The sequence below is a fragment of the Vipera ursinii genome (assembly GCF_947247035.1).
Source record: "Vipera ursinii genome assembly, chromosome: 1".
In the NCBI taxonomy this organism is placed as follows: Eukaryota; Metazoa; Chordata; class Lepidosauria; order Squamata; family Viperidae; genus Vipera; species Vipera ursinii.
The window spans coordinates 112,790,886-112,851,833 of NC_139512.1; the positions used below are offsets into that span (position 1 = coordinate 112,790,886).

A 60,948-nucleotide genomic window follows, 5' to 3' on the forward strand; every position below is an offset into this window, starting at 1 on the left:
CATTAGTAACAATAGTGGGGTTCATTTTGCTTGTCTGGCTCATTTCTCTGAGTGTGGTCATCACTGATTGGTGGGATTCAGCTGGTTCGCACCACTTCGGCAGAACCAGTAGCTAATTTTTTGTGGCCCAGGCCCAGGATGGACTTCTGGAAGTGGCATCCACACAGAGAACTGGTTGTTCACATATTTGAATCCCACCATTGTCATCGCTCTTGTGAAAAGTGTAGAAATAATCTAAGACCTGGCCCAGGGACACCAACATACCTTGGAGGGAGTTATATTTTTTAACTAAAAACAATGGCCATTAAGATAAAATCAAATTAAGCAAAACAATAATATAAAAAATTAAACCTTATAATGAGCATTGTTGCTCAAGCTAAAAATGTACCAGAGATTATGCTTTTTGGCCCCTCATTCTGTTGGCTCATAAACATGTCATTTGCAGGTCCAGCGTGAGGACTATCAAGTCTACCTCTCATAGCAGTTAGCATACAGTCTCCAGGCTGAGATACCATGTTTCACCAAAAATAAGACCAGATCTTTTTTTCCCCTCCAAGACAGACACCAGTTCTTACTTTTGGGGGATGTCTTTATATTCACCTCAGCCTTGCCTAGCTGGTCCACTTCTTCTGTGGCCGAAGGAGCAGCTTTATTCTGCAGCTGTATTCCGGCCTGCATTTTGCAGTCAGGCTTTTCTGGATGGCCTATGCAGCAAAGTATTGAGCTATGGATTCAGTCCATAGCTCAGTTCTTGGCTGCAGAGGCCTTGCAGAACCAAGCTATGGATTGAATCCATAGCTCAGTTCTTGGCTGCACAGGCTGAGAAATGCAAGCCTGGCTACAGAAGATGCCGCAGAAGAAGTAAGCCGGCAAGGAAAGGCCTGGCTGCAAGGTAAGTGAGTGCAGGGTGGGTGGGGCAGCTCCACCCCCACCCCTGCTCTTGTCTTTTAGGTGTACGTGTCACCCCAAAACTAGGGCTTTCTTTCGGGGTAGGTGTTACTTTTGGGAAAACACAGTATAGCCATTGTTAAATAGTGGGTTTACTGTTTTTTCCATAAATAAGGCAATGAGCATATCTACTACTCTTTCCTCTTCCTATTTTCCCACAACCACCACTCTGAGAAGTGAATTATGATGAGAGAAAGTGACTGGTCCAAAATTATCCAGCAGATTTGCCTAAACCATCTCCTGGTTTCTACACCAATAGCTTAACCACTAGACTAGAGCAAATTGGCTCTTGGACTGGTTTCATTGATTTTTAGGGAGGATGAAAAATAGGAGTAGGGTGTAATAATAGATTTATTTATTTATTTATTTATTTATTTATTTATTTATTTATTTATTTATTTATTTATTTTTTATATACCGCCCTTCTCCCGAGGGACTCGGGGCGGTGTACAGAGCAAGGTAGATATACAGTTAAACAATAGTAAGAACAAATGAATCCCCAAGAGCTATCAGGCCAGGCCGGACTGCTGGAACAGGTAAGTTTTTAAGTCGCGCCAGAAGGTGAGAAGATCGGGGGCCATCCGGATTTCGGTAGGAAAGCAGTTCCAAAGGGTTGGCGCACCCACCGAGAATGCTTTCCCCCTGGGGGCCACCAGCCGGCATTCTTTGACCGGTGGCACCCTGAGGAGGCCCTCTCTGTGGGAGCGCACAGGACGGAGGGGTGTTGACGTTGGCAGTAGGTGCTCCCGTAGGTAATCCGGACCCATGCCATGTAGGGCTTTGTATGTCATCATTAGCACCTTGAATTTCACTCGGAAGGCAACCGGAAGCCAGTGCAGCTCACGGAGGAGAGGTGTGATATGGGCGTATCGGGAGGCCCCCAACAGTGTTCGTGCAGCTGCACTCTGCACCAGCTGAAGCTTCCGAGTGGCTCTCAAGGGCAGCCCCTGTGATTGTTACAGTCAGTCAGACATATGACTGTCTAAATATGATCTTTGTATCCTTGATCAAATCTTGACTGTTTTTAATTTCCTGGGAGATTAAAAACATCAGTAATAGTTGTTCCTGTTGCGAACATAACCCAACTTCCAGCCCTAAAGGTTGCAAAGCAAGTTATACCAAGCCCCAAATTGACAATTATTGTACATGATAAATTGTAACAGCTCATTCTTTCAACTTGTTTTAGCATGCACATATAAAGGAAAACACAGACTGATTGGTTGAGAAATTTAAAACCCTGAAATTTAAAACCCTGAAACTGTTTTAAAACAGTTCTCAGAAGCTTTTTTTAGTTTTTAATTGGCATTTTCAAAGTATATCTTAATATTTATCGCAATGATGGCATTATTTTTTTCATATATATTTTTATTAGTTTTTTATAGTCACAAATGCTTAATATTTTATCAGCAACATATTGTCTGGGTTCCAACATTTAACTTACTAATACATGTTAAATTTCTTTCTCTCTAGCTCATTTATCTAGCCATTGATAAAAGGTATCCCATGTTCTAAAGTATACTGAATTTTCTTTCTCTTTCATTTTCAATGTCAATCTATCCATTTCTGCACAATCTAATTTTTTTTAACTCTTTCTCCGTTGGTAAATCTTCATTTTTCCAATTTTGAGCGAATACAATTCTCGCTGCAGTTAATACATGTAATATTAGATATACAGTATACACTCTTTCTCATAGTTTCCTACAATTATGCCTAACAAAAATAATTCTGGCTTAAAATCTGTATGTTTTTTAGTAATTTCCTCTAACCATATGTATATTCTTGACCAGAATCTTTTGGCTTTGGGGCATGTCCACCAAAGATGGTAATAAGTGCCTGGCTTTTGTCTACATTTCCAACAGTTGCTAGATATATTTTTAAACATTTTTGTTAATCTCACCAGTGTTAAGTGCCATCTGTAAAACATTTTATATAGCTTTTCTTTGTACGCCACCACTTTTGTTATTTTAGAATTTCTTTCCCAGAGGCTTTGCCAGTTTTCTAGTTCTATGTTATGTCCAAAATTATTTGCCCATGTTATCATTCTTTCTTTAACTTGTTACTCCTTGATCTTTAAACTTAACATATATTTATAAAATTTCTTAATCATTTTTTTCATCTGATGTCAGTAGTATCTGGTCAAATTCTGTCTGTTCTTTATAAAATCCAGATGTTTAAACATCTTTTTCATTTCTTGTTTGGATTTGCTGATATGGCCACCATAGTAGGTCAATACCCTGTTCTTCTAATTCTTGTATGTGTTTTAATTTCTCTTCATTATTCAAAATAATGATGACATTATTTTTTGAGTTTGTGTTACATTAGCTCCCTTAGTTTTCTTCTTACCAAAATAGCCTTTAATCACTTCCTATGTTATAAATTGACTAGAAGTTTTTCCTCAAAGGAGCTAATTAGCTTCTCACATTAACATCTTTTTTTTGTATATATTTTATTAATTTTTTTTAACATAACATAAATCCTTGTAAAACAGCATGTTGCCTGGGTAGCATCTATAAGACAATCCTTAACAATTACTTTCTATAATCTATATTCCATATGTTAATTTCATTTGATTTCCTCTTTCCCCAACATATCTTTCTTTGCAAAGTGTTAAATTAAAACAATTTTGTTTGCTTAACAGTAGTTAAATACATAGTTTCAATAATCCTGTGTATCGTTTTAGTTGCCTTATCATAAATCCTGTCACCATGTTTATTTCTGCTTATTTCTCCCCCCAAGTTCTAAATATTTTTACAGTTGGTGGATTTCATTCTGTTTTTTTCCTACAAACCCTCTCATGCTTTTATATTTCCCAATAAATAGATAAAAAAGTAAAAACAACAACAACAAAAGAAAAAAAAGAAAAAAACTTATATCTCCCTTCGAGTTTTAAATGTTCTCACTAAATAGCAATCATTTCAACATTCAACTGCATTTACTTTAGTAGGTTTGATTCTGTTTTTTCCACATAAACCCTCTTATGCTTTTATATTTCTTAATAAGCAATAATAAAATAAAAAAAGAAGAAAAGAAACAAAAAAGAAGAGAATAAGAAAAAAAGAAAAAGAAAAAAGAGACAAAGGTATTAGGCTGCAAAAGATAACATATAAAAATATATATTTCTCCTAATTTAATATATATTTATTCCCTCAGTTTCTTATTCTTTTTAACTATAGCTAAGAATTTATTTAATCTATTTAAACTTTAAACATTCCATGCAATAGTTCTAATCATCTAATCCTTTAAGTCCCATTCAAAAAACATTTTTTTAAAATTTTCTTTATCATCACATTTAAATAGCTAGAACATTTGCTTTTATTTAAATCATTCAACTTAGAAGAATAGACAAGAAAAGAAGATAAAGAATAATAAAAAAGAGAAAGAAAAACCTCAGTTATATTAATTAGGAGGACAAGAAAAAAAAGTTTCCCTGTTAAGAATAGTATATTTCAAAATTTTCCCATTTCTTAGCCATATTCAAACAGATGTTCTTTTTTATTGAGAAGTTTTACAAAATTTTAATAATAAAACACCCCCCCCATCAACCCTCCCCCCTTCCCTCCCCCCCCAGACTTCCCAAAGCAGAATACAGGGTATTACATATAGCAGTCTTAAGCAAACATATGCTAAATATCTATTACAACATTAACAAACCTTCCACCCTTTAACTCCCTTATAACAAAACTAAAGTAATTATAATAACACTTCTATAATTGTTAAGAATTATTCATATGCTATTTGAAACTTTTTAGTCCCATATTTGTTTTGAATATAATCAATCCATCTTTTCCATTCCAAAATATATTTTTCTTGTGACTGTTCTTTCAAATATGCTGAAACTTTTGCCATTTCAGCTACGTCTATTACTTTAAGTATCCATTGTTCTATTGTAGGTAAATCTTCTTTCTTCCAATGTTGCACCACCAACAGTCTGGCTGCCGTTATTAAGTGTAACATTAATTTAGTTTCTATAACAGTACAATCCAAAATAATCCCCAATAAGAATAGCTGCGGAGTAAATCTTATTTTTTCCTTAAAAACTTTCTGAAAAATCCACCATATTTTTATCCAAAAGGCTTTAACATTTTTACATGTCCACCATATATGATAATAAGTTGCCTCTTCACTACCAACATCTCCAACACTTAGGTGGTTAATTTGGACACATACATGCTAACTTTTTAGGATCTAAATGCCATCTATAAAACATCTTATAAAAATTTTCTCTTAGGTTTTGTGCTTGTGTAAAATTTACATTTCTAACCCAATTTTTCCCCCAAGTATCCATCATTATGGGCTCTTGAATATTCTGAGCCCATTTTATTAATCTTTAACTACCGGTAACTCTGATTCTGAATCAATCTCTATAAGAGCATTATATAACCTTTTTATATGTGATTGACTTTGATCTCTAATTTGCTTTATCAAATTTTCATCAACTTTTATTATACCAATTTTCTGAACTTCTTTCCATCTAGCTTGTAATTGTATAAACTGAAACCAAGTCTGTACTATCTTTTCTTCTTTTTGAAGTATTCATGCTGGTATATTCCATCCCGTTCCAAAAGTTTCATTTAAGCTTTTTTCTCTGATCGATGTCTTTCTCAATCAATATGTTTTGCTGTGTCATTTGTTTCCCTGCAGAGTGTTTTCTCATTCATTTCCTTATCTTCAAAGTTGTTTAAACATATTAAAATATTTCCCATTTGGATTAAATCATAACGCTTTATTTTATATAATTCCATCTTCAAATTTCCATCCTCAAAATTATATTTAATCATCTCTGTTATATTTTCTTGAGAACGTTCTTGAAGTGAAATTAAGTTGAAAATAAGTTGATTCATGCACTCAAGGTTTTTCTGAATTTCCTTGTAGTTTAAAGTCATTGTCCTTTGAAATTTTTGCTGCTTATCATATGTTTCCTTTTGTAAAATAAGTGGATTATAAGGTTCCTTTAAGTCACTATATTCAGAAATTCTTTGAGTCACCTCTACTGTATTTTGAGAGATTTCTTGGAGTGAAATTAGGTTGGAAATAAGTTGATTCATGTTTTCAAAGTTATTCTGAATTTCTATGTAGTTTAAAGTCATTGTCCTTTGGAATTGTTGTCGCTCATCACATGTTTCCTTCTGTAGAGTATTCATTACTTCAGGTGTGTTCCAATTTGTTTAAACAGGTGCATTCAAAGCTTAAGAGTTCAAAGGGGGAAAAAAAAGAAAAAAAGAGAAATTCTCCTCCACCAGCAGGGGTCAGCATTTGCTCATTTTATGTCTTTCTGGTATTTTCCTTCTTAAAAAAAAAGTTTGCCACCCAAGTGAGAGAGAAGGAACAGAGTCCCCCTCCCCCTTTCCTTCTTCAGAGATCTCTTATTTTGGGGATTTTCTTCTTCAGGAAAGTAGGGAGGATAGAGAAAATCAGTACTCTTACCCAGATTCAAGCATGATGCTTTGCTATTCACTTAGTTTAATCGCTTGTGACTTCCATTTGCTTCAGCTTCAGCTATGGCTGAACATGACATTAGTCAGCCTTTTCTTCCATTGGTTTCTGGGAGGCTTCTCCTGGACTGTTTGGAGAGACTGCTGTCTCTCCTAAGTCCCTGGGATTTCCTTCCTTCAGTCCACCCCTTCAGTGTGGATTCTGGCCCCTTAGGGTACCCAACAAAAAGAAATTTCAGCTGGAGGATCTGATGTTTCGAATTCTCCAACTGCTCTGCTGAAGACCGGAACACGAAGTCCTCTCAAATTGCCATCTTAATTAGAAGTGAGCTATGACTTCATCTGGGGAAAAAATAGGATTTTTTTCCTATTCTACAGGAATGTTATCTTACTTTGACCAACAAGAATGTAAAAGTAGACACAGCAGGATGGAAGTGTGAGAACACTGCTACATCTTATTTGGAAGTCTGACTAGCCAGGTGTTACTTGGAATGTATAGTTGCTACACCCTGTGCTTTAGAACATGTTTCATGTGAAACAGATTTGGGGACTGACAACAGCTGACAGGGCAGTACAGGCTTTGGAGGCAATGATCTAGTTTCTAGGTCACATTCTGGCCATGGATCAGCAGAAACATTATGGGTAGGATGATCAGTTTGTATAAGCAGTAGAGGGTTTTAGTCATCACAGGAGCAACAGACTGATGCAAGCCATAGCACAAAAGGTAACTTCTGCATTGACCACCTATTGTACCCATGCAAATATTTGACATAGTACAAGAAGCATAGGAAATAGCAATCTTAGAAATAATCAGACTGTCCTGATGGTGCCTTGATTTTCTTTACTTCATTAGGTTTGGGGTACCTCCTCATGGAATGGGAGGTGTAGATAGAAGTAAAATTCTGTTTTCTATTTCCTGATTGATAGACAGGTTTATCAATTGCTAGTAAACCATTAGACTGGTTTGTTCTGAAAAATATTTTGCATGCAACTTAAGATCACAATGGGAAGAAAGGAAGATATGGAATTGTTGAAAGCTGCTTTATTATAGAAAAGCCACTCCTGTTAAGTTCCATAGCTGCTAATAGAAATGCAATATGAAATGCAATATGTGCTCTTTTTTAAGTGGTAGGTTTGCCAGTTTACCCCAGGATGCTGCAAAGGTGTAAATACATGCTGGTCACCAAGCACCCAAATTTTGATCTGTGACCATAAGAATGTTGGGATGATTATAAGTGTGAGGATCGGTCAGTGGTGGGATTCAAATATGTGAGCAACCGGTTCTCTGCGTGGATGCCACTTCCGGAAGTCCATTCTGGGCTTGAGCAACAAAAAATTAACTACCGGTTCTGCCGAAGTGGTGCGAACCTGCTGAATTCCACCACTGGGATCAGTTGTAACTTTGTTTGAGTGCTGTTGTAACTTTGAATGGTCACTAAATGAATGGTTCTAAGTCAAACCTACCTGTAATTCAATAATATGCAATATAATAATATATTATAAGGTTAAGGCTTTTTGGATTAAAATCTGGTGGAATATGCAGAAGATTTTTAAGCAAAGGATAAAGTTTTGTCCGCAATTGTTCTTATTGGGCATAATTACAGATACTACTGTTGTGGACACCAAGTTGATGCTGAACTTAATTACGGCAGCAAGACTTTTAGTAGGTCAATATTGGAAGAAGGAGGAACTGCCGACTATAGAAGAATGGACTCTAAAAGTTTCTGACCTGGCGGAAATGGCAAAGATTTCGGCTTATTTGAAAGATCATTCGCAACAACATTATATTATGGAGTGGAAAAAGTGGATTGATTACATCCAGAACAAATATGGGACTAAAAAGTTTCACTTAGCATTTGAATAAGTTTTTTCCCCTTTTTTATGTAATATTAGTACTGCTTGTAGTCATTTCATATGAGCTAGAGTGCGATAGACTTAATAGTTTATTGTTGTTAGCATATGGTTGTTTATGATTGTTTTCTGTTTTTATACCTTGTATTTAGCTCTGGGAAATCGGGGAGGGGGGAGGGGGGAGGGGGGAAGGGGGGGAGGGTTAGGGAGGGCTAGGAAGGGGTGGGCGGAGGGAGGGGGGGAAGGGATTGTTAAAGATAAAATGTATTGTAAAACTTTTCAATAATAAAAAATAATAATATATTACATAGTTCTTTCTTATTACCTGTAGATTTACTCATATTAATATATATGAAGTCATCATTCTTCCCTATTTTCTAGTGGTCAGTTGGCCTCTAGAATATTGCATTCAGCTCTGGTCCTTTAGGAAAGACAGACCATTTTGTCGTAAAATGCATGGATTCCATCTGAAGTTAGCAATGTGGCATGTAGGCAATTGTCTGAGAAAAACGGAACAAACCAAGAAATGAACAAATAAAAGCAACAAAGCTTAGGAAGGATATTGAAAAACTAGAGTGGATAGGAGACTAACCAAAACGCTAAAGGTTCTGGAAGGAAAAATGTATGAGAAATAGTATTAATAAGCATGGAGAAATCATGATAGGTATTTTCACATATCTGAACAACTATTTTAAGAAAAGATCTGGTAGAATTGTTCAAAAGATTGGGTGGAAAATAAAGTGTTTCACTTGCAAAGAAAGTGAATTTAATTGGACAGAAGGAAAAATTTCCTGACCCAACTAAACTTTAAATTCTGTTCAATAGTGGAACAGTTTGTCTTGGGAAATGTCCTTTACTTGAGGTGATTAAACAGAGACTGGATGGCTGTCTGCCAGGAATGCAGTATAAGGGGACTCAAATTGTACACCAGGTCTACACATCTGTTATATCTCCAGTTCGTTAGGCATTGAACGAGAAAGGAGTGTTGAAACAGCAAGCAAGTTTATTAACTCTGAACAGAAGCAGCCCTAATGGCTATTGAACAGCTATTTATATGGTTACCCTCTAGATGGCAACCAATAGGTTTAAAGTAACAGTTTCCCGCCCAAACCTAATCATCAACTTGGAGACAGCCAGTCTGGCTTGCAGTAACAGAAACCGTTAAGCAATACAGCAATTAAGGTCAGACATTAAGTAAGTGATTTAAACAGTTGAGGCCAATACATTACACCATCCATAATCAAACAAAACATTATTATTAAGAAAACAAATATTTATTGTGAGTTAAATTAAGAGAAGGACGTAGCATTATTTTCTTATACTGAAAGATGCAATCCCTGAAAACTTTTTAATGGGATTAAAGTGAGCAGCCCACTTTGTCCTTACTGCTGAGCAAACTGTTCTAAGAGGTTACCCTTTGATTCTGAATCAATTGTTAATAAGATTTATATGTTTTTTCATTGTCAAATTATTTGATGGAAAGCATTTTGTGATGTATCAGCAACTTCTTAATACAAGCAAAACTCATTGATTTTGATGCCTACAGTGGACAAAGCTTCTCACAAGAATTGGCCTCAACAGCAATTCTTGCATCCTTTGATTATGCTTTTAATTAAATTTAATTCTAATTGTTGCACTATCACTTCTCTCTACTCAAGATCTAATTCAAGCTATTTTTTAAAAAACACACTAACACGATGGTTATTGTCATAGAAATGATTGAAAGATGAAATGCAGTGTTTTATTGGACCACAAATGTATTAGTAACCCAATACCTGAAATATGTCCATCTGGTTAAATAAAACCTTGGGGAATGGGTGATGGGAGTCATGGGAAAACATTTCAGTAAACTGCATGTATTCGCATAATATAAATTGCTAGATAAGATCTCTTTTGGAAAGAGATGGAACAATTAATAGTTGGAGATGGAACAATTAATGGAACAATTAATAGTTTTTTTAAAAAAAATTCCATTTATATCCCGCCCTTCTCCGAAGACTCAGGGCGGCTTACAAGCTTAGCAGTAGCCTTCATTCTATGTATATGCCTGCTTATTAGGGCTTTCATACACCCCCCAAGCGGCATTATTACAAAGTCAGCTTAATTGCCCCCAACAATCTGGGTCCTCATTTTACCTACCTCAGAAGGATGGAAGGCTGAGTCAACCTTGAGCCTGGTGGGATGCGAACCTGCACTAATTGCAGGCAGCTGGTGTTACTTAAGGAGGCATTAGCCCACTGCTCCACCAAGGTAACTACAAAACTGCAGAATCCATAAAATAATCACCTGATGCGTTACGATATGTAAACAAATACCATGCACACAAAATAACACATGGGACAGAAAGAGCGATAAATGGAACATGGGTGTGGAGGGCCAGCAGGTAAATAGATGGAAGAAACCCAATAAAATACTGCTAAGCTTGTAAGCCGCCCTGAGTCTTCGGAGAAGGGCGGGATATAAATGGAATTTAAATAAATAAATAAATAAATAAATAAATAAATAAATAAATAAATAAATAAATAAATAAATAAATAAAATGGCAACTCTAAAAATCATTGCTCATCTTAATTGCTAGCTGTAGTCACAATTGTGCTAAATGCTTCAATATGTGCTTCAAATAGTATATAATGATTTTCAGGTGCTTTCTGCCTCAAAATGGCATGAATTGTGCCACTGATTGCTCCATAACTCTTGGTTTGTCTCAAATATGATAATTTGTATATACCTCATATGGTTTTGGGTTTGTTCTATCCCACAGATTCAGAGAAGGGGAAGTAGTTGAGCTGGTAAAAGTTGGAAACCTGAATATCTTGTTAGACAAAATCATTTGGCAAAAGTTTTATTCAGTATGGAGCCTTAGGTGAGAAATGTAATTAAGGCACAGGCAAAGATAAAGTAGTTTCCAGAAGCAAAGCAGAGTCAAGGATTGTTGAAGCAAGCATGTTATGGGCCATCTGAAATGTTCTCTGCAATCTGACAATTTCCTATTTCGGACACAGTATGTGGAGATCTACCTCTCTGAAGAAGGATCGAGGAAGAGGATGATGAGCAATAAGATGGATGGACTCAGTTACAGTAGTGAGGGTGCACCATTGGAAGACCTGAAAGACCCTAAGTTAGGGACAGATTGTCATGGAGAAATCTATGTGGTTGCTAAGAAACAATAATGATTTGATGGCTAGTGGATCAAGAAGAAGGGGCAAGCAAAGAACTCTCTGGCTTGATATCATCATAGCTGATACAAAGATGAACATCTACCATAGCAAGTGAAAGAAGCTATGCTTGACAGGGAAGCATGGGAAGCACTTGTCACCAAGAATCAAACACGACTAAACAGTTAAAACTACTATTATTTTGAAATTTTAAAAATTAAAAAGTTAGCATAGGAAGAAATGTCATGTTCCATAGTTCATTGTTAAAAGATACAGTTGCCTTCAATTGAAACAGTACATACAGCTAAAGATGAATCTGTGCTATTACTAAGAATCAATACCAACTTGATGTCATGTAATTAATCATGCAGGGTTCCTTTCCACTTCAAAATGAGTTGACATACACCCAAATTGACTTCAGCAACTGTCAGGATAAGACCATAGTTGGGAAAGGGCTCCTCTCACAAGTATCACCACCCACCAAACATACTTGAAAGACTGAATTACTCATGGGTAGGTCTAGAACCCTGTGTCAGGGTTCCAACATACAGAAACAGAACTCTGAGGCTTGCAAATTCCTCAAAGAACATGTTTATTAGATACAAAATATCAGCACATCAAAAGTGAAACCAAGTCTGAAGACACACATAACAATTCCCCAGTACAAAGTTAAGAAATCCCACCCCTAAGGCTATGCAAACAACTACATCCCCCAATACATCATCTTGGTGGGCTTTTCACAAAACGCCCAGCCTGCAGTCTTGGGAACAGCTGATGACCTTGGTTCCCACAGGATAAAAGTTTATTTAGACTAGTGAAGCCCCTGGCAATCCCCTTCAGTGGTACTGGACTTTGGGGGGTGGTCCAGCTCGATGTCTAGCACCACTGCCATACTCACGCAGCAGGCTAGGAAGACTTTGAATGATGCAGGCTTGAAGCAAGTTGCAGTCCAGCCCCTGTTTGAAGTAGTTGATCAGTAATTGTTCAGGCCACTGCCCCAGCTCGTTAGTAACTCTCCTGAATTCATGGACGTACTCCTTTGTGGGGCGACCTCTTTGCTTCAGGCAGTGGATTTATTTTTTGGCCAGAAGGACTCAGGATTTGTCTTCAAACTGACCTCTCAGTTGTTCCATGAATAGATTAATGTCATCAATTCAGGAGCCTCTTCATCATGGATGTTGGTCACCCACTCGACTGCTTCCCCCTCTAAATTTGCCACCACAGCATTCACCATCATAGCCCCATCCATGGCACCCACCTCTTGGGCAACAGGAATCATATCTTTTACTTCCAGCCAGCTGAACTTCTCCTTCAGCTGTTCGAGTAATGGGCTGTGGAATGCGGACTGAAATCTCCACTTGCTGGAATCATCCCATCCCATTTGACCCTTTTCTTTCTTTCCATCTGCAGATGAAGAACTCTGAGACAGCAGCAATAAGAGCTCCTCTCCAGTCAGTGGCGTAGCGTGGGTTGTCAGCACCCAGGGCAAGGCAAGTAATTTGCGCCCCCTAACCCGTGGATTTTAGCACTCGAGTCTCTTCCACTAGATTAGTTAAAGAAACCCTTACCCCCTAAGCACATGTAGTGTTTGTTATGAAAATACTGATGTAATTAAAGTAAAATGCATCTAATGCGCCCCCCCAGATGTTGCGCCCGGTGCGGCCGGCCCCCCCTGCACCCCCCATGCTACGCCACTGTCTCCAGTGGTAACAGGAGTGCTCCTGCATGGAGGGGAAGCCTCAGCTTGGAAGAGGTCTGGTAGGGCTGTAGCTCCTTCCTCTGGTGCCATCTTCCCAGGCTGGATCAACCTGGTTTTCGGCCAAGCCCCTGCCAGTGACACCTCCTCTGTGGCTGGAGCACCTGCCTGCACTCCAACAGCCTGAGTCCCATTGCGGCTAGCAGCGGTTTCAATTTTCTCCTCCATCTCGAGTCTTTGCTGAGTCTTTACCACTCTTCCAAAAGTGAGTAGGTAGGCGGCGGGGCCCAGCACCCTGGGTCTACAAAGTTTTATGAGACTTGATTTAATGTCATGGTTCCAACAGATAGAGACAAATAAAACAGAACTCTGAGGCTTGAAAATTACTCAAAGAACATGTTTATTAGTTACAAAGTATCGGCACATCAAAAGTGAAACCAAGTCTAAAGACACATGTAACAATTCCCCAATACAGGTAGTCCTCGAGTTACGAGTGTAACAGAGCCTGCCCATTACACTCGTAACTCAAAAACTTGTAGAGTGAACCTCGTACCTCGAATGAAATTACTCTCTTGCTTGTTAAAACACATGCCACTCATTAAGTGAAGATGATGTATCTCATTGAGGGCCTAGTGATGGAACAGGGCCCCAAGGCCTCCTCGACCCACTAAGATACCACATGCTTCCCCTCCCTGCATGCCATGCTGGACTCACCTGGAAAAGATCCATCTCCTCTCTGCTGTGGTTCCTGCTGCCACTTGGATCTAAGGCCAGGGAACACTTCCACACACTGCCGTGGCCTGATCTGGACTTTGGAGGTCTTTTCCAGGCCACTGCTGCCTGGATCTAGGGCTGGGGAATGCTTCTGCGCCCTGCCGTGCCCTGATCCAGACTCCGGAGGCCTTTTCCAGGCTGCTGCTGCCCGGATTTGAGGCCAGGAAATGCTCCCGTGCCACCCCGCCATGGCCCGATCCAGGCTCTGGAGGCCTTTTCCAAGACACTGCCGCCCATATTTGAGGCTGGCAAATGCTTCCACCCCACTGATCTCGCATGATCTTGTGTTACTTTAGGCCTCCATTCTCTGCAAATGTACCAAAGGCCTGGAGCAACCAAGAAAGAGAAGGATCTTGATCTTCGCAGGATGAGTATCGAAGGCCTGGAGCCTAGGGAGACCTGGGGTGGGGGTGGGGAGGGAGGGAATAACCAGGGCGAATGTTTCAGAGCCATTGCGGTCACTCATAAGGGCAAACAACTGCCATGGTGCTGTAATATTTGTAACTTCGGGACTTGCTCATAAGCACTAGTGGGCACTCATCACGTAACTTTGAACAAGCGTTAAGTGAATGCTTGTAACTCAGGGATTACCTGTATAAAGTTAAGAAATCCTACCCCTAAGGCTATGCAAGTAACTATGTTCCCCAATACATCTTCTTGGAGGGCTTTTCATGAAGGCAATGGCTGCAGTCTCGGGAGCAGTCCCTCCTGCCTTTCTATGTGTCAACCAAAAATGAATAAGGAAGATGGTTACAGCCATGCTCATTTTTAAAGTTGACACCCCCTTTATTGCAGAGAAAGGGAATATTAGAGACACCAAAACAAAGGAGCCTAAATGAAGACCCAAACTGTGAAGGCCTAGTTTGGCATAAGCAGTAGTGGACTCAGAAGATAGACCTAGTGGTCTGAGCTGACTACAGTATAAAGGGACATATCATACTTTTCCCTTGCTCTCAATCTATTTATCTGAGCAAATATTTCTTTGGCTTCCCTCAGCTAATCAAAATTATGAGGACAGGAAGAGCAAACTTGTGCAGCCTCATTAGTCTTTGGGTCATTCTTTCTATGCCTAGGGGAGATGGAACAAAGTATGGACTAATTCCAGACATAACCTTAGTGGACGTTCCCTATATGTTTTAGCCTCCAGTCCCCAAATCATCTTTGTTGCCCTTCTCTGTACCCTTTCTAGAGTCTCAACATCTTTTTTACATCGTGGTGACCAAAACTGGATGCAGTATTCCAGGTGTGGCCTTACCAAGGCATTGTAAAGTGGTATTAGTACTTCACGTGATCTTGATTCTATCCCTCTGTTAATGCAGCCTAGCACTGTGTTGGCTTTTTTGGCAGCTGCAGCACACTGCTGGCTCATATTGAAGTGATTGTCTACTAGGACTCCGAGATCCCTTTCACAGTTACTACTACTGAGCATAGTATAGTATAGTATAGTATAGTATAGTATAGTATAGTATAGTATAGTATAGTATAGTATAGTATAGCTGTGTATTTAATTTTTCCTGCCTAAGTGTAGAACCTTACTTTTTTCACCATTGAATTTCATTTTGTTAGATAGTGCCCAGTATTCAAGTCTGTCCAGATCCTCCTGTATTTTAAGCCTATCTTCTGGAATATTGGCTATTCCTGCCAGCTTGGTGTCATCTTCAAATTTGATGAGTTCCCCATCTATCCCCTCATCCAAATCATTGATGAAGATGTTGAAGAGCACTGGGCCCAGAACAGAGCCCTGGGGCACCCCACTACACACTTCCTTCCATGTAGATGCAGTTCCATGAGACAGGGGAGTGCTTTGTTGCTGCAGCAAAAGACAAGAAGCTATACAACAAATGACAATTCGGAATAGATTGGCTCTAGATATGGTATTGGCATCCAAAGGAGATGTGTGTAAATTAATTGGACAACAATGTTGTGTGTATATTCCAGACAAATCAGAGGAAATCCAATACCAAAGATAGCTGCAATCCCCCACATGAAAGAATGGGAAGGCTAGTGGCATTGGCTGACAGGATGGTTACCTGATTTCAGCTGGTTAAGAACCCTAATAATGACTCTGGTGGGTATAGTATAAATTTAATAAAATAAATAGATAAAAATAAATAGTATAGCCCCTGATTTTTGTTCGTTCCGCCGGGACCTGAAGACCTGGCTCTTTGAGCTTTCCAGCCAGGACTGAGAATTTTTAATTTAATTTTTAACTTATTGAAATTGGGTTTTTTAATCAGAGTTATAGGGGTTTTAGATTTTTAATCAAGGATAATTTAATCTATTTTAATTGTTATTAACTTTTTGTATTGTAATGTTGTTTTAATTGCCTTGTGAACCGCCCTAGGTCCTACGGGAGAAGGGCGGTATATAAGTTTAATAAATAATAATAATAATAATAATAATAATAATAATAATAATAATAATAATAATAATAATAATAATAATAATAATTGTTCTCTTAATAACCTGTTGTGGATTACAATGCCTTCTGTTTTGCCTTTCTGCCTGTAAGCAAACTACGTGGTTTCTCCGTACATGGATATTGATAAGGGGCAAATCTTGGAAAATTAAATCAATTCTGGGTGGTTAGAAAGCTGAAAAAAGTAACAAAGAGTTAGGCATCTTGCAGACCTCAGCTAGTTGTTAGGGACAGAGATGACCTGGAGCAAATAGAATGTGTATTAGATAACTCCTGAAGCATTCATTAGCCAAGGGTTATGAATAGGGACAGCTAGAAACCAATAGAATAATTTTTGGATTGTTATTAAAATGTTTATTAGATGATATTTCTTAGATATTCTGCCTTATCCCACCTTCTGCTTTAGTGAAAAATGTATACATCTTTCTTAATTCTATTGTTGAAGGTTCCTTGACATTTTGGCCAGGACCACTTTTCTTGAAGCGCTTCAATAAAACGAAACAAAACCTGCACCTCGTTTCTGGTGTGCTTCATTGGCCTCAGCACCAGGCTCAGACCTGAGTTGGGGACAATAATGTGTTCAAGCAGAGGGTAGGCAGCCATTCATCAGGACTGCTTTCAGTCAAAGTCTTTCAGAGGATACAGGGCTGGATTCTGGCCAAATGGTCCTTTCCCAGAGCCAGTGTAGTGGTAGTGGGTGTGGTGGCATCACCCTGAAGAACAGGGGGAACCCCTTGGTGGAGTAAAGAAGCATTCCAGCATGGGGTTGATTCAGGGGAGGAAACATCTGAGATAAAAACCCCTGCCACTTCCCAAGGGAAGGCAGCCAGTTTGGTGAGATTCTTGTAAATAGGTGTTCGATAATAAAGGAATTGCTTTAGCCTATTCAGGGAAATGCTTTGGTTGCTTGTATCTGACAGTGGGTAAGGTGTTAGATAAGAACCAGGGTGAAGTCTCTTTTGTGTCATGGAAGCTCACTGGCTGACTTTAGACCAATTACATTCTGTTAACCCAAACTATATCAAGGAAGATAGTCAGGAAAGTTGGAAGAGGGAATACTATTGTGAGACTATTTTTGAATTTCTTTAAAGTGGACAAGAAAGCATAAATTGTCTTATTGTTCAGTACTGGGGGCAAGGAGAAGTCTAAAAAGGGGAGCAGAGGCACTACATCTTTATAGATTTAGGAAAATTATAATATAATTAAATATGCATATACATTTAATTTGTTTTTGATTAATTTAGCACATATGCATGCTAATGTGCATGGAAATAAAGTGAAAAAAGTGATAATGAGTATGGATACAATGGCATCCTTGAGCTAAAGAGTCAAAGAAACTGTATCTGAAGCTACAATATTTCTTTGGCTCAGTTTTTGTCAACCTTGGAAACTTTAATATGCATGGAGTTCAACTCCCAGAATTGCAACTCCTAGTGTGCTGGCTGGAGAATTTTGGGAATTGAAGTCCACACATCTTAGAGATGCCACGGTTGAGAAATACTGCTGTATTGTCTCAACAACCAAAGTTCCCAACACTGTATGTTAATCCCTTATTGTCCTAGTTAACACTTACCTCATCCAGTTACCCTTACAACGTTCTTTGTAAAGAATGTTCCAAGCATTTAATTGGAACTATCATTTACCAGATAGCTAAATGAGCAGAGCTATCATTTTGTTTTGCTTGGGAAGATGTACCTGATAAGGGACTTTTCAATTTAAGTCAAAGAATTGTACAGGTAGTCCTCAACTTATTACCATTTATTTAAAAGTTACTTACAATTAGTTCTTGCATTTACAACTGTTGCAGCATCCCCATGGCCACATGATCAGGATTCAGGTGCTTGGCAACCAACATGTATTTACCCTTCATTTTATTTTCTACCACAAATAGCAATCCTATGGAGCCTTCTAATAAGTCTGACAATTCAAATACAGGTCAGAACTATGTCTTAGTGGATTATACAAATAATTCAACCACACAGAACATAACTATGTGAAAATAGGGAAATTCCTACACACCCTAAGCGAGACGGAAATCATGCAACATCTTGTACCCTAAGAGATGGCATAAATTAGTATCAGGAGGACTACCGTATTTTCCGGCGTATAAGACGACTTTTTAACCCATGAAAATCTTCTCAAAAGTTGGGGGGTCGTCTTATAGGCCGGGTCGTCTTATACGCCGAAAAAAACCCCAAATCAGTCGAGCGTCCCCGTTCTTGCAAAGCCGGGCCGCCCTGCGCAACCGATCTATCTCCGGCGCGGCTCCGGGACATGGCTGGGCAGGAGCATCGGGCAGCTCTCCCCACGCGAAGGCGGCGCTGCCCGTCGGCTCTTGTCCGTCGCAGAGGAGGCGAAGGCCCGAATGGCCCTGCCGGCCCTCCCGCTGCTCCTGCACTTCTGCCGGCCCCCAAGGTGCAGTGTTTCCCGGGCAGCAGGCAGCGCCGGAGGGCAGCTGCCACCCCGCCATGGCCGGCGCCCCTCCTGCTTCCCCCCCAGGCCTTGAACTTCTCCCATTCGGTGCAGGGCGGGGCAGCTCCGCCCGCAGCCTCTTTTTCATGTGCTGCTTCCCTCTCACCGAGGGCAGGGCCTCGCGCCCGCCGGACTCACCTGTCACCAGCACCGCTCTCCCCCCCTGCAGGGATGTGCTTCCGCTGGGCAGTGCTGGCTGAGACGAGCCAGCAGGCAGCCACCGTGAGTGCAGCGCTGAGGGGCAGCGGTAGGACAGCCCAGCGCCTGCAGGATGGCCAGCAGCCCCATGCGCAGCAGCAGCCGCCAGCTCAGCAACAGGTCCGAGCGCAGGAGCTGCACCGCCAGGCTGCCCAGGAAAAGCAGCCACACCGAGAGGCTGCACGCCCAGTCCAGCTCCATGAGAGGCAGGGTGGGAAGCCGGCCGGGAAGAGGGACCGGGAGCCCGGGCCAAGCGCACCTCGGCCGACGGTGAGAGGGAAGCGGCACATGAAAAAGTGGCTGCGGGCGGAGCTGCCCCGCCCTGCGCCGAATGGGAGAAGTTCAAGGCCTGGGGGGGAAGCAGGAGGGGCGCCGGCCGTGGCGGGGTGGCAGCTGCCCTCCGGCACTGCCTGCCGCCTGGGAAATGCTGCGCCTCGGGGGCCGGCAGAAGCGCGGGAGCAGCGGGAGGGCCGGCGGGGCCAGTCGGGCCTTCGCCTCCTCTGCGACGGACAGGGAGGGCAGGGCATGTAAGTATTTTCCGGCGTATAAAACAAAAAACCTTGAAAAACTTCTTAAAAGTAGGGGGTCGTCTTATACGCCGGGGCGTCTTATACGCCGGAAAATACAGTATATATATCTTTTTGATAGATCACATTCTAGAGTAGATTGGACTAGGAAGAGAGACTGGTGGATTCATGGATTAAAATAGATTTAGGTCTCCCTACGGGAGGTTCAGCATCTTAGCCACAGTTTCAGATTCATTATATGTGGTATCCACATAGATTTCTTGATCTGAACCTGTGAGGAAAACCTTTGTAGTGCAATATAGAGACAAGTCCTTTGTAGTCAAAAAGCAAAGTTTTTTTCAAGTTAAATCAAAATTTGAACCAGAAAAGCAAAAGTCAAGAAGAAGATTTAAAAAATGGGGGGAAGGACAAGGTATGTAGAGCATAAATTGCAGAGACAAGATGTGCAAGATGTCGAATTACAGGTACAAGGCATGTAGATAGGATTTGCAACTGCAATGATTAGCCCAAAGGTTGGTTTAAACATAACAAGAAAATGTGTACTTCAGATGTAGAATAGAGAAATGCACATTAATGTCACTTTGAAGGTGAGCAAGGGTTTAATAGATGGCAATGTCATCCATTTCTCCCTCCAAAATCAGTTGCCTGGCTTTTCTGAAATGGGGCAACAAGGCAGTGTAGATAAGGCTTTAGACCAGGTCCAAATGAAATGTTCCCTAGGTTGTTTTGCTGATGCAATAACCTATTCAGGACTTTAGAGGTCTATGTAGAAATTCTTTTTATAAATATTACACAACATCATAAAAACAGAACACTATAAATGACCTCCAACAGGTTCACTTAAACGTAACTCAAGGCCTTCCATAAATAATCACCAGATCTTTATGTAGGACTATAAATTTATATCATTTCTTGGTTGGGGAACTCAGTTTGGAAATAATTCACATCTTATAAGCATTAGCGCTTTTTAGAAATACTTGGATTTTTTTCTGCAGTATTTTCCTCATTAAGTTTGCATTTTTGAAAATATTATTGACAAATGTTTAGGCAAATCACCCAAGCAAAGCATATTTATAAACCAGGAGTGTCCAGGGAAGAGTGTGTCAAAATCACAACATGGCAGACAGAGCATTGTGAACAAGCAAGTACCAAAGAGAAGGGACTGGCATCACAATGACCTATCCACCATCCACACAAACACACAGAAACATACACACATATTTTCTTTACATATCATAATTCATGAATCAAATCAAAGGACCATTTGGAAGCAGCAAATTATTGTCTGAACACTGCAATGGATTTGACAGCTTTTTGAAGCACTTTGCAAATCTTGGAGCCCTTTCTATTATTCCAGAAGTTATTTTAAGCAAAATAGTGCTACAACTTCATTTTCATAAGTAATAAATCTTGGTGGAAGGGGTGTGTTGTGAATGGAATGTTGAAATCTGTGATAGTAACATGAGAAGCCAGCCAGCTCATTAAATTTCCCAGAAGACTTGTTTTAGGGAGACACAGATGATAATAAGATATCACATTCCTGTGCAAATCTCACCAATATACTGGAAATTCAGCCTGCCTGTCAACTGTGTTAATATTTAAGGTTGTACATTATTTGATAACACCTCACTTCAAAATTCTGCATGTTGGGGCAGAATTAAGTTTCTTGACCATGCATGAGTAAGTATTAGCCAAATATCTGCTGATGTTGTCTTAAATGTTTACAGTTTTTTAAAAATAGAAATGGTAAAGCTACAAATGCCATTTTTTTCTCTGGGTCAGCCTAACTTATTTTGGCCTTTCCATCTCAGGAGCATTGTATTTTATTGTATTTTGCTAGCTAACTAACTAACTTTGGGTATTTCTGACACAGTGATGTGTCTTGTCAGTGATGATGGGTCAAGTTTCATTTCCCTTTCAAACTTTATTTCAAATTCTTAATATGTCCACCCTCCTAACATCTTATAAAACCTCGTAATCAGAGACAGTGCAACTACATTGCCTCAAAATGGCAAGATAGTTGCTTCCTTCTCTCCTCTATAAGGAGTCAAGATTGTGAACAGCCTTTTTGTCACCCAGACACCCACTGATCAAAGCCAGCAAACCCTGTTGTCCCATCATGCCAAACTTGTTACTACAAATGAGCAAATAGTAGCTAAGTCACCCCTCCTCCCCGAGTTGCTCAACAGTGAGATGAATGGCATATCCTGAAGTTGAAACTCAAATACTTTGGCGACCTAATGAGAAGGAAGGACTCACTGGAGAAGAGCCTAATGCTGGGAAAGATTGAGGGCAATAGAAGAAGGGGACAAGGTGGCTGGATGGAGTCACTGAAGCAGTAGGCGTGAGCTTAAATGGACTCCAGAAGATGGTAGAGGACAGGAAGTCCTGGAGGAACGTTGTCCATGGGGTCGCGATGGGTCAGACATGACTTTGCAGCTAACAACAACAAAAATAAAGTCAAATAAGTGGGATTTTTTAAACCTGAAGTAGAATGCTTTCTGCCTTGGTTCAGCACATTAGAAAAATGGGCAGCTCCTTTGTCTTTCCTCAATCCTGGGAAAGTTATACAGTGTGAGAGTATTTCAGAAATTTACTACAATGAGTCCGGCAAAGATATATGAAACCTGGCAAGGTTAATATTCTTTGAAGGGTCCATCATCCCTGAATCCTTCATCCCCTACTGCTGAAAAATGAAGCAACTGCAGATGTTTCGAAAGCTTTTCCATTACAGTCAACAGATCTTTTTTTTAATGATTGTGGTTACAATGGGATAATAATATAATATATAATTAAACAGCATCCCTATCTCTTGGCAGTATCTTGATTTATTTATTTGGTTTAAATCAAATTAGCCTCAAATTTTGATTCTCTAATTTGCTTTGAGTCAGAGCTGATTCATTTAGGACTCTTTTCCCTTGTGTCAGAAGTTGCTGCATTAATTATTTGGGACAATTAGACCTCAAAATTACTGACTTTGACTCTGATTTATCGTGTGGAGGAGGGGAAAAATTGAAATCTTAGTTCTTGCAACATTCTCTTAAGAAACAGATAATGCTCTTTTATGGCACAGTACCTTAGCAGAGCATAAAAATGTCCACTTTTTCCCCTCTGACTTGCTATCCTCTGCCAGCTGCATTCCTAAAAATATCCACCAGACCTTGCCTAACATTAATTAGTGACAGAAAGTTTGCTCTTTTTATCTCTTTCTGAATGTTCCCAGTTTTTCAATCCCCACCACTGAACTTATAGAAGGGAATATTTGTAGCTCAGAATTGAACTGTGGGGTCCTTGGTGCTCTCTGAGGTTTGGTTTTCTTGCAGACATTTCATTAGCCAACTAGGTAACATCATCAGTGCTAGAAGGGAGTGGGGTTTGGTCTCTGTTTAACACACAGTGGCTTGCCCTGGGAGTGTTAGTGGGGGAGTTTTTAATGGCTTCTTCTCTTCTACCAGTGATGATGTCACCTACTTTTGTAATGAAATGTCTACAAGAAAACAATCAAATTCAGAGAGCACCAAGGACCCTACACTTTTGAACTTGTGTAGCAATTTGCATTTTTACTTCCTTACACTAGAGGGAGGTGTCTTCCCAAGATACTAAGAAACATTTACAGAAAAGCATGCCCGAACAGGACAAGCTGCAACCTCTTAAAACAAGAAAATAAGCCTAGACACTAGGTCACCAGTACTGGCTGGGGTCAGCAAGTATGTCTTTCTGTCTGACTCCCTAGGGCAGCTACTGTTGGTATCTCCCCAGAATAATTATCTCCAGTGCTTTTTTTGTAAAAGAAAAAGTGCTGGAACTCACACATGTCATACAACCCGCCTTGCCTACCCTACAAGGTTCCATCCAAAAAAGGTGCCGGAACTCCGTTCTGAGCATTCTATGAAAAAAAGCCCTGATTATCTCCAAATTTACTGAGAAAACCTAAAAACCTTCCCTAGGAAACCTGAGCTGAGGGCAAGTGATTGTTTATATCAGAGGGAAAAATACATGTGGAAGTCCCCGGAGTATTAATGAGGTGTGAGTAGATATGTGTCCTCCAGCATATATATATATATTTATATAGTTAAATAATTGTGTGTGTTTATTTCAAAGCTGACAACTCAGCTCTTCATTTTTGCAAATTGAACCCAACATCTCTTGCTGCATTGACTTACATTGCTCTTCTCCATCTCTGGCATTTCAACATTCATTATAATAATAAAGTTGGAAGGGACCTTGGAGGTCATCTAGTCCAACCCCCTGCTAAGGCAGGAAACCCTATACCAGACATGTCAAACACAAGGCCCGGGGGCTGGATCCGGCCCGCAAAGTGGTTTCATGTGGCCCCCGAAGCCATTCTGGAAACAGTGAGGGAATGGCCCCCACTGCCTTGGCCCTGGCCCAGAGACCCTCCTTCTGTCAGAGACCCTCAGATCTGTCCCACTCCTGCCCAGGCCCCCATAGGCACCCTTGATGCGAACGATGTAGAGCTGGCCACGCCCACCCAGTAGGCCATACGCACTCTAGCCACGCCCACCCAGTAGGCCACACTCACCCAGGCCATACCCACCCGGCCCCCTGAGGGCAACCACAATGCTGATGTGGCCCTCAATGAAATTGAGTTTGACACCCCTGCCCTATACCATTTCAGACACACGGATGTCCAGTCTCTTCTTAAAAATTTCCAGTGTTGGAGCATTCACAGCTTCTGGAGGCAGGCTGCTCTATGGATTAATTGTTCTAACTGTTAGGAAATTTCACCTTAGTTCTAGGTTGCTTCTCTCTTTGGTTAGTTTCGGTCTATTAATCTTCCATTCAATTAATCTTCTCTGATGTTTCTCAAAGGCCAATTTTAAATTCCTTGGAATCACTTTTAGTGCCATCTTTCCAAACAGCTGTGATAGGCTGCAATTGCTCTTACAAAACAGAAATAATAACATAATAAAAGAACTTTGGATGCAATTAAGGCAAGCCACAGCCAATGTCCATGGCAGAAGCAGGATAAGGGTTTTCTCAATAGAGAAAATGAGCAGTTTGAGAAAGCCTATATGTAAGCAAAATCTGTAAAAGATCTTAGGCAAAAGCAGCCTAGCCCTAATTACGTAGGTGAATATCATATGTCTGCTTAAGGAAAACTTTTGATGTACTCAATTTAGATACATCCAAACAGATATAATATATCTAGCAAAGATTACAAGATTATGAGTCCATCATGAGAATGTTCTTGCAGTGTTTTTTCCAGTTTCAATTCTTAATGCAGTTCAGATCTGGAATGACAAAAATCCTCCTAAAAAGATGATGTCCTCCCCGTCTTTTTTATTTTTTAAAAAAATCTATTTTTCCCACTTATTATTTTAGCTGGAAACATATGGAAGAAGCAGGACAAAAGGTATCAGCCAGTGAGTTTATTGAGTTAATGAGGTGTAGTACCTTGGATATTAAACTAGGATTTGGGGAGGTCCAGGTTCAAGTCTAACTCTGAGCCATGGAAACTCACTGGGTGACTTTAGACCAGTCTTTCTCTCTTAGTGTATCTAGCTCACAGGGCAATCCTTGGGGTAAAATTGGAAGTTGAAAAGCTGCTTGTATATCTTGAGTTCTCTCAGGCACCATATAAATCTAACTGAATATGTGACTGGAGGAACTGGAGATATTTGAGGAACTATGAGAGGGTGAATGCATGGAAAAGTGAAGGTCTTATATAGGCAGAGATATGTTGCCATTTGAGGGGCATCCCCACTCTCACTACTGTCTTCAGACTGAACTCCAATCCACTGTATATACAGTCATACCTTGGTACGTGACTACTTTGAAACTTGAATTTGGCACTCAATGCATTTTGACATGAAAGTTTTGTCCCAGTACTCATAGTTTGTTTGGTATTCAACATGCAAGCTAGACGTTGTCGGTGTTGGTTGCTTTGTGACTCGCTATCTTTTTCAGCCAAAACAAAGGGTCACCCTTATGGGAAAAATCTGTTTGGTACTTGTCGTTTTTGGTATTTCCTTTCGGAACTAATTAACAAGTACTGAGGTACCATTGTATCTGCATTTAACTTCAGCTTGTTCACTCTTGTCCAAGGAATGTGAAATTTGATTGGAATAAGAGAACCAAATTTCAATTCTCAGCAATTTGAGGTAAATATTAAACAGGATAGAAAACTAAATGGAATCTTATGACTTAACAGCATTGGACAACACCTGAGATATCAAAGAATAGTCCCTCAATTCCACCTATAGGATCTATAGAAGGAAGAGGGGATGTCAGTTGATCCCAAAGTTATTATGGTAAGTGAAGATCAAGAATCACCAAGAGATCCAAGACAATGAGCATCACCATACTTTACAAGGTAGGACAACCATCAAGGTAATTCAGGTCACTTTAGTCCTATATCCCAGCCTTGGATTCAATTGAAAGCAGTCCAGATAATATCTTCCTGGGTTGAATAGACTTGCAAGGATTCTGCCTGCTAAATCATCATGGGCAATAACAATGGACAATTACAGGTATGCAGTCTTTTAGCTTTCCCAGGTCAAAGGAATGTTATAGTTTTCCCTCTTAAGAAAGGGGATCATGGTATAGCAAAGAAGCATGGATTACTTAACCATGCAGCCAGTCCCAAAGTGGCTTATTTAATCAGCACGTGGGATAATGCTTAACTATCAACTTGTTATTTGTTATTTAATGTTTCACAACTAACAGGAATTTAAAATAAAAGGACATGTCATCATATCCTACTCTATTGTTGTACTAAAGTTACGTAAATTTTAAATGGATCTGATTGATTTTACCAATAAAAAAATGATGCAAATTCCTCATTGCTGGTCACCAATTCTTCTGGTTCCTCCTACCTGGGTGATATATTGCCAAACACTATAAAACAATCATGAACTGTTAATGAAAATATGGTAGAGGCAGAGAAATAGAGACTCTATTTTGATCTCATTCTGATTTGTTTTGAGATTTTCTCAAGTAATAAATGATCAATCTGCCCATTTCATTGGTTTCAACTTCCTATTAAATCAAGATGATGATTTGATTCTGTGAGGGCCAAAAAGGGCATTTAGGTCTACCATCTAGGTAGTTTCTGTTCCATAAATTGGATAGGATTTCAGAAATCTCACCCAAAAATAAAGCAGCAAAATTTCTAAGTGCATTCCAGAATCCATTCAGTTCTCTCAGGAAATTGGGATAGATATTTTAACTCATCTTCCACCATCACAGAGATTCATACTGTCATCCCCACAGCTTATCTAAAGCTGATGAACAGAGTGTGACTTACTGCTTGCATAAAGACAATTACTAGTTGGGACAGGTCTGAAATTTCCATCCTGACTTGAGTGACTTTAGTGGGTATGGTGAAAACTCCCAATAAAAAAAAAATCCTAAAAGGAACCCACACTACCACTGCTCCACCTAATTCAGGAAGGAAGATTGCATGGGTTAGGTAATACAGCAAGATAATCCCCAGCTACTCATGGTAGAGAGCAAATCTCTGCAATTCAGAACTGGTGGCATGCATTGAGCATGTTTGGTAAAGTTGTTTCGGATTTGTAGATGTAAAACATTGAGGGAGTAATTCTAGAAATGTGGTGGAAAACTCATAAAGCCAATCTACTCTGCACTAGTCTTTTTCCTTCATCACCTTTAGTACGTTTGCCAAGTTTCCTTGCAGAGGCTGATGGGGATCCTGAAACATTTAGGGTTCTGAAAAATAGAAAATATACAGAACTATATAACAGGATCTCTTCCCTGCTGAGAGAAATTCCAGATGAAAGAAAAAGTGTTTTTTTTCTAAACCTGGGTCGTGTAAGATTCATACGTGTGTCTCTTTATACTTTTGTAATGGCTGTGTATACTCCAGATAGTGCAGGGATCTTCAAATACCTTTAAATACCTTTAAAGCCCTACATGGCTTAGGCCCAAGATTTTTGCAGGACCGTCTGCTGCTGGGAACGATCTCCCATCACCAAGTACGCTCACACAGAGAGGGCCTCCTCAGGGTGCCATTGGCTAGACAATGTCGGCTAGCGACCCCCAGGGGGAGGGCCTTCTCTGTGGGAGCGCCAGCCCTGTGGAACCAACTCCCCCTTGAGCTCCGGATGGCCCCGGATCTCCGGTCCTTTCGCCGTGGCCTTAAAACACTTCTTTTCCATCAGGCTGACCTGGACTGACAATAGGGTTTTTAAAATGTGTTTTTAATTTTTAACTTCAATTTTAATTTATTTTTTTGGGGGGGGCTGTTAATTTAATTCTTTTTAACTTTTGTATTGTTGTATTTTATTGTTGTTAGCTGCCCTGAGTCCTTCGGGAGATAGGGTGGCATATAAGTCCCATAAATAAATAAATAAATAAATAAATAAATAAATAAATAAATAAATAAATAAATAAATAAATAAATAAATAAACTTGGCCCTTTTATGACTTGTGGACTTCAACTCCCAGAATTCCTCAGCCAGTGTGGCTGGCTGAGGAATTCTGGGAGATGAAGTCCACAAGTCATAAAAGGGCCAAGTTTGAAGACCCCTGAGATAGTGGTTTAGGAATTTAGAAAAAAAAGTGAGGCATAGGTAAAGGTTCCCCCTGTCCAGTTGTGTCCAACTGTAAGGGGCACTGCTCATCTCCGTTTCTTAGCCGAGGGAGCCAGCATTGTCTTCCATGGTCTTGAGGCCAGCACGATACATGTGCCTCTTCACATTTTTTTGGAATAGTTACATTTACTGCAGATTGTGGTTTAGGAATTTGGGAAAAAAAGAGTGAGGTGGAGGTAAAAGTAAAGGTTTCCTCTGTCCACTTGTGCTTGACTCTGAGGGCAGTGCTCCTTCCAGTTTCTTTCCTGAGGGAACCAGCATTGTCTGAAGACACTTCCCTGATCATGTGGCCGGCATGCTACAAGTGTCTCTTTATATTTTTGTAACAGTTGTATTTACTCCAGATTGTGGTTTAGGAATTTTTAAAAAAGAGTGAGGCAGCAAATCTTAAAGAAACTTAGCTGAGGATGGAGGAGCGGGGGGACGGGGGGGGGGAGAGATAAACTTCTTTTCTGAACCTGAGATTTACTGTTGCCTAAAAAGGTAGAGAATATTCTTTTTTTTGTTTTCTTCTATTTACTTTTAGGATGCACCTGTACAGTCTTCGTCTCATGTCAGGAATGCAGGAACTAGAAAGGGGAAAATTATTAATTTAAATTTTAAAAGATTAAAAACTTTAATAAAAAACATAAACGTATATAGTTCTAGCCTAATGGTGGGCCACGTTGATGGCAGGGATGTTTCCAACCAGCAAGTTATTCTGTGTGTATGTCAGGGGGCATTGTAAAAGTTGGATAGTTGTTTGAATAGTACCACATTCTCAGGAAATATGCTTGTCCTTTGGGAGAAATCCTAATTTTCCTATGTGGTTTTTAGTTCTAGCCAAACCAGTGCACAGTTTATTTAAACATCTCCAAACTGTTCACTCTTCCTCTCAACCTCCAGGCAACTCTTTAAGTGGTTCTATCCAATTATGAAAATGTTTAATTTAAAGTTTCCATCTTTTTACTTATTCTGTTTGAGGTAAGTAACACTCTCCTTGGCGCAATCTAAAATGCTCCTTCTTGATTTCAATCTTTTTGTAGGGATTACTTTTTGCCACTCCCAAGATAAAATGCTCCCCACCCATTCTTGAATTGCAAGAATTGCACACGAAACAAAATCTTACCCACTGAATATTGTGTTCCTTGATCTTTCAGTGATCATGGTATTTTTCTGGACTTGCTCCATGGGTTTCGAAAGGGAGCCACCATTTAATAATGTTTCTGTTTGTTTCTTCAGTTAGTGTTTTTTGAAGGAGAGGAGAGGTCATTCCCTACGCTCTTTATCTGTGGGCTATTACAGAGCTTTTACGCTCTCTCTCCCCTCCTTTTCAACATCTGCATGAAACCACTGAGTGAGATTATTCACCAAATTGGGATTTAAAGATACCCAATTACAGTATATCTTTCAACTCCGGGCCCACCAAGTGAGGATGTTGAGATCCTGACCCAGCCCTTGGAGGCTGTGCAGTATTGTGTGGTACTGTGTCTGATTTAATTGTACCAAGACCAAGTGGCTGTGGATTTGGGGACTGCCTGACTCCAGGGATATTCCATCTTTGAACTTGGATGGAGTTGTACTTCTCCATTCAAGGGTGACGTGCAATCTGATAGTCTTCCTGGACTCACAACTCTGCTTAATGAGCAGATGGCATCTCTGGTCTGTAGCTTCAATTGGTGCAACAATTGCCCCATTTCTGGATCAGGAGCCTCTTCCTACTCTGATTATCTCATGACTGGACTACTACAATGCATTCTACATAGGAATCCCCCTAAAAACCATTCAGAAACTTCAACTGGACCAGAATGAAACAGAGCAGGCCATGGTATGTCTATGTGACATCTTTGCTCTGCAAATTGCGCTCATTGTAATTTTGCCTTCAAGTGTGATTCATGGTGCAGATTATAGCACATGAAGCTCTTTATGTGATAAATCTTAATTATTTGGAGGAATTGCCTATTTTCTGTGATACCTGCATTGCTGATTTCATGCAGACAGGGTTGGTGCACTCAGGGTTCCTTTGATTCTACAGTGCTACCTATCAGGGCCCAGAAAGCCTACCTTCTCTGTTGTAGCACCTGTCTTCCGGAATGAGCTTTCCCCCTGAGACCTGGATGGTCCCACCTGTGGCATTCCAAAGAGCTATAAGGACCAGGCTTTTGGAGTCTATCAATAGAAGATCATATATACTGTATATATATATATAAGCTCAAGGCTGAATTGTGGAGTCCTTGAGGCTCAGACAACAAACTGGAGATTGCCAAGGTTTCTACCTTGTTCTTCTTTCTTTTTCTTTTTCAGCCTGGTTCAGTTGTTGGTTTGCCTCTGCTATAGTGTTTTAGTGCAGGGGTGTCAAACGCAATTTCATTGAGGGCCGCATCAGCATTGTGGTTGCCCTCAGGGGGCTGGGTGGCTGTGGCCAGGGTGGGCATGGCCTACTGGGTGGCCGTGGCTAGAGTGCATATGGCCTACTGGGTGGGCATGGCCAGCTCTACATTGTTCGCATCAAGGGTGCCTATGGGGGCCTGGGCAGGAGTGGGACAGATCTGAGGGTCTCTGGCAGAAGGAGGGTCTCTGGGCCAGGGCCAAGGCAGTGGGGGCCATTTCCTCACTGTTTCCAGGATGGCTTCGCGGGCCACATGAAACCACTTTGCGGGCCGGATCCGGCCCCCGGTCCTTGTGTTTGACATGTCTGTTTTAGTGCATCGTGAACTGCCCAGAGTCTGTCGGATTCAGACAGAATAAAAAAATAAAAATCCAAAGGTACATTTTGTCATACCCATTTGATCATTATTTTAATCAGGATCAGATTTCTCTTGGCTGATGGTATAAAATTTCACTTCAAGCAAAGGGCTGCTCAGGAACTAGTTCCAGAAAGGACTGATTGGTGAGAAGGATGATGAGCATGGCCACTTCCACGCTTCCAGACCTGCTGCAATTATTGTATTTATTTGTTTGCTTGTTTATTTATTCAATTTCTGTGGCCTCCCATCTCAGTCAATGACTCTGGATGGCTTACAGTTCATGAAATATATTTTGATTACAAATAAAAAAATTAAAAGAATAAAAATAGCAAAACCAGTAAAAAACATTAAAAACATCCAATTCAAAATACACAAGAGTAAGATATTTGGCCCTTTAACAATGCAGCCAGGAAATGGGGGCCCTTGGCACATTCAGTGCCCCAGGCTCTGGAAGATAGCCAGGTTTTTAGCACCTTATGAAAGGCTAAGAGGGTTGGGGCTATTCTTTTTTTTTGTTAATAATGTTTTTATTTTTTTCAGAAAGTCAAATGTGCAAGCTCCCAAAAAAGAAAAATTACAAAAACAAAATAAAATTAGACAAAATATTTTAAAAAGTGCATTAAAAAAGAAAAAAGACAAACACACACACACTGTCCTCCCTACCTGAATACCGATAAATATATTTCAGCAATAATAGTTTCCCTCCTTGCAAAGTAGGCCTTCAATTTATAAACTTCTATATATCTATTTACAACCAATTTAACCTGTCATCTTTCTACTATATATAAGTAAAGGTAGTTAACAGATAAACCAATAGCAAAGTTAAATTTCAAAGCCCTCTGTTAGCAATCTATTGTTGTTTTTAATTCATAGAAAGTCTACAGCAGCTTTTTATTTACCACAAATCACCACAATTGTTAGTTCTGATCTGTTCAGGATCAAATATCCTCATTTGATTCTCAATAATAAAACTTTTCCTTAAAATGATGGCTGATTTGGCAGAGTGCCAGGCTTCTAGAAATTCCCTGGCATTTTGGGATTTGGCCTGGTCTAGGATTGTCACATTTTCCCAATTGAAACTATGGTTAAATCTGTCTATCTGTTGTGAAATTAAAGAATTTTCAACATGTCTTCTGACTGCCAGTTAATGTTCATGGATGTGTTCTGCCAATCTTCTGCCTGTTTGTCCTATATAGTAGTTGCTGCAGTTCTTACATTGTCTAAAGTCGATGCCTGGCACTTTGACAAATCAGCTATCAATAGACACATCTACTGTATGTAGTCATTAAGAGATGACAGTAGCTTAATAATTCATACAGTAATCAATTCATCATTCAACAATTTTCAGATCTTTCGTAGCACCCTGTGGAAGAGCAGGCTGCTTAGAAAAAATGCAGTCACCTATACAACCTTCCTCCCCTCCCATCTGAGCAGAGTTCGAATTCCTCCCTTCCTGATGGCAGAGTTGCCAATAAAGCTGCAACCTTGAAACAGCTATGGGAGGAGATGTGTGTTTGGGAAGTTCTGCAGCCACCAGCAAAAGCTAGAGTAAAGTAGCTGAATAAAAGAAAGTGTTCTTCCTAAAAAGAGGCTGAATAGTCAAAAGCAAAAGAAGCATAGAGACAAAGTAAAGAAAGTTGCAAGCACTCTATGGGCTGGCTAATAACAGAGAAGCCAAAAAGGAGAAATTATTCCAGAGGAGGGATTAAGACAGAACAGTGTAAGAAGAACATTTTATATATAATAATAGACCTGTAGAGCAGAGGTCCCCAACCTTTTGGGCACCAGGGACCAGTTCCATGGAGAAAGTTTTTTCCATGGACCAGAGAGTACATGGTTTTGTGTGCTATCTGCATCCCTTTGCTTGCTTGTGCAGATTTGTTGCTGGCATGCCACAGCCGGGTAGTGGTCCATGGACAGGGGGTTGGGGACCCCTGCTATAGAGTGTAGTATTGCAGTAGTAATTAATAAATATTGTAATTTATAGAAATAGCAAGAAGGTAGAACATAGAATAGAGGCAACAGAAAAGGCATATAGACCTGTATATTTCATTTTCACTTGTGTATCTTCTTTTTAATAAAACACCTCACCAACCCTTATAAGGAAATATGAAAAGCCACTTGTCCAGAGTCAAGTGCTTTCATGACCCTTTTGAGTCAAAATCAATCCACAGTTTTAAAAATGAACCAGTGACACACCCCAAATTTCTTTTTTTTCCTACTAGGTTTCTCATTCTCTAGCTTTGCTTTGTAGTAGGCTTAGAAAATTGCTTCTAATAGTGATCAGATTCTGCACAGGAGGCAATGACTCAACACCACTCCTTCCACATAGGCAGCTTCTTTCAGCCGAGGTATGAGTACATTCTTGAGAACTGCTGAAGGTGTCCCATTTCAATTAGGGTCATGTGAAGTGACCAAAACCTGCTGCAACCACACAGAAGACAGGGGTAATAAAAACCAAACACCCCCCCCACACACCCTTGCTGCCAATCCTCAATAGAAATGATCACAACAATGAAAACCTCAGACAGGAGGAAGAGCACCGTTGGGCGGGCAGGCAGGCGTCTTGCTCAGCTGTGGCTTGGGGGGAACTTTTTCCAGTGTCATTGTAACTTTGAACAGTCATTAAGCGAACTGTTGTAAGTCGAGGACTATCTGTACTTCATCACTTTTTTCCTTTTTTTTTGGTCATCAAGTTTTTGACACCTCACTAGGCAACTGGAGGTACTCGGATTTTGCCATATCTTAAAAGTGGTACAATGGGTGAAAAGGTTGAAAAGCCCTGGTATAGATAAGAAGGGAGAAAGCAGAAGTAGCTAAAAATGTTCCCTTTGGCTGTTTCCCTAAAGACACCATATCTTCCCGGGTGGATTAGGACATTGGGTGTTTTCCTTGCTGTCCTTTCATGACCCTGCATCCATGACTCTGCAAGTGCCCAAAGACAGCGGGCCATCTGCACATATTCACAATTCATACTTCCTATGCTGTCCCCTAATTCCAGGTCAACAGGTAAAATAGCATCTCATCTCACACAACTATTAAGTCTCTACTATCATTTGAAAAGTTTAACAATTTGAGCATCTTAAAAGTATCTCCTGTTTTATTGACTCCTAATCTAGTGGTGTAATGCTTTTGGAAAGCACTGTGTGTCTTTGTAATTCTTTTGCTCTGATAGTTTTGAGCATTTAATGAAGTAGGATCACATTTGATGGAATCAGTTGCTAACTGTTTTTTATTAAAGTTTTTGCTAACATGTTCTGGTTCCATCAATGAACAGTGTTCAACTAGATTAATTAGCTTTACTTAAAACCTCAAATGACATCAGGAGCTATTTCTAAATGCAATGTTCCTTTCTCAGAACAGGTATCATAATAATGAAAACATTGCTAGGTAGCAGGGAAGAGAGACTTGGCAGAGAATCTTTTTGCGCCGATGCCCATCGAAGCAGTCTCATACGCAGATCTTAAGAAGAAGCTAACGGGGCACTTCCAGCCCAAGATGTCTGAGATGGCTTGGAGATTCAAATTTGACCAAAGAGTGCAGCTACCTGGGGAGACAGCTTCGGAGTTCATTGTGGGCCTAAAACAGGCCGCATGCCTTTGCAAGTTCTCAAACTTAGAAGAACGACTAAGAGACCGGCTCATCTGTGGCCTTCGGGACAGAACGCTTCAGCAGAGACTGTTTGCTAGACCCAACTTAATATTTTCCGAGGCACAGGACGAGGTGATGGCCAATGAAGCCGCCGGGGGTGCAGTGAAGACAGTTCAGCCTACCAAACCTTCAAAAGTCGAGGAATCGGTCCATCTTGAGGTCGCCAAATGCGCCGGAGAATCGTCAGAGGAAGAAGAACCCGAAATCAACAGACTTCAAAGGCAATCCAATGCGCAACACTGCAACAGCCACCAGCGAGAGGATGGTTACAAGGCAGTTCTCTTACCAAGATGTAAGGGGTGCGGAGGCAACCATCTTCGTGCCAATTGCAGATTTTGGTCAGCCACGTGTAGAGCTTGCGGAAGAACAGGCCACATAGCGGTGGTTTGCAGAGCCCGCCAGAGAGACCGGCTACCCAAACACCAGTCAGAAGAACCAGCTAGGAGAGGTACCGGGGTCCAATTCACTGCTGCTGAATTTCAGGCTTTCCTTAGAGCCAATCTCATCAGACATGCAACGTCTGCACCCTTTCATCCATCTTCTAATGGGGAGACATGGCAGCAGTATTCTAGTATTTGAGGGGCTGCCACAAAGAAGAGGGGATTACATTATTCACCAAAGCACCATAGGGCAGGACAAGAAACAATGGTTGGAAACTGATCAAAGAGAGAAGCAACCTGGAATTAAGGAGAAACTTCCTGACAGTCAGGACAATTAACATGTGGAACAGCTTACCTCCAGAAATTGTGGATACTCCATCACTGGAGGTTTTTAAGAAGAGGCTAGAATAGACAGTCACTTGTCTGAGATGGTATAGGTTCTCCTGCTGGAGCAGGGGGATGGACTAGAAGACCTCCATGGTCCCTTCCAGCCCTAAGGTCAAGCCACTTGACCTTAGCTAAAGAAAGTGTGTGCTTTCTTTGGCCAGTCAGTTCAAACTGGTGAAGAAAATGAGGTGCTTCCTGTTGTATACTGGGATCGGTTGAGCCATTGAGGAAGCAAAAGTGAAAAGTAACAGTTAACACAGAATCGGCTCTAACAGTCGCTTGACATCTATTTATATGGACTGCTGATAGGCGGCAGCCAATGAAATTAAAGCAAATGTTCCCCTTCAAAACACAAGCTTGCAAAGTAAAATCTTTCTCTTAACTGTTCATATGAAAACTATTGAATCTATTCCTCTGCAATCAGTTGTTCTCTGAATTTAATATTAATTGTTCCTATATTAATAAATCTTGACATGTTAATCATTTTTCTGTTGTTTGTTTTCTACAAAATTCTAACTGTGTGGAAGCCAATAAAAGTACCTGTATCTTCAGACACAACCTGGGTTTGTATTTGTTTCATATTCTTACTATGGCACTTCTCACATTTTTAAAAAAATTTGCATTAACTTTATCATACTCTAAAAATCCATGCCTACCAAATCTCAGATTGTGTTTTTCTAATTCTAACTTTTTTTAATTTTTCAGCAACCCCCACTGTTTCATCAAACCAAATCACAGGCTGTGAAATACAATTTAAAATCAGATAATATTAAAACTTTTTGTGTGTGTCTTGAAGAATTTTGTCAAGCCCCTGGAGCTGCTCGCAGTACCGCCACTCTGCTCGCCAGCCACTTGTTACTCCACTGATCAGCTGGGAGGCTGGGATGCCAGAGCTGCTTGCAACACCACCGCTTCACTCGCCAGTCACTTGATGCTCCGACAATCATCTGGGAAGCTGGGATGTCTGAGTCGATGCCACCAAACACCTGAGAGTTCCACCAAACAGCTGGGGAGCAGGAACACTGAGTCAGCTGCTGGTGAACAGCAGGAGGCCCAGTGAATGGGCCCGACACCGCTGAGCAGCCGAAAAAGGTTCCACCAATGGGATGGGCATTTCGGGAAACCTCCCTCCCTCCCACCCGCTGGTTGTAACCCTAGAAACCAGAAGATGACTTACCAGACAGTGGACCTGGTGGTGAGGCAGAGAGCTGAGTGGAGCAGAACAATCAACCGTTGTGGGCAAGGAGGGGGGAGGGATTTATACCTAACTAAGAGGATGCTAGTCTGCCAGGAGGGAAAGGGTGGAGCAGCAGGAGAAGGGTATTTAGTCAGCACTGGGAGCAAGCCACTCCCAGTGCTAACTTTGTTTGCATTTCAGCATCTGTTTAATTTACGTTCCTGTTTCTCAGTTACCTGCATTCTTTTTCCTGTGTTGGTGTTGGAGGAGGCCAGGACCATTATGAATGTGAGAAATTTTAGATTTAACCCTTGGTTTCTTATCAAGACATATAAATCTGAATATAACTATTATGCCTTTGCTTAAAAGGTGCATCATTGTTCAAAATGAATATTATTTGAAATCGTAGAGACAGTGTGAAAAACATATTTTAGAAGAAGAACACGTTCTACCTGACTTGAAAGTGGATTTAAAAATAGCAGGCTGCAAGAATGATGTGGTAAACATCTTATATTGGACATAAAGAAACTGGCTGATGTCTCAATAATTAAGAGGGTCCTGCAAACAATAAACCAAGAGTGACCTAGATAATTGTTCTATATTGGATTTTAAAAAGAGGTTTGTTAAAGTTGCGAAAATGTTGTGAGAAGGGATAAAGAAATAATGAAATCATGTTCTTTGAATAGATTAATTATTTGAATGGATTAAATGGACCGCAGAATCTGTGGTCAGAATTAACAGACAGATCAATTTATAGAATCCCTATGAAGCCACAAGAAAACTATGAATTCTGTCAACTTTTTTTATCAAGCTCCAAGCAGGTGCTGTCAGTTGAAAATATTCCTGTACAAAGGCATCAGTAGCAATAAATCAGTTTAATTAGACCTTCATGTGTAGACCTGATCTTTTATGCCTGGCATTAAGATTGTTAGAAGTAACAAGAAAAATCTAAAGTTGGTTTATTTGATCAAAGTTAAAATAGATATGATGTACTCTCTGGTAACTCTTAATAGACTTTTGCTGATATCAGGACTGAAATATTAGTACTTTATGGATTTGTTTATAGAAAAGAGATGGAATATGGGAAGATTTATTGTATCTTAAAAGAAGATAAATTACTAAAATTGTTTGTATTTTTGATAAAGGTGGGAAGTCACTTCTTTATGTATCTCCTTTCTTTTGCTTTATTATATTTTTACCTTTCTTTTCTATTTCTGTTTCTTTTTTTCTGCATCTTCTACTTTCTCTTTATTCTATTTTTTTGTATTAGTTTTTAATTGTTGTAATTATACTGTTCTTGATGATGTGCTTTCTGTGGAATGCTATTGTGGCTCTCTTACTCAATATATAGAAACAAGAATAAAGATTTTATATACTGATATATTGTACTGTTTATTTAAAAACTCTGCTGAAAAATATGCTTGTTTATCCTCTTTCAAATTGTTGTGCATAGAAAAAGACTCTTTTATCATCATGGAGAAATGTAATGGGGTGGGGAGGAGCAAAAGTATGTCTGGAGCAATAGAAAGATAAGGGAATGTGGGTGGCTGCTGGAGTCTATATAAAGTGGACTGCAACATCTAATAGAATTAAGAGTTGCCTCATCTTTCCACAGGATAAACAACATAGCTCAAGAGTTAGCGGAAGAGCATCCCTCAGTGCTCTCAGCCAGGATGCCTCCTCAATCAGGAGCCAGTGCAGGGAAGCCAGAGATTGAACCAGGAGTCCCACGGCTCTTCACCTGGGAGGAGGTGGGGCTCCACACAGGCAAGGGAAACTTCAAAGAAGAGAGATGGCTGGTAATCAACCGGAAAGTCTATGATGTCAGTCAGTTCTATTTGCGGCATCCAGGTGGGCCTCGTCTCATCAGACACTATTCTGGACAAGATGCCACGGTGAGTCCTTGCTGAGGGGAAAGAGGACCTTGGAATAACTGGAAGGATGTACAGAGCACTTGCTTTGCATGAACACACTCCAGGTTGTGTCTTTAATAGCAGAATGAGAGGGATAGTGTCTACCTTGTCTGAAGCCATAAGGAATTTCTGACATTACAGAATACAGGTAGTCTTAGACTTACAACTAATTGTTTACAATGGTCCTGAAAACAGTGACTTACAATCAGTCCTCATATTTATGACTAGTGCAGCATCCCCATGGTCACATGATCAACATTTGGGTGCTTGGTAACTGGCATATATTTATGTGCTCGCTTCAGCAGTACACGTACTAAATTGGCATGCATTAATGATGGTTGCAGCATCCTGAGGTCATGCAATTGCCATTTGCAACCTTCCCAGCTGGCTTTCAATAAGCAAAGTCAATGGGGGAATTTGGATTTGCTTAATGACCATGTGATTCACTTAAACTGAAGTTATTTTCTTAACAACTGTTCCCCCAAAAAAGTCATAAAATTGGGCATGACTCACTTAGCCATTTTGCTTCCCAACATAAATTCTGGCCCCAGTTGTGGTTGTCCTTCAAGGGCTACTTGTAGTTGTTCTGGGTGGGACCAGTGCTTTGACACACTGTAACGCTTGAGGTGATGGCTGCGTTACCTGGCAATTTTGTAGTACCGAGTGCCAAAATCTGAACAAAATTTAGAAGCCTCATTGGATACAGGACAGGGCTGGGGCCTGGCAGCTGATCCTCAGAGAAGTAGGTTGCAGTGATTTGCAGGTTTTCTTTTTTTCTAGTTTTGGGCCAATGTTTGCCTGCACCTAAGTTACTTAACTTTATTGACAATGTGAACAAAATACCTTTTAGGTTTGAAGACCTGCTCAGAAGGTGTTTGTGCAAAAGCATGGACACACCTTATATTTTGCCTAGGCAAAATTCAGTTAGGAAGTCTTTCTCAGTGAAAGTGTATGAGTAATAGTGGTAGGAGTGTGACCACTATCAAGTATTTCAGGATTTTAGCATTTTTTATAAATGCAACGGAGACTGGATTCTAGATAAGTTTAGAATCTCTATTGTATACTTCATAATAGAATGATTTATACCAGACATGTCAAACACAAGGCCCGGGGGCCAGATCCGGCCCGCGAAGTGGTTTCATGTGGCCTGCAAAGCCATCCTGGAAACAGTGAGGGAATGGCCCCCACTGCCTTGGCCCTGGCCCAGAGACCCTCCTTCTGCCAGAGACCCTCAGATCTGTCCCACTCCTGCCCAGGCCCCCATAGGCACCCTTGATGTGAACGATGTAGAGCTGGCCATGCCCACCCAGTAGGCCATATGCACTCTAGCCACGCCCACCCAGTAGGCCACACCCATCCTGGCCATACCCACCCGGCCCCCTGAGGGCAACCGCAATGCTGCTGCGGCCCTCAATGAAATTGAGTTTGACACCCCTGATTTATACAGTCATAATTTATTTATAAGAAATATTTTGATTCAATGTTTAGGTAAAACTGTTTGAAGTAACCACATAATAGCAATAGGAGTTTATATGCTACAGTTGGAGGACTGAGCTGTAGCTAACTTCATCAGGTGTCTTTATTAAGGCCTTCTGAGACACAGTGAACTCTCTTGATATATGTAGGTTTACTGATTTCCAGGTAAGTTTGGGATCTGTACCCTTTATTGTAAACTTCTCATTTTTATTATATGTTTTATTTTATACAGCATAAAACCATCAAAACAAGAATTATCAAGATACAAAAAATGAGGAAAATGTGTATACAAGAAATATAAGATTAACCATAAACATGTGACCTCCACCCTAGTTTAATGCTGATACCTGAATCTCACACAAATCAAATAGTTTCACTCCCTTGGATTGTATATTTACAACTAGTTATACATTTTTCATCTTAGCTTATACATTACTACTTTATATCACATTCTCTTAACAAATATCTCAGATATTCAAATCTATTGTCTATCAATCAAATTGACCCAATACCTGTTTACTGTAAAACTCTGTTAACTGTTAACCCCCCAAAATATATTAAATTTTAAAGCCCTCTGTGAACAGCCCATTATTATATTTAACTCACAGAAACTCCACAAAAGGCTTCTAGTCTTTTATAAACTTATCCAAACCATCATCTCTAATCAGCGCAGTTAATTTTGCCATCTCTGCCAATTCCGTCAGTTTCAAAATCCATTCTTCCACTATTGGTATTCCTTTTTCTTTCCAATATTTGGCATACACAATCTTTGCAGCTGCCACCATATAAAAAAATAAAGTTCCAAGTTGTTTTTTTGTTGATTTATCCATAATATCTAGGAGAAAAGCTTCAGGTTTCATTAATATTTGTGTTTTAAGCATTTTCTGCATAACCATTATCACATTTATCCAATATCATTTAGCATGTTTACAACACCATATGTAATAAAATTATATATTTTATAAAGCAATTTCATAATACAATGGTTTATAGACCAAGAATATATTTATCAGAATTATGGACTTTTTCTAGTTACCTGTTGTAATGTGCATATACAAGGATCAGTAGCTGAAGCTCAGAAACATTTCTGTTATTGCACATCTATCAGGGCTTTCAATCTTGGAAGCATCTGCAGCAAATGAAAAAAGATCACACTCTCTAGAAACATACTGTAACTTCTAGATGTAAATAAATACATAATATATTCTGCCCTCAAGTTAACTTCTGACTGAAGGTTCTCTTTAATTTAAACCACCTATTAAGGGGACATTCAGGTGTTCATGGCATACTTGTGACCAAGTATGAGCACTGATATTATTAAAACTTCTACCTTGCCATTAAATCATACTGCTTTTGGTTATATGAAAGAGAATTATACTGAATGAAAGAATCATATGTAGTCACTCTGCAATTGTGAATATCTTCTTCAAGGATGAATCCTCATCCAATAATATTAACTGCCTGCAAGAACTTCACAACAATGCAATTTATAGTAAACAAATCACATAAAAACAATAGGAGTTGATATGCTACAATTGGAGGACTGAGCTGTAACTCACTTCATCAGATGCACAGAATGGCTAAATGCTGGATTTATGTGCATGGAATGTGACAAGTGGGAGGGGAAGAGAATGGGAAATGAATGGAGAAAACTGGGACTTAGAAGACGAAGGTTTCTTGAGAAGCAGGCTATATAATTGTTGTGCAGTCAGTTCTTGCAGGCATTGAACGAGAAGGAGGGTTCAAACAGCAACAGGCTTTATTGAAGGTTAGAACATAACAGAAGCAAACTAGGAGCTGCTGCACAGCTATTTATATCGTTGGCCAGTAGGCGGCGACCAATAGATTTAAAGCAGTAGTTTCCTGCCCAGAAGCCTACTTAACCGGCTGGAGACAGCCAGTCTAGGCCTGCCCAGCAACCATTACCAAAACATACACGTGCATTCAGTTAGTAGCAAAACAGTGTAACATAAGCAAATACTTACAGCATTTAAGGCTAATACATTACAATAATCATGATGGATTAAAACCCCAGTGTCTTTGTTAAAGCCTTCTGAGAGACCCTGAGACCTCTTGATATGTGTAGGTTCAGCTGTCTTACATTTTGTTCAGGTGGTGAAGGTTTTTTTTGGGCCTAAGAATCAGTCTAGGTCTATTGATCTCAATGAGTGGGAGTTTAGTCTTCTGCCTGGTTTAACTCCATCAGTTGAGTATCTCTGTCTAGTGGGTCAAAACAAATTTAGTTATAACATAAAGCATGGATATCTGAAAGATACTTTTTCAAAAGCTCTTCCTTCTCATCCAAGAAGCTTCTTCAGGTCTGACAATCAGACACCCCACCCTTGCCCTTGACCTCCACTGTTCTTGGGTTCTTGGTTGGCTCTGCCAGCATGATGGTTCTCAGCTCGCCTTGTGGTGCTTGTGGATATGAGACCCCTCCTTCTACTGCAGCCTCCACCTCCCATGAGCCAATCAGGCTGCTTCAGCAGCTTCTAAATCTCCTCCTCCTTCTCCTCCTCCTCTTCCTCCTCCTTGGAGCAGAGAGGGAAAATGCTGCTTCCTCCAGAAGAAAGAGCTCAAAGCTGAAAGGAAGGGATTGCCTCTGTGGGATATTATAAAATCACATTTTCTTCTTGCTTTCACACTCCTATTTTCTCCATTCTTGTTTCTGACACACAATCATGTAGACAGACCCTCCTCCTTTTTTTACCTCATAGACAGCCTTAAACTCATTTCTCCTTCCTTTCCAGCCTTCAGGCCTGAGAGCTCAGAAGGCAGCTACACTGCCAAAAGCTAGACATGCCTCTGTTCTTTTTAAGAAAGTAACCATGAAGGATTTTTCTCTGAGGCTGGATCCCAGAGAAAAGATGTTTCACATAGAATGCCAAATTAGACCTGCTCTTAGACTGTGCTCCCTTGATACACCCCTTTATACCCTTATAGCCCTTTTCACAATAGCTATAATCATGGTTGTGTGCTGTGGGGAAGAGCTCTGTATGGGGCAATGGAGAGGAAAGTGGCTTGTGAGAACCCAGCAGATGGAAAGTAGATAAGGAAAGGGCTTGATGAAAAGACTTTGACATTATTTTCATTATCATGAGGATTAAGATTAGACTTACTGATAAGGTGCCCCAGTTCAGGGCTTTTCAACCTTTTCACCCATTATACCATGTTTAGGATATGGCAACATCCGAGTACCACCAGTCATCTGCTGGGTGGTTGCAGCAGGTTTTGGTCACTTCACATGACCCTGGGACACTGTGACCATCATAAATATGAATCAGTTGCCAAGCATCTGAATGTAAATCACAAGACCCTGGAGATGCTGCAACATTCCACCTAATCGGTGCTTCTTCTGGGCTCAGCAGAAGGGCCAGGATTAGCGCTGAGCTCCAGCTGGAGCCTGGCACTGATCCTGGCACTTCTGCTGAGCCCTGAAAGCCCTGCAGCTCCAGCCATCTCTTGCTAAGGTTTGTGTGGTGCTGCCACCAGTTCAGCTCATTCCCCTCCCCCTGCTACCACTTCTCTAGGATGGCTGCGTACCACCTGCCAGGTGCCAATGTACCACAGGTGGTACCCATACCACTGGTTGAAAAGCTCTGCCCCAGTTCATACTCTACTATTGCTAGAGTGTAGCAGATGTTGAGCAACTTCTTTCCAGTGGCCATTCGGAAAGGCATGGTGAATCATGGCAAAACAAGGAGAGAACCGGACCATCTCAAGCACCCAGTACTGCAAGGGAGGAAAGTCCTGTTCTGCTCTTCCATCAGATAAACCAAAATAAGATTGTCTCAGGCCTCAAAATGAGCCATTGTTGTGGAGCTAGTTTCCTCTAAAGCTTGTTGGGGAAAATCACCTTCAGTGCCTATGGAAAGACCCTCAGGATGTTTCATCTTTTCACAAAAAACTCCAAGCCACCTACCCAAGAGTTGGTTTTAAGATGGGTGACTATACAAGTGTCATAAATCAATACATTTTCCTTCATACACCTTTCTTTCTGAATTTCTTAGGCTGCCTTTACAGCTTTCCACAAGGATGAGAATCTAATAAAGAAATACTTGAATTCCCTATTAATTGGAGAGCTAACACTGGATCAACCTAGCTGTGAGCCCACCAAAAATGTGAGTATTTCCCAGCATTATCTTTAGACCTCAAAGTGTGGATGTTTCTGCTTTGACAATATAAGAGGCAGCCTTTCCCTTTAAACTGTTTTGCTTTTGAAAAATGAAGCTGGGAGGGAAGAGAATGCTACCCCAGTTGTTTTTTTAATAAGATAAGGAATGGTGCGAAATAGAACGGAAGGGAAGCTTTGCATGTTAAACTAATTGGAGAATGTGATTTATGACTTTTAAATTAAGGGAGGGAATTGTGTTTGATACGATGTGTTCAGGGGAGGAAAATTCAGATTTTGGCATCCATCTATGAGTGCCGATGCTTAGTTCTCATTATTATAGACTTTTTAGAATAAACAATGCCTGAATGTTCTTTCAACTGTCTCATTAGTTGGAACCATGACACCATGCACAAAACGGTGAAGTCCTGAATTATAATTAGAGCATGGGTTAGACAGAACGTCATCTACATTTTTTTTATTTTTATTTTTATTTTAATTCCATTTATATCCCGCCCTTCTCCGAAGACTCAGGGCGGCTTACAAGCTTAGCAGCAATCTACATGAAGTTGCATTGAAAGTTCCCTTACCTTTTGCAGTACTAATTTCTTCTTCAACAAGCCATTTGACTTCTGCTAAATTAAACAATTTAAATTAAGACACCTCTCTAAAATTAGGATTTGCATATAAAAGAAAATATGCTTAACACAAACTCTAGTTCTGGCACTAAATACAAACTCCTAGGATGAACATGTATTTAGCGGTATTTTGAAGATGCTGGAATTTATGGAAGGGAAATAAATAAATAGTAGCCCTGTGTGACCTATTAGCCTTCAATTTAGCAGCTGATTGATTACAATTGATGCATCTTGATAGATCTGAAAATTTGCTCATTTTTACATCAAGTAAGTCAACGCACATCAGGGCAATGATGACCTTAGATGCAGGATTTTCTTTGTAGGATCAGAACCTTCATTGTTTTAAACAGTTAAGACTTATTCATTATTGTATTTATTTACTCAATTTATACTTTACTTGTCTAATCAAGTTGAACCCACAAGGAAATTTAAATCTGAAAATGCATTTACAAGCATATGTATAGCTATATGCATATGTATGTGTTAAATTTGGTTCTGCATGCTTGTTTAGGAGTAAAAAAGAATCATTTTACACTTTCACAAGTCAAACCATAGTCTGAGAATGTATAGCATTCAAGAATGACTAGTTTGTTGTAAGAATAGATGTTTATTACTCAGTTTAAATATGAGCTGAAACTTCCCTTGGTATGTTCTTTCTTAAACAGAGCAACTTGACATACAGTATGTTGATAAACTGCAGTGAGCCTCATTCACCTTGTGATAATTAATGCACCTTCACTAATTTCTTTACCCCTTATGCAATGTTTGTTCTGGCTAAAGTGAAGATGAGGAGACAGCAGAAAGTACTTTTTACCTGTACCTGCTGAGACATTGAATCAGATACAAATAAGCAGTTGGGTATAACTTTCTTTCTTTTTTTGTAATATATTTTATTGATTTTTTAAAAACATAAATTACTTAATAATTGGTGAATAGTGTGTTGTCTGGGTTTACATTTGTAAAACAATAACTAACAATTGATTTCTATAATGGTTTTAGTTGATTTCCTCTCCTCCCCCCCAAATGTCCTCTTTTGCAAACATTGAAACAATTAAATATATTTAATTCTTCTTTTTCCTTTGCCCAGTATCTTTCTTGATCAATGAATTTTGCTGATTCAAAAGTTCTTTCCATATGTTCATAAATGTTACTGTAGATTTAAAAAGTAAATCAGATGAAGTGTCTTTGTATGGGGCTTCTGCCTTTTCATGTTTGTTGAAAATCTTTTTCTTTTTCTTTCTCTCTGCTTCTCTTATCATTTCCTTTCTCTCCGATGTTCCTGAAATCTCTACAGTCCATTTTATCCAATCTGTGTTCTTGTCCTCAGATTTATTTTGTAGTCTTAAGGGATAAGTTGTTTTTTCCAATTCTTCTGATTTTTCCCCCACTAGGATTAAATTGTATTTCCTTGTTTTGTTAAGTTCCATCTTTAAGTCTCTATTCTCAATTTTGTATTCACATCTGTTTTATTTGCTCCTTCTCTGTTGTTGTATTCTGGGAATTTTTTTGTTGTAAATTTAACTTGGAAATAGATTGATTTATATTTTCAAAGTTATTTTGGATTTCTTTGTGGTTTAAAGTCATTTTTTTAATTAGTTGCAGTATACTATATATCTCCTCCTGTGGAGTATTTGTTTTCTTGATATGTTTTTTTCTACATGTCTCTGATCCATGATGGCAAATAATTTGAGTTTTTCTCTTTTCTTTTCTCTGCAAATAGCTTTAGAGTCCCGGTTAAATAGATATTTGTAATCCAAATAGTTCAAAAAAGATTTTTTTCCCTGAAATTTATAATTCTCTCTTTGACTATAGCCCAGATTACTGTCTTTTTTTTGTCACAGCTGTTCTTTGTTATTAAAGCTTTGAAGGTCACAAACGCAGATCAGCTTTTCCCAGGTTTTGCCAAGCCTTATATGAAAGTCATAGCTATCATAGTCTTCATCCATCATTAGATGTCAGCATCTGTTTTTCAATTTCCAAAATGAACAATGTCTTTAGAATGAGAGTCTTAACCATTCAACAAATTTATCCAAATTTAAGTTTTAAATTTCAGGTTTTATATTTATTTCACTTCCAAATATTTTGATCCTCCATAAAAAGATTAATTCACTGCTTCTGTTAGCATAAGGGTGGGGTGGAAATCCCACTCCTTCCCTTTCGGAGGTATTTTGCTTCTTGGGGATCTTTTCCAGGAAATTAAATATAGAATAAAAAAGAGAAGATCAAATTCCTCACCCAATTTCAAACATGCTGTTCACATTTGTGTTGGTTAGTACTTTTGGACTTTGGTTGCAAGTAGCTTGGGGTGGTAGATGGAATATGGCCAGCCTTTCTCCTGTCAGTTTAGAAGGCTTTCCCCAAGTCAAACGGAATGACCACTGTTGTTCCAGAATCGCTGGGGCACCCTTCTTTCTTTGCCACTTCTCTGGGTCGACCTAGACCCATTTAGGGTCCTTTGGCAGGGCAAAATTAGCTGCGGGAGTGTGGAGAATCCACAAGCCCACAACCAGTCACTACTATGCAAAACCAGAAGTCTTTCTGCAGTTGGGTATAACTTACATTGCTTTTGTGATCTCATGGAAGGTGAAAATATAGCAGTCATTGAACATGGTTGGGAAACCAGTTGCTGGGGGCATAATTAAGTGTCACTATTTCTCATAGGAAATGCTGGTACATGATTTTCATGAATTACACATGAAAGTGGAGAAGATGGGACTCTTGAAGTCCAGTGTTCCTTTTTTGCCATCCTCTTTCTGCATGTGTTCCTGCTGGATATGGCATCCTGGTTCACTATCTGGTACTTTGGGAAATCTTGGGTGCCTTTCCTTATTGGAGTAACACTACTTACCATTTCACAGGTAACTCTTTGTGCTGCAGAGTACAACAGGGTTGTAGAACAGACTTCAGCATACTTAATTTAGTAGTATAGTAATATTCACCACTCCACAAGTAATCTACTAGTGAGTTTCTATCTCTGATCATGCAGACCAGAATCAATTGCAATTCCCATTGGCTCCATTTATTAAAGAAATGGAATCTCAATGTTAACAGAGTTTGTGGGCAAAAATATTGTTGGGCCACCATGGAGAGAGTTATCAAATTTCCTATTGTGTGATACATCTACACCATACCTAAATATTACAATGCAGCTGTTGGAGTCCTTTTGTATAACTTCAACCTGCCTCACTGCTATACCTTTTAAAAGCTAACAACAATGTAGTGGGCCAGTTCTCTCAACATTTATCATAAATGGAGCCCTTATTCTCTTGGAAATGATTACATTCATGCTAAAATCCTGTTCATATGGCTTGAAACCATTACAGCAGCCCTATGGGAGTTGATATGCTACCCATATCCCCTATAAGATGACTCTGGACAGAATGTTGCTCCCACTCTGCTCCCATTATATTTAAAAGTTTCATTTAAATATGTAATTGTCTTTGAAGTGTAATGCAAAGCATTCTGCAAGACATGGCCTTACTAGGAGGTATAACTGTTTCTTCTTAGCCTTCTAGGAATCAGTAATGTTTAGGATGAATGTGCTTACATTTTGGTTTAATTTTCTTTGCTAATGTCAGTACATAAATAGCTGTCATTGCATTTATAAATATAATCACTTTCCAAATGAGTGCTTAAACAAAGCAACCAGTCTTTAGAAATCAAGATCTTGCTTGGGAAAATCATACACACTTAGTGTAGCTTCTTGCCTTCCAGAAGCAATATGGTTTCCTTCAATAGGATGAAGATGCTTACATTTCTTTTGCTAATGTCATTATATAAAATAGCTCCTTCTGCAACTAATTATACAGTTCAGCTAGTGTCCAATTAATAATTCCAGTAGTGTATTGTATCAGAGGGATGGCCCAAGTATTGATGGCTTTGATGGTGTTTCCACCATTCAGTTTTATCTTTAGTACTTTTCTTACTCTTTAGATGTATTGTTAACTAATCACATTTTTAATTTGTCGGTACTTGATGTTTTCCAACTGTGAAGTGCTCAGATATTTGTAGACTTAATTCTGATGGCTCCTGATGGTTGGAACATTTGGTGCTTCAGTTCCATTACTATTTGTGATTTTACCCTGCTTTATTGTTTAACACATTTCTTTAAGCCAAATTCTATTGGTATATCTGTGCTAAAATTTGTTACAGTATTTATCAATGATTACATTATTATGTACATAACAATCACAACTGCTAGTTCTTTAGCTGGTGTTCTCCTTCATAGACATCAGATTTTCCCTGAAATTTTAGGATGATATAATGTATTGGCATAATATATGTGCAGATTCAACAAATGAGCCCTTTTGTAACTGACATATAGAAAATTTGTCAATAAACAGATCTATTATTTCTACATTTGGCAAAATCTGCCTTGGATTCCTCTGAGAAGACAAACTGCCTGCAAAATGACCAGCTTCTGAGTTGCTGGTGCTCTGTCCCTTTAAGCCAGGCATGTCAAACCCGTGACATCATATGACATCGCATGATGTCACTGAACTTTTTCCTCATTGCCAGCAATGGGGTGGATGTGGTTTCAACGTGACGCATCCAGCCCATGTGCCGGCAGTTTGACATGCCTGCTTTAAGCCCTTTCCTTAGCTAACCCAGCAATTGATATCTATAAAAGATGAGCAGAGAGGCAAATGGATGGAGTGGTGTTGTGGTATGGGAGGAAAAGTGGTTTGTGTTTGTTTTGAAAACTAAAAAAACCTGAAGCAACATAGGGCAAATAGAATATTTACTGTTTTCCAGAAATAGGGCTCACAAAGAGAAGTAATAAAGGAACATAAGTTGTAGTAGAATAGAGAAAGAGTGGTAAACAATGAGTACGAGCCTTTGAGTACTTGTGAATATGTTGACTACAGACTAAATAAGCAATCAAAATAAATCATACTAGGCTACTAAATAAAACAATCTAAATCATGATACAAGCAACAAAGTTATAGTCATAAGAAGATAAGGAAATAGATAAAGAAGATGAGAAGGATAATAATACAGCCCTGCTAGGTACTTTGATAGTATTGTGGGAATTAGTTGTTTAGCAGAGTAATGGCATGGGGGGGGGGAGAACTTGGGGGGGCTAAAGGGATGAGGTCAATTGTAGGAGGCTTGGCTGTTGGTGTATCTGAGATGGAGATGTGGCAAGAGTTGACAGTGGTTTCCCTTCAAACCTACAGTAAAACACATTCAGGTCATCTGCTGTAACCAGTGATATTTTAAAGAGTTTTCCACACATTTGCTGGTTCATTTGTTGAGAGCCGATTCCTCAGCTTTTCAGAGTAGCTTCTTTTTGCTGCACTGATCTCTCTTGTTAATATATTTCTGGCCTGATTGTACAGCATTCTGTCTCCTTTCCTATAAGCTTCCTCTTTGGCACAACATAGTTGTTTGAGTTTAGCTGTGAACCAAGGTTTGTTGTTATTGTGTATTCACAGGCTTCTGGTTGACACATATAGGTCTTCACAAAAACTAACATGATATTACAGTATCTGTGAGTTCATCCAAGTCTGCAGAGGTATCTTCGAAAACATTCCAATCCATGCAAACAAGGCAAACCTATAGCTTTAACTTTGCTTCCATTGTGAATCATACAATGATCAGAGTGTCCCACAGCTGCTCATGGTAAAGACTGATAAAGCATGGTAAAGCATCTTTTAATGTTGTGTAGTAGTGGTTTGTATTCTTGCCTCTAGTATGACAGTTGACAAGCCCCGTTTCAAAGCCGAAGAGCCAGTGCTTGTCCGAGGACGTCTCCGTGGTCATGTGGCCAGCATGACTAGATGCCAAAGGCGCACGGAATGCTGTTACCTTCCCACCGTAGTGGTCCCTATTTTTCTACTTGCATTTTTATGTGCTTTCGAACTGCTAGGTTGGCAGAAGCTGGGATGAGTAACAGGCGCTCACTCTGTTATGCGGCACTTGGGATTTGACCCGCCAAACTGCCGACCTTCTGATCGACAAGCTCAGCATCCTACCCCACTGAGCCACCGCGTCCCTAAATACTAGAGTAGAAAGGGTTTTTTTAAAAAAATTCTAAAGTGTTTAAAAAGTGTTCCAGTAGAAGGCAGTGGGAAACCACATCAGTATCCCCTCACCTCCAAAGCATCTTTGTGTTCATGGAGTCATCAGGAGTCAAGGTTACATAGAGGAGACTTTACATTCTTCCTTTCTTTTTTAAAAACCTGCCTTTCCACACCAGCAAAATGGTGATCCATAGACAATATGTCAACAAGAGCCAGTTTGCGGCAGGTGAAGGTTTTCGCCTAGAACACAAAAAGAAGTTCCAGGCCAGGCTTAGGCATGAAAGCTGCCTGGGACCAGTCATAAACTCTCAGCCCAACACAACTCCTAAGGCAGTTATGGGGAAAATAGGAGCAAGGAGTATTGGGTATGTTCTCCATCTTGAATTGAAATACAATAATAATAATAATATATTATAACTGATGAAGGAATGTGATGTTCTCTGACCTCAGGATTCTCATGATGCTGATATCCCTGGGAATTATTGTTTTTTGTGCATTGGAATAAATGCCTTCCTGTGTAACAGATGAAATAAGTTATTCCCTCACTTTTAATTACTTGCCTTCCACTGGAAGATAAACCCAGAAAAAAGTGGTGGACTTTGTAAAGGCAAAGTCAGTAGATAAAATTAGAAGACAAGAGAAGCTTGTCAGAGAAGGCAATGATAAAAATGATAATAATGATAAAGGCAATGATAACAAAATTGAAAAAAATTCCTCAAAATTCCTTATTTTCACAGGTTTCTAGAAAGCACATGGTTTCTCTGGACCACTCAAATGAATCACATTCCAATGAACATAAATAAGTAAATAAATAATAAAAATAAATATAATGGTGGCTCAGCCATTTCTTTAAGCCAACATGCCCAATTCTACCTTAGTCCATTTGCTAAGATGAACAATAGAGCTGCTTCCTTTGGGGGATATTCATCCTGTTATTCTAAATCTTAATCATAGTGCCTCCATGAAATCTCCCAGGTGAGGCCTTGCTGAGACTCAAAATCCACCTTAGAGAGCATGGTGGCTGGCAGGGGGGTACACAATGGAGGGTGTTAGTGTGAAAACAGTAAAGACGATGCTCATGATCGCATGCTGCGATAACTGCACAGGCTTCATTGCAGGCACTGCTACCATCCTGCCTTTCTTAATCCCACCCTCCCTTACAGTCACCCCTGCTGACAAGGGTTGTGGAGAGTTGTAATTCAACCTAATGGGGAGGGAGGGTACGGTCTTCTCAGCTTAATCTCCAATTAACTTCTCAATCATCCTTTTGTTCTGAGGGGAGGCAATGGGAGGAAGTACAGCAAATTGTCTTTTTTACTGACTGTGGGTTGATCTTCCAGAGCTTTTCTCATCATCACCAATTTTTTTCTCTTCCAGCGTAATTTGTGCTGTTCCAACAGATGAGCCTTTTCTGCTGAGGAATGAAGCCTGGAAGTGATTGAATGCAGACAAATTGCATAAAATTGTTGGGATTTGCTGGTTTGTTCCTTTTTGTACCAAATGTCCCTATCTGGTCATCAGACATGGGCAAATCCTTTTCCTTAAGGTGGGCTGGAATTGAAGAGGAGGAAACATGCAAAGACATGCAATGTTTTGACTGGCTTGTATGAAGATGGATTTTTCAGAACTGTCTGTGTTTTTCAGGGTGTGTTCCTTCCTCACTAGAATAATCCCCATTCTTTCCTATTCCAAGAAATTTGCACATATCGACCCAATGCCTCCATCTCCATATTGTCCTCTTTATACTAACACAGTCCATTTCTCCACACCTAACTCTAATGAATGAAAGAAAACCAAGCTGCTCTTAAGACAACTTACGGTAATTATTTCTAAGACTATTACTTTCCATTCTTCCTGTTCTCTATCAAATCTTTGTGCAAGTATAATGGTGGTCAACGCAGAAAGGTTTTGTATTAGGGTTTCAATCAATGTGTGCCTGCTCTGGTGACTTAAATGTTCTGTGAGCCTTTTGCCCATAAAGATTCTGTTGTAAGATGGTCAGGATGTGTTCCTAAAATCTGGATCATTGCCTTGAAACCTGTCCTGGGAAAAGTGGCCATTTGTTTTCATTCCCAAAATCCTAAGAAACCATTTCATATCAAATGTGTTGCTCAGCAGCCGATGGGGCAAATATATTCCAAATAACATCTGTCTGACTAGTCTTACCAATCAGTTTTTATTAATGTTCTCATATCTCCACCCTGTTGTGTGCTTATCCGAGAAAAATTAGAAATAAAAGATCAGATAGTTTGCACCAATATTTTTCCTCATAGTCCCCAACATAGAACTTCTTTCCAAAGGAGACCTTTTGCAGGGGAGGGGGGAATAAATTAAAATCATTTTTTCCAGATTTCTTTCCTTTGTTACTTTTTCTACTTCCACAGTTCACAAGACCAGCAATTTGTTATTCATCCATCTACTTTGTATACGCTACTACCCTCTTAAATCAAGAAGTTAATGACCTAGAGCCAAAAGGATCAACCCCCCATTTTCTCAAATAGATTTGATCTGTCGGACAAAATCGCTCGGATTCGGACCGGTCTGGACTCCGACTGGGCAGTATCGGACGATCAGGACACGAGCGGTCTTGTCAATGTTACCTGGGAGGAGATCGATCCTGTAACACCGGAGGAAGTGGACAGGATTATGGGGAGGCTGAGCTCCACCACATGTTTATTGGACCCGTGCCCTTCCTGGCTGGTTTATGCAGCCCGGGAGGGGACACGAGACTGGTTCCAGGCGGTTATATCTGCCTCTTTGAGTGAGGGTAGTTTTCCCGCCGCCTTGAAAGAGGCGGTGGTAAGACCTCTCCTCAAGAAGCCTGCCTTGGACCCGGCTGTGTTGAATAACTTTCGTCCGGTCTCCAACCTTCGCTTTCTTGCGAAGGTTGTTGAGAGTGTGGCGGCGCATCAGCTCCCTCTGGTCCTGGATTAAGCGGATTATCTAGACCCGTACCAATCGGGCTTCAGACCCAGGTACAGCATGGAGACGGCATTGGTCGCGCTGGTGAATGATCTCTGGCGGGCTCGGGACAGGGGATATTCCTCTGTCCTAGTCCTATTAGACCTCTCAGCGGCTTTCGATACCATCGACCATGGTATCCTGCTGCGGCGTCTCAGGGGATTGGGAGTGGGAGGCACGGTTCTTCAGTGGTTCTCCTCCTATCTCCTGGGACGCTCGCAGTCGGTGTTGGCAGGGGGGCAGAGGTCGACCGCGAGGCCTCTCATTTGTGGAGTCCCTCAGGGGTCGGTCCTCTCGCCTCTCCTGTTCAACATCTACATGAAACCGCTGGGTGAGATCATTCGTGGTTTTGGAGTTGGGTATCATCAGTATGCTGATGATACCCAACTTTTTATTTCGACCCCAAACCACCCCAGTGATGCCCTCGACGTGATGTCCCGGTGCCTGGAGGCGGTCCGGGTCTGGATGGGGAGGAACAGGCTTCGACTCAACCCTGACAAGACTGAGTGGCTGTGCGTACCGGCATCTCGGGATATTCAGGATATTCCACCCCTCACTATGGGGGGTGAGTTATTACCTCCTGTAGATAGGGCTCGCAACTTGGGAGTCCTCCTAGATTCTCAGCTCTCCCTAGAAGACCATATAGTAGCTGTGACTAGGGGGGCCTTCGCCCAGGTTCGCCTGGTGCACCAGTTGCGGCCCTATCTAGACCGGGATGCCTTACGTACGGTCACTCATGTGCTCGTGACCTCTCGTCTTGATTACTGCAACGCTCTCTACATGGGGCTACCCTTGAAGACCACTCGGAGGCTCCAACTGGTACAGAATGCAGCCGCGAGAGTTGTACTGGGAGTTTCTCGATACTCCCATGTCACACCTTTGCTCCGCGAGCTGCATTGGCTACCAGTTGTCTTCCGGGTGAGGTTCAAGGTGTTAGTAATGACCTACAAAGCCCTTCATGGCATGGGTCCGAAATACCTTGGGGAGCACCTGCAGCCGGCGTCAACTTCCCTCCGCCCAGTACGCTCCCACAGAGAGGGCCTCCTCAGGGTGCCACCGGTCAAAGAATGCCGACTGGTGGCCCCCAGGGGGAGGGCGTTCTCTGTGGGTGCACCGGATTTATGGAACCATCTTCCGGTCGAGCTCCGGATGGCGCCCGATCTCCGCTCCTTCCGGCGCGATCTTAAAACCCATCTCTTTAAACAAGCTGGCCTGGCCTGATGGGACGGGGCGGGATTTTTATAAATGAACTTCAATTTTTAATCTGTATTAATTTATTATGGGCATTGTTTAATCACGTTTTAACAGTTTTTAATTTTTGTATTTAGTTTTTATGTATTGCCCTGTTCACCGCCCTGAGTCCTCCGGGAGAAGGGCGGTATATAAATTAAATTAATAAATAAATAATAAATAAATAAAGAGTTAATCTTTAAACTGCTTCTTTTCTGAACATCTCATTGTTCCAAATAAAATAAGATTCATGTACAGTAGATTAAAGAAAAAAATATCCCTGCTTTTCCTAACCCTGCATAGAACTGCAAAATGGGTGCTGGAGGCTGCAAATAGGTTGCAGGTTGTGGTTCTCTGGGACAAGGATTGGTTGGGGCCTTCCAAGATAGCCTGGGCCTCATCTGAAGTATGTTTATAAGGCCACACACAGCACTGTTACTTGATTATTTTTTCCAGAATCTTCCCAGCCTACATCAATACCTGGGAAGATTCTGGAAAAGATAAGCAATGGACACCTAGAGGCTAACAAAGTCATAATCAGAAGCCAACATGGGCTTGTCAAAAACAGATCATACCAGACAAATCTTATTACATTCTTTGACAACATGACAAAATTAATGGACCAGAGAAATACTGTGGATATGATTTACTTGGCCTTCAGTAAGACATTTGATAAAGTAGACAAAAACCTATTACTTGATTAGATTAGACCAGGGCTTTTCAACCTTTTCACCAATTGTACCACTTTTAGAATATGGCAATATTTGAGTACCACCTAGCAAGGTGTCAAAAACTTGACCAAAAAAACCCCTTGTTCAAAGTTGCAATTGCACTGAAATGACTTATGACCATTTTTCACACTTATGACCATTGCAACATGCTCAGGGTCATGTGATTTATATTTAGATGCTTGGCAACTGATTCATATTTATGTTGGTCACAGTGTCCCAGGGTCATGTAATCCCCTTTTGCAACCTTTTGACAAGCAAAGTCAATGGCAGGGCTGCTGCTGGCCAAGTGCTAAGGCGGGACTCTCATCCCTCCCTCCCTCCCTCCCTCTTTTTCATGCCCACCTCCTTCTGAAGGAAGAATATGACCCCCCCATATTTTCTCTCTTCCATATATTCATCAAACAAGGAAAAGCCTCCAGAGAGAGAAAAGACAAGCTGCTGCGTGAACTAGCTTCAAAAGGCACATTCCCCTTTAAGAATTAGCTACTGGCTAGAAAGGAAAGTTAAGGAGCGGTAGCCAGCACTTAAGAAAAAAAAATGTAGTAAATGGCTTCATTCATAAGTAAAGGAATACTACAGGCAAAATCCATTCAGGAGAAAAATACTTCAAAGTCCCTTGCAACAAAACTTACACCTAACAATAGCAGAGCAATAGAAGCTAACAGGAGACAAATAGAAATTGCCAAATAATCCTTAAGAACACAAAGCCCCCATTGCACAAATTCCAGAACTTCAAAGTCATGAAAGTACATAAGGATGCTTCCACTCTCCCTCTCCCTCCCAATCTATAGAGGGCCAATCTATTTAATGAAGCACCTGAAGACAGAAGAAGCACTGGATGGAGACTGTAAGGGAATTGTGCAGCAAGTGTTCAAATGGAGTCAGTGATGCTGACACAAGCTTGTAGTTTTATATAAATAAATACATTTTACATCTATATATGCAGCAAACAATATAGTCAGGCACTTCACATCATGAAGTAAATCCTCAGCTAAATCGCAGAACAGCATACAGAGCACACAGAAGAAAAAAAGGCAGGAAAAAGGGAAACTCTCCCTTCTTACATACAGCAACCAATCACAGTATAGATTACCTCCTGGAGGAGCCCGTGCTCTCCAACCAATCAACTACAACTGTGTATTCTGACCCATTATACAGGACAAAAAGCAAGGAGAGAAGCAACCTAGACCTAAGGCAGGGGTGTCAAACGGGCCAGAGTGTCATGGAGAAACTGCGCCCATTCCATTTTCGGCAATGGGAAAAAGTTCCGATACGTTGCACGACATCACGTAATGTCGCGAGTTTGACATGCCTGACCTAAGGGAAAAATTCCTGGTAGTTAGAACAATTATTCAGTGGAACATCTTGTCTCCAGAAGTTGTGGATGCTCCAACACTGGCAGTTTTTAAGAAGAAATTGGACAACCATTTGTGTGAAATGGTATAGGGCAGGGGTCGGCAACCTAAAAAAGGAAAAGAGCCACTGGGAACCGGTTCCATCACAAATTAAAAAAAGTGGGAGCCGCGTGCGTGTGTCCATGCACGTGCATGCGCAAAAATGCGCAAAACGGTTTTTTGCGCGTGCGCGGACGCACACGGCTGCCATTTTTTTAAAAAGTGAGATGGAACCGGTTCCCGGTTGCCCGACGGCGACGGCCCATCTGCAAAGCTGCCGCTTTCGGCAGCTTTGCAGACGGGCCGCGCCAGCCTCCTCAAAGAGCGACGCCCCTGCCCATTCCGGGAGGTGCGTGCGTACCTCCGGGCGAAGGGGCAGCGGCGCCGCTCTTTGAGGAAGCTGCCGCGGCCCGTCTGCGAAGCTAACGCTTTCGGCAGCTTCGCAGACGGGCCGTGGCAGCTTCCTCAAAGAGCGGCACCCCTGCCCATTCCGAGAGGTACGCGCGCACCTCTCCGAACGACCGGAGGTGCGCGCGTACCTCCGCGCGAATGGGCAGCGGTGCCGCTCTTTCAGGAAGCTGCCGCGGCCCGCCTGCAAAGCTTCGCAGACGGGCCGCGGCAGCTTCCTCAAAGAGCGGCACCGCTGCCCGTTCGCGCGGAGGTACGCGCGCACCTCCCCAAAGGTTTGGGGAGGTGCGTGCGCAACTCCGGTTGTTCGGAGAGGTGCGCGCGCACCTCTCAGAATGGGCAGGGGCGCCACTCTTTGAGGAAGCTGCCACGGCTCGTCTGCAAAGCTGCCGCTTTCGGCAGCTTCGCAGACGGGCCGTGGCAGCTTCCACAAAGAGCGGCGCCACTGCCTCTTCGCACGGAGGTACGCACGCACCTCTCCAAAGGTTTGGAGAGGTGCGCGCGCACCACTGCCCGTTCGAAGAGGTGCGCGCGCACCGGGCATCTGGGAGCCGCGGGTTGCCGACCTGTGGTATAGGGCAGGGGTAGGCAACCTTGGCTCTTTTATGACTCATGGACTTTAACTCCCAGAATTCCTGAGTCAGGAATTCTGGGAGTTGAAGTCCATGAGTCATAAAAGAGCCAAGGTTGCCTACCCCTGATATAGGGTTTCCTGCTTGAACAGAGGGTTGGACTAGATGACCTCCAAGGTCCTTTCCAACTCTGTTATTATGAAAAGAATGATGTTGAAATTGGACTTTGATGCAAATGATGGGCTGTCTTTGAAAACACAGCAATGCTATGGCATACACTTCAAAGAAAACCGGGAAGCCTATATTTGTGGAGTTTGTCTGGCAAGAACAAAGAATGTTTATTCACAGAGAATATGCACATGGAACACTTGTATCTATTCTAGGCAGTTAGAGAACTGATAAACAGTAAGAAAGAGTTAGACACCCTGCATACCTCAGCTAGAAGTTAGAAATAGGAATGGCCTGGAGTAAATAGAATGTGTATTAGATAACTCCTGGAACATTCATTAGCCAAGGCTTAGGAATAGGGACAGCTAGAGACAATAGAACAAATTGTTATATCATTACGTAAGGTCCCAGTCCCTTACTTAAACTTGAGATATCGTATCAATCTAATCAGATAACCCAAGCAGAGACTTCTTGATCAAGCAGCACTTTATTTGATCAAATCAAGCAGCTGGGTGGCCAACAATCTGGAACACTGGCGGAGTTACATCCAGAAATGCCACACCTTAGAAAGTTGGTAGCATTGCTTTATAAACTTTGTTAGCCAATGAAAATCAGACAACAGAGCCATCACATCATAAAGAAGACATCAATCATTCCTGTACACTCCCTTATTCCTTCCTTCAGTATATCCCATCCATGTACATGTTTCCCACACTTGCATGAGATTTCCCTGGTGCAAAAGCCAATTACAAAAAGCAAGAAAGCAACAGTTAGACTAAACAATTTCCCTTTGTTCCAGAACCCTTCAATTACTAAAACGTTTATTAGATGGTATTTCTTATAAATCCCACCTTGTCCTGTTTTCTGCTTTAATGAAATTGTGTAAAGCTCTCTTAATCCTTTATTCTAGGTCCCGGCATTTTGCTGGCTGGGACCCCTTTTACTGAAGTGCTTCAATAAAAAGAAACAAAACCTGCACCTTGTGTCTGGTGTTCTTCATTGGCTTGTGTTGTTTGGAGACAACACAAAGCATATTTATATTACTCTATAGAGACAAATACATGCACTGTGGGGTGAGTGAAGATAATTGCTAAGTTGAAACATGTGGTATTAAGTTGTAACTGGTCTATGGGAGCTCATGTGGTGCACGGAGAGACAGTCCCTAGGCAGGATGGAGGCCTTAGTGTCAAATGGCTTCCCAGATAATCCTTTGCAGTCCCCAATATATTGAGATGGATTAAACTGGTCACAAGAATTGAATTTTTCCTGGATGAATGAAGGGGGCTATACACGTTCTATCTGGACTGTAATTTCCTGGTCCTGTGCATATATTCCTTATGAGAACAATCAGATATTATGGGATTCCCAATTTCCTAAGCATATCCCATAGCACCTGACTGACATAAGCAATGAAGAACATACTGATTTATTTTTGTTACTCTTTGGTATTCTCTATTGTCCAGAGTACTTCAACAATAATGTCTTTTGTTCCTCACACTTTTCTGAAACTAACTTGAATTTCTGTCATTTCCCTTTCCATGTAATGTTCTGCCCCAGGTGTGTGTGTGTGTGTGTGTGAGAGAGAGAGAGAGAGGGGGGGGAGAGAGGGGGAGAGAGGGAGAGAAGAGAAGAGAAGAGATTAAAATAACAGGATGTTTGTACTGTATTATTGTTATGTGAGATTTTAATCTATTTACGTAAAGCTAGAGAAAGAGGCTGCTATATTATATATTTTATCTACTGTATACTGAAAAAAAAATAAAAAATCACTCTTTATATATTTGTGTTATGTATTTGTCTAACAAATATTTCCCTCTTTTTACCCCCTTTCATTTTTCCCCATTGTGATTTTGTATTTTATCATTCTTTTGAAATTCAATAAAGTTATCTGAAAGGCTATGAGTACTCAAGGGGGTCTATGACAATTCACCATGGCCAACTTGCCACAGCCAACTCACCATAGCCAGCTCGCCACAGGACAACATGTTGCAAAAGGGATGCAAAAGGAGGGACAGAGTGAAATGTGATTAAAAAATATTTTTAAAATTTATTTTAAACAATTAAGTAAAATTTATGGTGAGTTGGCTGCAGTGAGCTGGCTGTGGCAAGTTGTCCCATTCCCCACTCAAGGTGTGCAAGGAGAATCACTGAATGCCATTGCTCTGCCCTCCATTGCACACTGTGTGCTCTGAGGCTGAATGGTCTTTCCGGTTGCAATGCCTCACCTTCTGACACAGCTGCTTCTAGTGTTTGGTGATCAGCAAATCTCTTGATTGGGTTGATCAGTCTCAGCTGATTGAATCCTCCAAGCTTCCTCAGACTGAAATCCAACCTGCTGTCCCACAGGACGATCTTGGGTCAGATTCCTGACAGTCAGCACTAGGCATGCCATGTAGGCATCTGCATTTGACCATCCTAAGCATTATTTTTGATGTATGTGAATTTAAAGATATTGTACAATAGTTTGTGCACTTTCTTAAATCTCCTTTCTTTAATATCAATACATGGAGTTACCTCTTCCAGTCTCTAGATCATTGTTTTGTCCCCAGATTTACAGATTGGTTTGGTTAAAATCTTTGTGGATTCTTCTGTTTGCTTCCCATTTTTCTATAGATGTCCCATCAGTACCATTATCCTCCTGACTTAGTAACAATTGGAGTGTTGATTTACCATCACTTCTACAACCAGAGGCTCTGATATATAAAGAAATAACTTCTGAAGTATTGTGGATGCTGCCATTGCTAATATACAAAACTTCAGTATGTTATATATAGTATACAGTATACAGTATAGATATACAGTATACATATACATATACATACAGTGGTGGGATTCAGTCAGTTTGCACCACTTTGGCAGAACCGGTAGCTAATTTTTTGTTGCCCAGGCCCGGAGAACCGGTTGCTCATGTATTTGAATCCCACCACTACACACACACACACACACAC

General features: G+C 40.7%; 1 protein-coding gene across 1 annotated transcript; it reads left to right on the plus strand.

Annotated features, from left to right (window-relative positions):
- Positions 1-38,045: 38,045 nt before the first annotated feature.
- On the plus strand, positions 38,046-60,697 carry LOC310632481 (acyl-CoA (8-3)-desaturase-like; the record flags this gene model as incomplete). The annotated part of the gene is given in 5 exon segments (XM_083349701.1): positions 38,046-38,267; positions 43,772-43,882; positions 47,172-47,244; positions 47,247-47,368; positions 60,614-60,697. Coding segments are annotated over 5 exon segments (612 nt in total).
- Between the last annotated feature and the right edge of the window lie 251 nt (positions 60,698-60,948).